Below are 58,592 nucleotides of genomic sequence, written 5' to 3'. Positions count from 1 at the left end.
GGGTGAGCAATTAGAGAGAAAAAATGAGAGTGAGGCAATTAAGGAGATGAGAGAAAGTGGAACAGGAGCAAGCAGAGGAGCAAGAGGACAAAACCAAGGAAGAGAGCTCTGTGTTTGTGGCACCAGCAAAGAATTGGAGAGAGATAAGTGGATGTGAGACTGGGCGGGGGTGGGGTGGTCCAAAGTCAAAACACTGGAAGAAAGCCGTAAGATCCTGTGCAAATAGAGAAGAAGGAAGGAAGGAAGGAGCAGTGAAGACGGGAGATGCTGCAACTGAAATAGTACGCAGATTGTATGCAAATTGAAAACGTTCAGCTAAGCTGGAAAAATCAGGCTGCTTGGTGTGCAAGAGTTCGTCAGGTTTTGTGCAGTTAAGATTGTTGAAAACCTAGTGGACAAGCTATATTTGAAAGTTAATGTTCTTATTTAGCTAAGGTAATGATTGCCAAATCTAATTGTTAGGGCTGGTTAAGGAACAAGTGGAGTCACAGCTGCAGCAGCACAGCAGCTCTGAAATGGGGCCCCTGAGACCTAGGCACTAACTCTGCCGATCACCGCCCGCTGCTGTACAGCTGCGGGTGCCTGGGTGCCAGGTGCTGATGCAGCCCTGGTGATACCCGCTCCCCAGAGGACTGGGAAGCCTGGAGCACAGTGCTGGGTGCGGGGAAGGGCTCCAGCACCGCTGCCTTCCCCACTGAGGCAGACCCTCTCCTCTGGGAGAGCTGGGGGAAGAGCCCAAAAGCAGTTTTTGAATTACAGAGAGCTGGAGGTGGGGCTCAGGTTCCCCGGTGGTGTCCTGGGCAGCACAACCTTCCTTCCAAGTCAATAAGTCGATATCTAATTACAGGTGAGACTCACTAGCACGATCTGCTGCTTTGTGCCGCCCTGGTGCTGCGGTGCAGCTGTCGCTCCAGTGTAACCAGTCAACATCCACTTTGGCCTTTGTGTTGCATTCGAGTATCTGCGAATCTGCCTCAAAGAGCTAAAATGGAAATTGATGCATGTTTGATAATATTTTTTTCAAATCATTGTGAAGAGCATACAGTAGTGTCCTCTACAAGCACTTCTTAGTTGGTGCTCACAGTCTGAAATTTTCGGTAAGCTGTACCAAAATTAAGCAAATCCTCAGATGAAGAAAGCCCTGTGTTAAAATGAAGTTCAGACTGTAAGCATATATCAGGGACGTAAAGGTGAAACAAAAAAGAAAATGCTGCAGTGGTGTAATAATTATGTTCAAGCACAGGATTGTTTATAAACACAGGATGCTCAGAGATGTGGTTATACTTATCAAAATATGTAATTACAAGAATACAAGTTTAAAAACAAGACTTAAATACTGCCTTTCAGTAATTACATAGGAGGCATCTGTTTGGAAAACATATCCTGTGCCTTTAAAGCCAAATATTAAAAAGCCTCAGACACAACAGACAGGAGTTTGGGCTGTTTGAGAGGTTTCACTGTGAATTGTTTCAACTGAGAATTTTTTTATTTAGTCTGTTTCATGGTTTTTAAAAGACTAATCTTAATTTAGTTTTCTGGATTCAGAATGCCTGGTTATGAGATACTAGCAATTAATTCTATACATTTTTTACTCTTAAATAGTTTATAAATATTCTCAGCCTTTAATTCTACTATATATTTCATTTGGAATAAATATTTTCTATTTTTCCTTTAAAGTGGTGTTAATTCAATTGTAGGACATTACTAATATTACACATTAAAAGAATTAATTAGTGCTTTTCAATATCAAAACCAGAGTAATTAGAAACTTAATGAACCAAAAATAGTATAACAGCATCTCTTCTATTCTCCACTAGAGCGACAATAATTTAATATAAAGAGAGGCACTCCAGAATTTCCCAGAGAAAGAGGAAATTAAATGGTGGTTGGAACTGCAGTTGCTAAAGAGTCATGCAGCCATTAAAAAACAGAGAGAGAGAGAGAGAGGTGTCCACATTTCAGTTCAAGCAGAAAAAGGGACCTTAGGAGACCTTGAAGACTGCTTTCCTGAGCAGCACACTGTGTATTGGTCGCATCTTGGTTTCATCTGTAAAAAATGTTACAGCCTGATTGTCAGAGGTGCTCCTAGCTGCATTTTATGCATTACAAAGTTATATATTACAAAGTTTTGATTTTTTTTTTTTCCTTTCCATTGCGGGCAATTGTTTGAAGCCTAGACATCTTCCTCTTGCTGATTTAAAATGTAGTTTTTCTGTCCTTAAATCAAGTTGGGACAGGAAGGTGCTTTCTGGATCTGATCCTCTGTCAACCCTCTGCTGTGCATGGCAATTGGGGAAGTAGTGTGGTTAGCAGGTTTGGTGTGAGCTGTGGCGCTGAAAAGACCTGTCTTTGCTCTAACACTTAGTTTGCATACCTGTGTTCCTAACTGAGCAGCAGAGAGAAGACAAACGCTGTAAGGTCTGGCTTCAGGGAGGTGGGAACCTCTGTGTCATGGTTTAAGGAAGAAAATTAAATCTGTCCCAGCTGAAACTAGGACGCACTGAGTAATATTAGTAGCTTGACTAATGCCATTCAGGCTTTTAATTTCATAATTTAGGGACACCATGTCATCTACTTAAAATCTACAAAAGCAGTCACTTAGAAGTGAGGAAACAAGGGATTTCAAATATTTTACGTTGCCTACATAAGCAGTTTTTTTCTCCTCAAGTACATGCATTTCTTCACAATGCAATAACCTTCATGTTAACCCAAAATGAATATTGTTCTGTCGATAGCAAGGCTGAGAATGAATGGAGATGTACCTTCAGGGGAGATGATTGCTTCTAGAAACAAACTGGTCATTATGACAGGATTTATCTCCTCTAACTTTAGCTGGGTGAAAGATGAGTATCATCTAGTTTAAGTGTGCCCAAAAGACTGTTTTCCTTCCGCTGTGATGACTGATCCGTAAGTCAGATTTCCCTCGCGTACAGCCCAGCAGTGCCCTGGACCTTACACCCTCCCACCTACAGCACCACTGCCAATAAATTAAAGAAGTCATCGGGGCTCCCTCTGTTGCTGGAGGAAAGAGTATGCACTTCAGGAGACCTTGTTTGTCCCATCGCAGGAGAGGCACCTGGGTGGGTCAGCATGAATGTCCTTCTGGGGTGCCTGGGTCTCCCTCTAACATTAGAGGGAACCTAAACAAATTGCAGGGAAGGGTGCTTCACTTTTAGATAGCTACCGATGGCTGGGAGGAATCGCTCTGTTCGCCAAGGGTTGGGAAGCTGCTGCTGCTACACCTTGTTTAGTGCATAGCCAATTCAATCTTAAAGCGAGCTTCTCCCATATGTTGCGCTTGTTAGACTGCTCTAAAACATTCTAATTATCCATACCGATCATGAAATGAAAGGCAAAGTAACTCCCCAGACACAGGAGTCTCTAATTATATATCACAGTTCTTTATGAGGAAGTTCATGGCCCACGTTTGTTTACCCTTTGTTTTATGTTTCTTTTTGGGTTCTTGCAGGTAAAGGTAGGTGGTTGCTTCAATGTGTCTAAAATGACCAACATATCAAAACAAACTAAGGGTAAGCTGTGCTAATGTGGATATACCTTACGCCAGTTAATTCAGAGCAGGCAGTTTCTTTCTTTTCAGTTTTTTGTTAGCTGACCACACAAGAAATTCCCAAGTTGTCCAGCAGCATTTCACTTGCCCAGCCTTTTTGATAACTGATGTCCCTCATTGTGCAACATGAAGGTCACACAGTGGAAGTACCCACCAGTCAACGAAGTGGGACGTTCGCATTCTGGTAGTAGCACTTGGTCTACATTGCATATCTTGAGAAAACTGGGGTTTATACTTGATGGTGTAAACAACAGATACTCCTTTACATAGGAAAGGAATAGAAGTTCCTGCATAGCACATGTGCAATGTGGCTGAATTAATCGTACTGTTTGAGTGCGATGGTTTTTATGCCTATGGTTTTGCTGATAAATCTCAATGGTCATTAGTCCAAAATCAAGCTTTTCCCATGAAATAAAAAAGAGAATTTTTTCAGATCTGAGGATATGTGGTCTCTCTTATGGCTCTGACAAACCCCCACCGCCTTTCATATTGAAACAAAGGAATAATGAGTTTGCACATTTGGAAAAAAAGAAATTAATCCTAAAGAGTAAGAAGGTCTTAAAATCTAACTTTGAAATATAGTTTCCCCATGATTTCTGGTGCAGAGGGATTTTTGAGCTCAGTTTATGCAGCACAATAGCAACAGGCAGTGCACTGGAACTGAGAAGTGGGTTGCCATGCTGAGGTGCTGCAAACTAGCCTGCAGATACTTTCTGAAGTCTAAAATAAAAACGTTCCAATAATTAAGAGGGGTGTTGTTTCATTGGCACCAAAATCACTCTGCTGACTACAGTTCATTATCACAGTGCAAATACTGCATGTGTAAGGTGGTTTATACTGTGTTCAAATTTGGAGTGCCCTAATTTAACTCAACTTGAGCTGGGAAGGGATCAATTTGAGATTGTTGGTATTAGGCATTTTCTTTGGTGGTTATAGTCTCCGTGTGACCTTAGGTCAAAATACCCAAAGGTGTAAACTAGAAAACTTGGAGGCAATCAAATCCAAGCTTAGGTAGCGAAAACCCAAATGCTAGAAAATACAACCTGAAAAAGGAAAATAAATCAGACTGGCTTCTTTTCATAAGAAATGTGGTCATATATGTTGAAATGATGGTGAAGTACAGATTTTTAAAAAGCGTGCAGTATACAGCAGTTCCTCTTTAAGCAGACAAAGCAAATTCTCGAAGTTCCTCATGGCCGTGTGCAGGGGAGCGCAGGATATCTGTGTTTCCTCAAACCATCTGCAACAGACCAGCTCTTAAAAATATTTGAAAGAAAGAGTCATTTCCCTCTGCAGGTAAGGTTTAATGTCAGTGTGCCCAGCTGTGCGAGAAGCACTGCTGAGTGTGAGCGGCTAATACATTTGCCAGCACAGCAACTGCGATGTCTAATTTATTGCTGTGTGGGCTGTCTGGGTAGCTCAGCCCTGCAGCTTTTTATTCTGCCAGATGCTGATCACCTCCTGAGAGGTGCTAAGACACCTCATTTGTCAATGGGTGCTTGGCGCCTTGCAGAGAGTTATCAGTGCCTTGTTGGGTTTGACCCACAAGTACTGAAAAATAAAGGGTATCCATCCTCTTGCGTACAGAGGCAGCTAACACAAAGCCGGTGCCCTTGAAAAAGCCACTGTGACCTCTGGTGTGAGCAATTTAGAGGAGGAGACATCACTCAGTCTGCTGAATCTGCTCATTAGCTGCTGGAACAGATTCACTGTGAATAAATAGTCCTGTTAGCTTCTCCTACTCCACCATTTCAGAGCTAGAAAATATTTTTCTGGAAGTGGCATAATGGAAGTGAACTGAGTGCCACCAGCTTGAGGGTCTCCCTGGGCAGCCTCAGGCGTGGGGCAATGCCCAGCGGGGCTCCGAGGGAGGCTGTGGAGGTTAGCCCCCATGCTTCGCTCTCCTGCCTGACTGCCCCTGCCTGCATGCATGGGTTGGTTTGTGCTGGGATCATGTCCCTGAGACGGCTGGAGCAGCTCCCAGCACTGGCACTACCTGACCTGCATCAGACTTTGCTTCTTTGCTTGGGGCTCCCAGGGGCTTTCTGGGGAGGCGTCTTTTCCCTGCCAGAGAGCTCCAGCTTGTACGTAGCACCAACTCCATTGAAACACATCACCTGAGGCAAGGATCAGCTGGATTGTCTCCCCATCTCCACTAGAAACTACACCAGCAGCTTGTACCCTGCTAATTAAACAAGTCAGTGCAGCTTTCAGGGACGAAACAGATGCTGATGCCCTACAAGGAGCATTTAAAATGAGTTTGTTTGCCAGTTCATGTTGCTGTTCCTTTGCTGATTGTAAGAAAATATTTCTTTTAAGTGAGGAAACAAACAGGTATATTTACTATTTTCTCCCTTCAGCTAGCAAACATTTCTGCCGCAGGTTTTATGGCTTTCAGCATCAGCCGGTGGGAAAAACATGAGGTTCCCTGAAAAAATGCTGACAAAGAAGTAATTTATGTTCTTGTTTCTTTGCCCTCTCCTTGCATTCTAAGCCTCAAACAGTGGATGAATCTAGGAATTATTTCAATAGCTCAATAGGGACGCAGGGCAGGATGCTGCCACCCTGCTGCCAGTGCCTCCAGCAGAGCCAGATCCTCCTCCTGGGTGCCACCACATGCAGCACATCTGCATGGGACTGGCCATGCTGCAGCACCGTGGCTGGCACCCTGGTGCCAGGTAATGACATGGTATTTAGCTTCTTCCTGTGGAGGGTTATTTCCATCCAGAATTTCACAGGATTCGGAAAAGGACTGAACATTTAAAGGCTAGCAGGAATTTCCACAGCAAGGAAGAAAAGCCAGTACATGTGTCCTGTTAGACACATCACCAGCTGTGTGATCCACAACTGGTTGTGAGCAAGTTGTATGATTTCACTTACAATCATTTATATTATAGTAGTGTCTAAACCAGCACCAGTCAGTGAGAGGACTCTGGTTGGGGACCTTGCTGAAAGCAAGTTTTGCCTGGTTTCGCTATGTGACTTGTCCTGCAGTCCTAGAGGAGATCTCAGATTTCTTTGCAGTCTCCCAGTCACTTCAGTGTGCCCCTGGCTCTGCTGCTGCTGGCAAAGAGGCTGCTGAGCCCTTCTGGTTTTTTGGACATACCTAGCTAAAAAAATTAAGTTCAACAAGTTTGGTCTAGATGCACTGGCTGAGGTCAGAGTCCTGTTTCATTAGGCTTCATATAATGACAGGATTATACTCAGCCTGTCTCACAAAGTGCTTGCAACTTGACAAACTGGAAGAGAAACAGCTATAATGAGAAATGCCTTGCCAAAATTCATGCAACAGATCAAATGGTAAGCCAGAAACATTAGCCAGATATCCCAGTTCCTGCCATCACTTGTTCAAGTAGACCTGCTTCAAACTGGGTAGCAGGTGGATCTGTGTATTTATTCATACCAGTGGCTGCTGCCTCTTAAGAAATATGCTCAAAAAATTACACTGCTAAATTAAATATACTTTGGAGGAATTGCTGGCCCCTGGCTGAGCAGCACTTCAGCCAAGGAACAGCTCCAGCAGCAGCTGCTTGTGCTGGATGATTAACATCACCTTCCTTGAATTTTGCAAAGCTAACAGCATACAAGGTCCTACCGAAGGGCCAGATGGCACCATTGACTTCTAATCCACATTCACCCTTGATTTCAACAGAGAATTCTACCTAAAAATAATCTCTGTGACTTGGCCCTGGCTTTAGAGAATAAAGATGCATAGATTTTTCAAGCTGTAAGAGGCTAATTCGGTATTCTAATTCCTCTTTCTGCATGAGAACAAATCACTGGATTTTACCTAGTCATTTCCACATCAAGATTGTGACTTTTGGTCAAATGACAAATTATACTGCTATAGGATGCATGCTAGCTAGGCGCCTCTCACTTCATTTGGAATTAAACTGTGGGAGTGGGAGTCCTCCTCCCCAGCCCCCATCCTTCTAAGTGAATGTGGTTTGTCCCAAAGTATCACAAATTGTTTTAGCTCATTGCATATGTGATAGATTCTGGCTGCTCTGCGCCTTCTGCTATATTAGTCAAAATCAGCTCCCTGAGAAGGAGGATTAGGTCTAGAATTTGCTTTTGACTGTGTTGCCCATTAGGTCTGCCAGAAAAAAACTACCGCTGTAACTCAAGAAACATAACCCTGGAGACTGATACACTGGATCCCTGGGCATGCACTTAGAATTTTGTACTTAAGAGTTCTGTTGTGGTTAACCTGCTGCATTTTTAATAAGGGAATTCAAAGTCCTTAATATTAGTCAATCTCTTTTAAGGCTATTTTGCAGTGAGCTGATCCAAATTGTTTCACCTCAGCCTGAAGCCTTTTTGGACAGTATCGGGATATAGTGCAGTGTATCGGTGAGACAGACAGAGGGACAAAGGTGAGGTCCTCAGAATGAAAAGGAGAGAAACAAGGAACTGAACTGTGGAGGTTACATACGGTGTTAAAACCCCACAGCCAACAGAGGGAAATCAGGGGTGATGCTAAAGATGATATCTGAGCAGCTTGGCTGCAAAAAAAGAAGAAAAATCAGAACTCAGGGGTTGCCTGTACTGAGAAGGTGATTTTTTTTCTGTGATACATAGTAATAGGGATTGGGTTTGCTCAGCAAAGGTTTAGCTGCCCTGTAGGGCTAGCGCTATATGGGTTGCTGGTTGCTGTACTACCCAGGCTGCCTTGACAGAGCTTCCCCTGAGAAAACTGTTCTTGTGTCCATGACGCTGAACAATGATAAGAAAAAGCTGTGTGCACCACCAAAATGACGTGTTTCCATCTACTTCTTCAGCTCAGGTAAGGAGACGTCGTATTTCTGAACCAGACAGAGCTTGCAAGTGTCTGCCAGCAGCCGAGAGCAGAGCAGGCAAGCAGCCTCGGGCGGGGGAGCTCCGCCACGCCGTTTAATTGTCACAAGGCGGGCATTTTCTCATGACTCAATGTAAGACAAATAAATAAAGTTTCTATCAAGAAAGCGAATCGCTGCCAAGGGGGAGAAAGAGCGCAGTTGTTGATACAGCAACGGAAAAGGACTTGTAGGAAATCTGAGGCAGCGCCCCGCCGAGTGACAAGTGGTGATAATTTCTGCTGCTGCTGCCCTTCTTCCTAGGTTAGTGAAAGGGTCAGGTCTGGTTTCAGGGCCATTACATCTTCATGTGGCCAGACGATTCTTTTTTCTTATTTGGGTGCCACCCGTGGGAAACGAGTTCGATTCATTGCACAACTTTTACCATTTTGGGGTTTTTTTTGTTTGGTTTGTTATAAAATTCTGTATGGGATGAGCATCAATAGGGCAAAAATTACACTTGCCAGAGGCAACAGCTGTTATAGTTGTGCTTGAAGAGGAAGAAAGAAAATCTTTTTGTGATGCCTGCCAACAACTTCATGCTTTTTGGATAAGAGTGAAACAACAGCTGGTACAGACACGTGTTCCTCTCCCTCCCCATCTTGCATTATTAGCAACTGTTAGTGCAAGTCAAAATAATAGTAATTTACTGGTAATAAGTAATTTTATGTGAAAATAGTTAATTCCCTACATGTGCGAACACATTCTCAAATGGAAAGATACAAATTAGTCATGGTAATTTTATTGAAGTAAATGGGGTTTCAGGCTGTTTGGACTGAAACTTGCACAGCATCTGATGTTTATGGCTGTAGCAATAAAACAATCATGATATTTTCATCAAATCATTGGAATGAGAGGTTAGAAACCTGTAATGCTCTGTCTGAGAAACTGGTAATGTGACAACACTCTGCATTAAGCAATGCAGCATTGCAGTTGGTAGGAAGTGAGACTGTCGACATCTCCTCAGACTGAGGGAAAAAAAAAAATCACCAAAACACACTTTGCTGCGATTGAGAAATCCTTCTGGTGAAAAGAAATAGAAGACAATACCAAAGGGTTTCAAAATCAGCATCAAGAGCAGGTGACACGCAGCGTTTGGCCCGACTCAGGCAATGTGCTATTGATGAGCTGCTCCTCCAGCCACCTGCCTTCTTCGCTCCTTGCTCCTCAGAGAGGAACAGGCCCAAAACACCTTTGCTTTCACCATTTGCACTCAGGATAATGTATCATTGCTTCTGTTACCTTCCCTAGCTCAAGGAAGAGGAGGGGAAATAAATTCGTATCCTATGTTGGGTGCATGTATTTTTTTTCCAGGGGAAGGAGTCTGCTTTACTCTTTGAGCTCTTCTGAATATGTTTCTTAGCCCTTCCTGCCATTTCCCATGATAGCAGCTGGCAACATGTTTTCATACAGACGGACTGTCTCCAGCAGGATGGGGAGGGCATTGCATCCACCTCAGGAGAGTGAGCATGCACCTGGCTCTCACAACAGCTTCCCTATGACAGCTCTGGCTGGAGGGTGGTACCAAGAGCTGCTTCTTGCAAGGATCAGCTGCTGAAGCTGAGCAGTTCTCCAGGCTGGACAAAGCCTCCACAGGAGGTCCTTCCAAGTCCCACAGAGATCCCTTGAGCAGGTGTCATGGGTGGTCACCACGGTGCATTTATCAACCACAGGACTATGATGAGTCCCCACTGTGATGCAGACATGAAACAAGGTAAATATAGTTGTCGGATGTGTCAGGCCAGGCATTTGCAGTAGGCTTTGGTGCCATCGCATGAAGGCAGAGGTTGAGCCCTTGCCGGCAATCCCGTGACTAAGCCTGGTCACTCGTGTTCAAGGAAGATTAAGTCAGATGGAAGCAGATGAACATTTGGGACATTTTTTGGCAGAGAATGTGCTAAAAGGTGCCAAGAAGAAGTCACTGCATCCTTTGTCGGGGTTGCTAGTGAGGAGAGCATGCTGCGAGCCCCTCCAGCCCCACCACTGCCTGAGTCAACCACACCAGCCCTGTGATATAAGGCTGCAGCGGGCCTGTGAGCCAGCTCCACCTCTGAGTCATTGCCCGGTCTCCAGCATGGCCGTGAGTCATCCCTCCTTGGCTGTTCCTCCTCTCAGAGTTTAAGCACGGCAGAAAACCCCAAACAAAAGTGTGTTGGGTAGAGGAAGCATGGTGCTCTCGTCAGAAACTATCACACGCTTGCTGCCCTCCTGGGGGATGCCCAGGCAGACCTGCTGCTGCAGTTAAGATCTTTCCCTCTCTGTAACGCACTAATTGCCCAGGGCGTCTGGCATAATCAAAACCATTCCTTTGATTTACTCAAATTCCAGTTTACTCAGTTCCCAGTCGCTGCTTCACCCAGGGGAGCAGGGATGGCTGGGGCTGGCGAAGAGCTTGTCATGTCCTCTGAGCAGCAGCAGTGATGCAGTGTCAGTAGACCTCAGATGAGATGTGCTCACAGCTAGAAAAACTGAGGAAGCACGGTGCTATGGCACCGGCTGCCCCATAAAGCCAGGGCTTGGCCAGAAGGTGTGGATCAGTTTCACTGAATATTGGTTGCAAATTAATGATAATGATTAGTTAGATATAACCAGATGATGTCTGAATTACAAGAACAGAAGAAATTTAGACAAATGGGTAAGTTTGGGCCAGCATCAGAACCCACCTTATCTTACAAAAGAAGCCCAATTAGTAAACTTTTTTGTGGTAGCCTTTCTAGCCAGGAGTCATTCATCCAGTCTGGGATAAGTCAGAGATAGACTGGGTCTAAACAGAGCCCTGGCCAACAGAGTCCCAGGGGACTCAGAGCCCAGCATCGACCACTAGCATCACCCCACTTCAGGGGATGTAACACCATGCTCAGAGCAAGGATGATGCCCTGAACACACAGAGCTGTCCACTGCTACCCATCAGAGCTGATGTTAAAGGTGCTCCTTCATCCTTAGCCTGAAGAGCTAAGTCTGGGGGTGACTTTTCTGAGCAGGGAGCACTGGCCCTACCGTTGCCTTCATGCCATCCTGAACTCCCTCCTCAAAGTCCCCAGTGACCTTTCCAGCCACGCACATGTAGCTTTCCTGTTTCTTACCGTCATTGAACCTTATAGGGCGCTCCTCGTCTGACCTGGGCTGACCTCCCAAGCAAGCCAATCCTGCCACGGACCCCCTGCCCTAGTCCAGGAGCCGACCCTTTTGTCCCTCCCAGGGGGTACTAGGCAGTCGCCCCTGTGTTCGCCTCCTCCATGACCTGCTGAAGGGTGGAAATTTAGCTCTTTTCTGGTCTCTTCCAACTTCACTTGCTTTTAGAGCAGGAAACTCTGTTAGTTTTCTTTCCTCCGCTGGCTTATATTCACCACCTGAGATAGTAGGCTGCACACTGGGTAGGTGCATAACGGAAGTATGCAGGGTACAGGCTTGCATCTCCCAAAGTGGCAAAATCCCTACTGCAGCATCCCAGAGAGCCTGAAGCTCAAATCCGCCAAATGGAGGGGAAATGCTGAGATCCATTTTAAAGGCAGCAGCGGAAAAGCCCGAGAGGGGTGGCAAGAGATGGCAGGGCATCGACCCCACAGAGCTAAGCCACAGCTCAGGGACTGCCAGCTCAGGTGGTGTCTGAAAGGTGACGCTGGACTTCCTGACACAGACCCAAACAACACACCACGCATTTCAGAAGACTTCAGAAACCTTGGAGGGGATTGAAGGAGAGGAAACTCTTCAAGGAGGTTGTTCTTGGTACATGAACAAGAGAAACCCAATGCAAACTGTAAGTTAATCAAATGGGATCAAATGGTGCAAGGCTTTGCCATCACAGGATGCTGAGGGAGGAAGAGCTGTGTGGGTTGGCCTCCATCCTGCCAGAAGGGCAGATACTCTCAGCTGGGCTGCAGGAGTGGCACTCTCTGCTTGAGCTGGTGGCTAAACCAGACTGGAAAGTGTTACTCTGATAACAAAAAGAAGGGAAAGGCATAGGGGTACAAACTCAGTCTGTTCTACTCCCCCTTGTAGGTAATGCATTGAGAGCCCAAGACCTAGGCAGAGAAGAAATTCTGAAAATACCTGTGAAACAGCATCTCAGTCAGAAACGGGGGAAAACGGCAATATTGCTTTATGAAAAGAAGCTTGCCTGAGTTGCTATGGCTAACACATGGCTGGATGCTGGGTAGTAACAGTGCTGAAAATCACTGGCCAGAGGCCACTAATATATCTGAACAGAGAAAACGCGGGTGAAACCAGAGCCTTGCTGAAGTCAGGGAGAATTTCACCCTTTGATGTGCTGCGAAGCGCCGGTTGCCAAGTCTGAGTTCAGCCTAATATTATTAGCACAGCTCCAGGGCGTCCCTCTCAGTTTTGGTACAGTCACCATGTTTTGCTCTTTATGACTTTGTCTACAGATATGCTAATAACCACTTGGGCTTGGGCTCTAGCTTGTTAGCTGTGAAGCCCAAGTTGTATCACATGTAAGAGGACTGCCTGACATAGCTCAGTTAACACCCCCCAAAACATTTCTCAGTGTGCGAGGCTGTCAGGATGCACAAGTGTAAGGTTTCACCCTGCCACACAGAAGGCAGGATTAGTACATTCAGTGCTGAAATACATGTTTTCCTATTTACTTCCAGAGTGCCAGTTCTAAATTCCCAGCAGAGGCAAAAGAGGATTTAGATCAGGTGGCTCCATTGATTGAAACGTATTTTAATTCCTCCAAACCAGCTTTTTATCCCAAGAGTGATGTTTGCTGGTATTTTAAAATTGCCTGTAGGCCTGCCAAAGCCAACTTCCCACATCTCTAGAAATCCACCATGAACAACATTTTCTTGGTTTCCTCTGCTTGAATGCCTTCCAAGTTTGTAATTGGTGAAAGGACAGGTTTTCTGTTCCTGCAGAGATCTGAAACACAGATTTTCTGGTCAAATGGCAGAGATACTATTTTGGCAGAGGCAGATTTCCAAATCATCTGCAAGCCGCTCTCTTGCTGAGGAGACGGGAGTCATTTCAGGAGTTTCCATCATAGAAAACAGATTCACTCAGGGCTGTGCATGTGTACCTGGCCACGCTGGGTGAGGAGGGCTTTGCTCTGGTGTAACATCCTGAGCTGCGGCAGTCCCCTGTTAGGGAGGACAAGGATGAGGAAGATGAGGATGAGGATGCGGATGAGGAGGAGGACTCTCCCGGGGTTACCGGAGAGCTGAGTTCCCCTTCACAGGTGTGATAACTCAGCGCTCTGTGGGCAGGAGGAGTCCGTCGCCAGCTCCCGAGGGCTGGTAGGCACAGCATCGGGGCGCAGGGGGCTTCATGGAGCTGCTCCCCCTCTCACCACTTGGCTGGGCAGGGGAAACCCACTCCACCCAGACTCGGTTCAGGCCCAAGCAAGGCTGCTGTGAACCCAATAAAATGAACCCCTCAGCAGCCTCCTCATCTTTTACCACACAGTGTAAAAATGCAACACATCCCCATATCGTGAAGGGCCTCTCCTCGTGGCAGCAACACTGCAGGGTGAAAAAAATTCAGCCAGAACAGACATGGTGTGTTTGGTATAGTAGGGAAGTGTGGCTGTGACAATATTATGTGTAATGTCACATGGCAAACGTGGAAAAGTAGGCAAGTAGACTGGAAAGCAGCCTGGCAGGTGCCTGTGATCCTGCAGCTGATATGAGAAGAGTTCAAATAGGATAACTCAGGTTCTGGGAATGACACTGCAGGTCAGAGTGCCCAAACACAGCTGTCTCCCACCTGACCATAAGCAATGCATATGCCATTAATGGATGGATGTAGGCTCACTGGAGTGTACTTCTAGCACCCCTGTCTCCTATGTGGCATCGTAGGCTTCCAGCTTGGGTGTTGTGAATCACTGCCTGGAGGAGCTAGTGTCTCCACTGACTCTGCTGGGGGGGAGAGGCCTCGGCACCTAGCTGAAAGGCATGGTGGTGGGATTATTCCAAACATTGCATCAATTAAGCTCAGTCTGTTCTCTTCTGAATATGCAAAGGAACTAATTTAATGAACTTCTGAAAACTGTGTCTTTTTCTTTTACCTTTTAGACTTACAGTGCTAAAGACAGGTTCATTGGAAAGGCACTTGTAACTTGTGGTAACATAAACCAGAACCAGACCTGAACATCTTCCTTTACTTTTCCAGGTGTTATCATTAGGCACTTCTTGATGTCTGCCCACCAACTTTGCTCCTACAGAGATCAAACTTGCTACCTCTGTTTGTAGTGAATAATGGCGTATTCTTGAGCAGCTCAGTGGCCATCAATGCCTTTACTCACAGACTACGGTACTAGTCATAAGGAACCAGCAGGCCCTGGCCCTGAATTAGTATCAGATGGTTGTGTTCCCTAGATCACATTACTCATGCAGGGACAGCAGTGTTTGGGTTTGAGAGGAGACGTCTCTAGAAAAACCTGCTCTGAGATATTAGACCGGTTCAGGAGGACCCCAGAGGTGGCAGAAGAGAGAATATGAGGCTTCCAGGACTATGCCTGGATTTAAATGAGACCCTATGGTGATTTGCATTAAAAAGGATTTTGTTAATTTGACAAGTGAATCAAATACAAGCAGACAATCCTTCTTCTGTCAGCAAATGATCCTAAGGTTCAATGGGTGACATGTATTAGCCTTTTTTTGTGATGAAATATCACAGAAATATCTCCTTAAGATGCATTTCAGTGCATTTGGATATCTTATGTGTCTTTAGAATATTTTTCAATATTATAACAACTCTGTCTCCCAAGAATATGCCACAGGCTGTATCTTATTTGTGCTATATTGGTATCTACAGGCCTCAACTGAGTTTGGGACTGCTTTGCCAAGTACTATGAAAACAAATCCTGGCCTTCAAGACCATTTCCAGAGACAAGAAATAGAAAGGAAAACATCTCCAAAAGTGGTGAGTAACTTGCTGAAGTTCATCAGTCAATCAGTGACACCGTCAAGAGTACAAAACAGATATTCTTGAGCCCAAGCCATTAGAGCACTCTACCTACCTAGGGAGAGTTCCTCGGTATTTGTTGTTCCAGGACACACCGTGGTGTGGTATTTCTGCAGAAGCATTCAGAGCTTCTGGCCATGCGTAAGAGGCTTCGTGTTCCAGGAGAGTAATGGGAGCAGGAGTGCAGCTCCCAGATGAGTACTTTTCCTAAAGACAGTCACTCAAGAGCCAAAATAGGGGGTTTTTTGCCTTTTTGTGTAAATGTATTATGTAAAATACGTACTTTAGAACAATAGCTACAAATGCCCTGTGTTGCCTGGAGCTGGTTTTCTATTGTCTTACGTGACCTCTGATCTGAAGCATGGACTGAAGCCAGGCGAAGGCTGAAGTGTGTGTGGCACATAGATGGGAATGAGGGCTGGCAAGTGCCATTGTTCTCCTCTTTGCCTCCCAGTGAACAGCATTTAATTCTGTTTTCAGTTGTCAGAAGAGATTAGATGTCTAAACTCTGGTATTAATAAGTGGTCTATCTGATCACTTAGGTGCAGAAAATGCATTTCATGGAAGAAACTGTCAGATGCATGATTAAGCCATTTGTGTATTACCACCGCGGTATAGTGCATGTTTACGGAAAGTCAGCTTTTGAAAAAAGCACTTGAACAATATAAAAATAATTAAATTAACAAGAGTCCTGAGGATAAAGGATTAATTTTCCCAGCAGGCTGCCAGCAGGGATGAAGGCTGGGTTATCAGCTCCACATAAGAGAGGTCTTTCTAGCAGAGCAGCAACACTCAGAGCTGTCCTCAGGAAGGCCCTCTCCAGGGGAACAACACCCAAAGATAAATGTTCCTCAAAGATAAATGAAAACTAAAATGTGAATGATGGGAGGAAACCAAACAGAAAAACAGCATTGCAAAAGGGGGAGAAAAGGAATGAGCTGTTACTTTAAATGCTTACCAGCGGAGGACACTTCTGTTAGCTTTTGGCAGAACAAAAGGACTTTGCAAAGAAAGTCAGAAAAGTGCTGCTTTTCAAAACAGTTTGCAGTCAACTCTGAAATCATATATGTACATAGCCTCCAGAGGCTTGAGCAGAGGGATATGAAAATGTCCACTGTGTTTTTCTCCCAGAGACAAGGGGAATATATTTTTCCTTATAAAAATAAGGGGTGATGAAATAAATTTCTCAGCAGCATTGTGCTCCCAGGTGTGCCACCCCGGGGCAGACTGGTGTCCCTGCGGCAGGGGTGGCAGCCACCAGCCCCACGGAGGAACTCAATGCGGGGAGAGCCTGTGCCTCTTCTCCATCACTATTAACTGCAATCATTGCTTGTAGGGGGTTTAAAGCACATGCGGTGCTCCTGCTCTCCAAAAACGCCACGGGGCAGGACAGAAGGAAGACGTGCTTCTTTCCTACCTGCAGCCCCTTTCCACACGGCATGTCCAAGGCCCATGACAGAGAGGATGGACTTGCTCCTGCAAGGCATCCAGCACCCTGAGGCACCCTGTGCTCAGGGGCACAGGGCTGCAGGGCCCCCCCAGACTGCAGGCAGGCCAGCTCCCACTTCTGGCCGGCACCAGTTCTCCCACCTTGATCCCTGGCTCCTTGCAGCAGGTATCCGGTCCCGGGACCGATAGTGGCAACAGTAACGGCCCATCTGGTGCAAATATTAAGCAAGAGAAAATAAATGCAGGGAATAGTCCTGTTCTGACAGGAGGGGGTAGGTAGGAGGGACGAAGAAGTCTGCACAAACCCTGTTCTGGTCCAAAGGGTGAGGCAGAGCTTGGTCCCTGCTCCCTCCCCAGGCTCAGCAACAGATGGAGGAGACAGCAGCTATGGACACTGGCACCCATGGGCTGTTTGCTCTCTCGTCACTTTTGAGGCTTTGGGGGGAAAAAGGCACAAAGAGGAATCTTCAAGGAGGGTCTGCTGAGGCAGGGAGTGCTGGGGAGCGCAGCCGCTGCTCACACTCAGCATCCGCTCCCTGGAGAAGAGGCCATTCCCTCCCACCTGGCATCCTCGTCGCCTCTAGCCTTTCTGTCCCTGACTTCACACCCAGCAACCCCCTTCCCAGTGTGTTTCCGCATGGAGGATTTAAATAAGGAAACAAAAGCAAAATACATTTGTGGTGCTGATGCAAAAGTCACGGCCTGTGCAATGACAATCCTGCTTGTGCCTTACTTCGTCCTTCCCTTACCTTTGCCTACACATGGCAAAGGGTCTGGCTCTCCTGTGCGCTGTACAGGGACTAGTGCAATGGGACCCAGCCTCAGCTGGCTGCTCTGCTCTATGGTAATGAAGACAATTAATAATACGAGCAAAGAAGGGAGGGTGTGCCCAGAAGGAGGAAGCCAGCGTGAGCAGGACTTGGTAAGCAACATCACAGAGACTTGTTTCTGCAAACAGTAAGTTATAGGCTAGCACAGCCCTGTGTTTTACATAAATTTTATTGTGTTTTAGAGAAAACTGTGTACAGTCAATCAGGTTACTCCAGCAGCAGGTAGTATGTTTAGTATGTGTGGTCTGGTCTTTTTTTTTCCAGGTACTCAGCATAATTCTTAGCAGGATTTTATGCTCTGAAGGGTAACTAAAACTATGAGCATCCATGGGGACGTCTCTTCCTATTGGGGTTAATGACATTTTTGGGAAAATTCCTAACTATATTCTGAAATTAAGAAGAGACATCCTGTGTTTTTGTGAAAATTCAGTAATATCTCTGTATCATTTCCTAATATGAGTATCTGAAAATGTTCTCCGTAGACAAAATGTACCGCCAGTGCTGGAGAACATTTTCTTCAACACAGAGCTTTTTATTATAATTTTTGTCATACATCACCATCTCAAGTATTTTTATGAATAACAATTGAGTGTTTTTGAGTGGACAAATTTTTATTCTGAAAAGAGCTCTGGATTTGCAACAGAAAAAAAATCCTAATGGAGCTGCAATTGCTTTAACAAAGTAAATTTAAAAAAAAACTCTCATGGCTGAAGATTAATCATCTGACAGTGAGGAGATTATTGCTTAAGGAAGGAACACAGACACTGTGCTTGTGAGTGCCAGCTTAAGATACTTCTATCTCCACATACTTCACATCGCCTCTGTGCCATGGCACACTGCTCCCAGCCTTGTGCTGGCACAAGTAATCCTCTTGTTGCATTATGGTTCTGGGAGCTCAGCTGGCTTTTAGATGCAAAATAATGGGCTGAGTTATTTTCCTAGCAAAGGAGACCCCTACTCCTGTTTAAAGTGTGGCAACACCTAGGGCAGTGCCGGCAGAGCGAGGGCACATGTGCTATGGTATGGAGGCAGGAAGAAGCAGCTGCAGAAGTGCTATAAATTGGAATGGCTGCTGAAGACTCTCTGAAGTCATGGGCTTACTTTCTACTTTTCTGCATCAGTTTTTCGCCAATGCTTTTTCTCTGATGTCAGTGCAGTTATATATCCATTTTCCATAGGTAGAACTCCACTGACAAGCAAACATGTTGTTTGGGGAGTCCCTTTGCCCACAACTATCTGCAATTTCCCCTGTAGTCAAAACCAAGAACTTCAGTTCCAAATTACCTTCTTGTTTGTTACAACCCCAGGTTATCATTTGTACAATTAATTATAGTCAGACCTAACATTAAAACTAGGAATTGAAAAAAGCCCTATAAAAACAGAACACAGAGTCCATATTTCAATCATTAAAAAACAAAAGGAATCAAGGCTTTCCTTGATTTTGGATAGTCCGTAAATGTCTTGAGATAGTACCTGAAAGAAAATAAGCAAGAGAGTGAACCTGCATACATACAAGGAAACTGCACAGTTTCAATACAGCTCAGCTGAGGAACCTTAAAACTCCTCCAAACTGCCTTGCTTTGTAACCTCTGTGTGTTACTCTGCAAAAGAGCATTCCAAAACTATTTACACCAGGTTATTTAATTAAGTGAAAGCTGATAATACTGTTAAGGTTCTAACAGACCTAAAGTAGAAACTTTAGGAATTCAGAGCAGGGGACCGTATCTACTCCAAAGGACTGCAGAGGTTGCAAGGGAACCCTTAGGAAAGGTTCAGATTTACAAGGCTCAGTGAAAAGAGGCTTTAACACAGCAGAAGCAGTGATGTAACTCGTGTCAGATTAAATGACTATCAATCAGGCCCACTTGACTCAACAGGGGCTCCAGCCGACTGCCTTACTTTCACCCAGTCACAAATAAGCTGATACACTTCTTGTACATCATATTAAATTTCAATTTTATCTGGAATCCTGGCTCTGTTCCTCTGCCCCTCCCTGGTATTTTGCAAACTGCACTCCAAGAGCAAGCAGCAGCATACGACAAGAAACAGTGTGATACCTGTGATGGTGATAAGCACGTGGCCCGATGCAGCAAAGAGTAAAAAAAGCAAAGGCGAAGGCTGGTAGGGACCAGGTTGCTATGGCAAAACCAAACCATTCCACAATTTCTCCAAAGTAGTTGGCTCCAGAAACGTAGGTGAACAGTCCCCCTGCATTGACAGACAAAATATTTAATTTTTACAGTCATCTCATGCACGTGGAAAGTTCTTTCCCATAAAGTCAGCAGCAGAATATGCTACCTTTCTTATTCAGAGCCCATAACAGCAACCTAAACCCACTGCCCTGAAGCCAGTGGAGCCATGCCAAAGGAGGATCTTGTACAAGACTCTTGTACAAGTAAAAGAATCAAAGGTGATTCTAACCCAGAGGCTTCCAGCACTTTCACAATCATTTATTTTCATTTATAAAAGAACTTAAGAAAGCCTATTATTAGATTTAAAGTAAAATTATTAACATTAGTTAATTCTCTTCAGGCCCTAAAAAATATTTCGCAACTCCACTACCTTTGGGTGGTGCAAAATCTGGATCTCAGTTTTGCATCTTAGCTAATCACAACATCTACAAGAGGCACGTAAGTATTGGAGGTGAGAAACTCTGGGGGAGAGATATTACCATGCATAACAAGCCAGCAGAAGGAGTCGACACCAAAACCAGGAAACTCCTGGATCCCCATCCATATTGCTCTACAGAGCTAGACATTTCCTGGTTCACCGCTCTGGCCCATGCCCACTCTTCTTCACCAAGCCCCACCTTGAAGGAGATGGAAAGGAAATTCTGCACCTTGCATCCTTGGTGTTATTTTTTCCCCTAAAGTTTACACTTTGAATCTCCCTTTTGCAGTGTAAGAAGTCCACTCCTTCTTCTTCCTGGGCATGGAGAAGAATATTTCCTTCTTTGCAGCTGCCTTTTACAAGGCTAAAATCCTCTTCCTGTGTCCCACTTCAATCTTCTCTAAATTACCCAGCCCATTTCCTAAAATCTCTCCTCTCAGCTCATGTTTTCCAGATATTCTTGTTGCTTCTCGTGGACTGTCTGCAGCCAGCTCACGCTAGTCCCTGCAGCTCAGAGGGGCATCTGGGCCAAGTACCTGTGCGATACTGGCATCTCTGCTATTATTGTTGGTTTGCTGTGAATTCAGTCAGAAAACATTATCTATCCTGCTGCCCTACTTCTGCCAAGGAGGTGGGGGATAAGAATATACCTTGAGGAATCTTGTAAGTGACTTCCCCAGGTTTCCTCAGCTGGCGCAGCAGGAGATCACTGTGAATGTTGATTCCCATTCCCAGCAGAAATAAGAGGAGGCCTAAGAAACAAACAAGAAATGGATTAGAAAGACAGCTCTGCCTAGTTATCCCCACTCAAGCACATATGTGAGGTTTATCTTTGAAGCAGGCAGACAGGAGACCTAATGTGAGGTGGGTGGATTCTTTTTCAAATCAAAAGATGTGCTGCTACTAAGAAGGCTACTGAACTGGAGAAGCATAGGTGACTGGTGACAAATAACCCTATATCTCTGTGTCAGTTGTGGGATCACAGTCCTCTGGGATCACCTGCATTGGTGTCCTGGTTTCAGCTGGGATAGAGTTAATTTTCTTCCTGGTAACTGGTACAGTGTGTTTTGGATTTAGTGTGAGAATACTGTTGATAACACCCTGATGTTTTAGTAGTTGCTAAGTAGCACTTAGGATAAGTTAGGGATGTTTCAGTTTCCCATGCTTTGCCAGCATGCAGGTGTGCAAGAAGCTGGGAGGGAGCACAGCCAGGACAGCTGACCCGAACTAGCCAAAGGGATATTCCATACCATAGAACGTCATGCTCAGTATATAAATCAGGTGGAGTTGGCCAGGAGGGGCGGATCGCTGCTCGGGCATCGGTCAGTGGGTGGTGAGCAATTGCATTGTGCATCACTGTTTTTTTTTCCTTGGGTTTTATTTCTTTTTTTTTTCTTTTTTTGTGTTATATTCCTTTTCATTACTATTATTATTGTTGTTGTTGTTATATTATTATTGTTGTTGTTATTATTATATTTGATTTTATTTTAGTTATTAAACTGTTCTTATCTCAAGCCACAAGTTTTACTTTTTTTTGATCCTCCTCCCCATCCCACTGGGAGAGAGTAGGAGTGAGCAAGTGGCTGTGTGGTGCTTAGTTGCCGGCTGGGGCTAAACCACGACAATTGGGTAGCTTCAGTGTAGAGAGCAACTCTGGACAGAACGATGATCATCCTGAGCACACTGTTTTGTCGATGAGACCAGAGGACTTTCAGCTGGTGTGAGAAAAAGCTGAACTTCCCAGCTGGCCATAGCCACCATTTATTGAACATCAAGGGGGGGACACAAAGTACCCAGCTGACACTGCTGGCTGATGGCAGCCAGCCACGGCTGTGGACATTACTGCAGAGTAACCACTGAGCTGTAGGCAAGTACCATTACTCTCATTTTACAGCTGGGGAAAGAGGAGCACAGAGAACACAAACTTGTCCAGCACATCACCAGAGCCGGGAAGGGAACCTACATCTCAGCGCAGCTCAGTCCGCTGCCAGCGAGGCTGCTTGGACAGAGCTATGGGCATGCACATGGAGCAGTTACTCGCTGAAGGATGCTGACAGCTTCTGGCCAGAATAATTCATTGACCATACTCCATTTAGCTGAAAAACTAGAGGCATTTGATTGAGAAACTCTGCAGGTGACATGCCCTACATTTCATGCCACATTAGACACTGAGAAAACCACCTCTGACAATGATTGGGAAGCAAGGAAAGAAATCGAGGTGGTATATGCTACAAAGTACAGAAAAAAGACTAAGTGCTGATAAAACCTCAACACTTCCAGTAGCAACAGAAAGTTGGTAAGAGTCCGTAGAGCAAGAATATACTGTTTGTTTTTTATTTAATATTTCAAGTACTGCTAAATCTGATTTCCTCTTTTTTAATTATTTATTTATCATGCAAATTATGTGATGTGGTGTTTTCTTTGTTGGGTATGGGAGCTCTTACTAAACAATGTCCAGGATTTTTAATATGTGATGCTGTCTTAAAAGACTGAACTTGCATCCACAGTCTGAAACAGGGTACAGAAAGTATCTTGGTTATTTTGTACTTGTCATATCGAAAACGTTTCCTCAGACCTCCATGTTAATCTTCATTTCTATGTGTGCATTTAAAAAACATCCTCTGTGCAGCACCAAATGTGTAATGCCACCTAGCTGCTTTTGCTCAGCTATTCTCTCAGGGATTTTACAGGGTGAAATTCAGCCAGGCTATTAAGTTATGGAATATAAAGGAACCATATTAACATACAACCAGACTGTGCATGATCTCTAATCTTTCCATGTGCCTTACACAAGAAAAAAGAGCCCTTTGTATCTAAAGCCTCATTTATGCTGGGGTTTTGCCCTTCTTTTCTCTCTCAGTTGGAATAGCTGCATCAAGTGCAAAGCTCCCTGGCGGGGAAGAGAAAGCCACGGTTTGCACTTGCCACAGCCACTGCTGGGTGGACACTTCTGGCTGAGCAAGGGCACATCCCTGTTCAGCTGAGGCCTGAGATTGCATCTCCGCAGCCCGTAGCGGCGGGAGGCTCTGGAGTGGTGTCAGTAAAACAAGGCTGGTGATTTGAGACCAGCACATAACATCATATGCCTTCAAAGGTGGCTGCCTAGCAAAAAAAAAAAAAAAAAAGTCACTGCATATTTATTTATCTGGGCCAGCAGGCAGGTTTTATGCTGATTTCCATCACAACTGATTTGACTCACATGTTCAGTGAAGATTAGGACATAATTCAAAATGCTTACAAATTGCTTGGAGATTAGATCTTGGGAATCCTGCAGCTGTAATTACCTGATGTAAATCTGATGTCGGTGCACCAATCGTTTGGATATTCAGCGCAGTAAATCAGGTAGTACCCCTGAAGGAAGCCATTATAGATACAGAATAATGTGCCAAAGAAAAGCAATTGCAGTGGGAAAGGTCTGCCTCTAGTGAAGAAGGGGTAAATAAATGTCCTAAGGTAGATAAGAAAACAAAAAGTCAGCACATTACTCATTATAACATTGTATTTGCAGTTTCTCTGCTGTAGGAAAAAAAACTTTAACAAAACACAAAATATAAAAAAGGTCAATAAAGATCAAAAAAATGGAAAACAACTGTAACAAAATAAGATCAGCAACTAATGAGAACAAGAAATACTGCAGATACCCACATTTTTCTGGTCCTTCAGGACTGAACACAAGGTGGGAAGCTAGAAATCTCATCCAGAGTCACTGCTGCCTTGGGAATGTCTCTCTGCCTTCCTTCTCCCTTGTTGGTAAAATGAGGAACTCGTGCCTACAAACAGCATTTTTGTTTTAAGACCTTGGCTGCCCTTTGCTGTAATGGGCCAAGCTGCAGAGGATGCTGCAGAGGGCCGAGAAAAGGATGCTGTGGAGGCACATGGGCACACTGATGTTCAAACCAAAGTATTGCAGGGCAGTACCAATTGCAATATTGATTGCCCAGATGAGCATTGCTATGCCACAAGCACTGTGGATGAGCTTTGTTATGGAGAAAACTTTTCTGATCCCACTATGAGGACCAATCCCTGAGGGCTTTAGCCCATGGTGGCAGATGGAGTTGAAGGCAGTGTTGAGACCCCTCTGGCTCTCTCATCCCCTGCAGTATATAGCCTGAGGTGTAATCCCCTTTCCCAGCCTCTCCCACTCCACTCAGAGACCTCCGCTCATCTCCAACACACAGCAGCTCTGTCCTTCTCTGCTTGGACACTTTGACGCAGAGGTAGAGCAATGTTGTTGGCTGCTTGGGGGAGCTGCTTTGCCTCCAGGCCCTGCCTCTCCTCCATGCTTTCAAACTTTTATTTAAAATAAGAAGAGCTAAAAACCTAAGTTTAATATGCTAAACACCAAGATTTCCATGCAGCTCCAGCACCTAGGGCTTCCTTAGACAAAAACTGTGCTAGCATTAGCATTAACATGTGTAGAAGCAAATAATTTGTGCTTGTATAGTTTTAGTTTTCACGTATCTTTGGTTCAGGTGGGTGTATCCCTCTTGACCCTTTGGACAATCCATATCATCCTTGGAAGAGTGAAATGCAGAAGTTATATTCGTATTTGTTAGGTATTTTCTTACCTGGCCAATTAAGTTCTGTATGTGGTAAAATCTACACTCTTAATTTCTTTCTTTTGCCCTCTTGGGCTTTGGATGGTGCTTATCATACCAGTATATAAGCACTGTTGATAAGTAATCTACATCCCAGGTTGCCAATATCAACTTAAGCAAGCTGAGGCATAAAATGTCATAACATTATAAATCTAGATTAAATTGTACTGAGTGTGTCTGAAAGTGAGTAAGCAGAGTACAAGCAACAACATGTTAATGTATTCACTGCTTTCCAAAGCAAGGTAAGCCAGATTTCCGGCAATTAAGACAGTTGTGATGCAGAAGTTCTAAATATTTCTAAATACAGTGAAACCTAAGAGGCATGGAAAATATTTTTCAGACAGTGGTATCACATTTGTCATATTTATTACAGTATGGAAAGGAATGCTCTTTGGAGTGATGTTACCAATAATTATTGGGTTTGCCCTTCGGGAATGGGATGCTGGAGTTACGAGTAGGTGAGGCCAGCTTTAGCAATCCGACCTGCCTGTTGAAGTAATATTGACAAATTGGACCTGAACAGCTATGAGAAAAAGTGGGAAACTTGCAAATGGAAACTCGGAAAAAGCAAATTTCATAGAAGAGAGAATGATATCAAACCACACAAACTGAGTTTAGGAGGGGAATTTATACAGCAGATTGGAGTGGGACTTGAACTGCTTTATCCTCTGTCAAAACCAGTTATGTTTGAGAGTCTCTTCATTTTTACAGCTGATGCAAACAGAAGTTTCTAGCAAGAGCTGGCATTTCTCAGCTCCCAGCAAAGCTGATTGTTGCCGTGGTGCTTCCCGATGCTGCTGTTGCAGGATAAAGATTATAGGCCCTTTAAAGGTAACTTGTCCTGCAGTAACAGGAGGGCAAAAATGAGCCGTAGACCTATCTACCATGGTTGCAGTGGATGCAGGACAGAAAGAACCAGCATGCAAAGTATAAGTACAATCACAGGGGAGCCAGGAGGCATCAGCTTTTTTTTTGTCGAGGGAGTGAAATCCTGGCATCGCTGAAATCCCGCCTCATAGCAGTTTTGAAAATCCAAGTCAGGAATTCATCCAAGAATCTTTGTTGTGGAACAGCTTCTCCAAGGAAATCTGCTTGGGTCTGTAAATCCAGAGGCCAGATTCAATTCTCTGTATCCGAACAATGCCCTAAGTCTTCGTTTTAATACAGCACTTGTCAGCTTGTACTACGTAGCTACTTGAGGGTGCACAAACTATTCCTGATGGGTTTTGACAAAGCAACTGAGATAAAGCGGGGACATTTAATAGGTTTAAATACTCCACGGAGGAGTCTGCATCTCTGCTGGAATTATTTTGCAGTATGAAAATCAAAGGGGGACTGAAGGCCACCATTTTAGAATAACAGAACAAAACCTGGCCTTTTGGATTTAGACCAATGACAAATTTGACCTTTTTCTTTCAGTGCAGTATTGATGACTAATCCTTTATTCTGTTATTATCTTTACTGGCCAAAGGCACTGCATCTGATTAAATCATTGCCAACAGCTTCTTTTAAATGAGTGAATAATAAATTATTAATCTTATTTTCCATCATTTATTTTCCAGAAGAACAGGTTTTGAAGAGAAAATCATTTGACATTGCATCAAATTTCATCTTAAAGGTATTGTCCAGCTCCTTGAAAACTCCAGAGACACTCACCCAAACTGGGGGAGACTATAGGTTTGCTCTTCTTTCCACAGAAGGTGGAAATCTTTTCACAAATGTTACCATATTCCACTAACGGTGGGCTCTCAGTCCTCCTCCAACACCTTAATTGGAGATGTTTATGCTGCTGCTGTGTCTTCTCCTCTCCAGGGCCCAGATGCAGTAGTTCAGAGAGTAGCAGCTCATGTTTTCCAGTCTGGAAACTCGAGGTGTTTCCAGTGCTCATGAGGTGTTTTACACCTGGAGCAACTGGGTCAAGAGCTCAGGGCTGGCGGCTGGGGATGGGGGGCACCTGGCTCCCTCCCACCCGTGCACTACATCACCCTGTGGGACACCAGCCTACTGCTGTATCTGCCCATCTAGCCCTCTGCCACCAGGCCCTCTCCTGGGCCTAACCGGGATGAACTGGAGGCCAGGAATCAGAAATACTGCAAAGGCGGGCAGGGCTGACGTGGTGCCTTTCCCTTTGAAGGAGGGTGCTGGCCATAACGCAGCTTGTCCTACCCATGTTGGGGCACTGTCTGAATGCCCTGGCCCATCCCCTGCGACCCTGGCAAGCTTCCAGAGGAGAGTTATGGACTTCTCTTGACCAGGGCTGCTCTGAGTCCCCGCAGGGATTTTTCAGCTCCCCTTGGAGGATGGGGGCAGGGCCTGCCCTGCATCCCTGCTGAGGATAAACCAAAGTGCTGAACGGTGCCTGAGACCCGTTTCCACACAGTCTGGGCTCCACACGCTCCAGTTGCTTGCTTGTCCCACCCAGACGCACAAAAGGTGAGGAGAGCTGGTGGTCCAAGTGAGGCCAGGCAGCCAGGCCCCCGCGAGGGCAATGCCTTCAGGGCCCTCACAGCTCATGCGTACAGTGAGCTGACTCCACGGCTGGCTGGGGATGTGCATTGGAAAACACTCCACTGAGGGGTGGGTATGGCCACAATCATTCCAGAGGTCACGCAGGCGGGCAAGTCGTGCCCCTTCTGCAGGGCAAAGACACCCTGCTACATCAAGAGCACATGTCACAGCCCCTTCTCTCACTCCCTGAAACCCCCTTGCTGAGGTGCTGTCTGCACTTCTCACCGCTTTATTGGTACCTTCTCAACCAAAGGCCTCTCTAAGTCAGAGGACACCCTCCCCAGCTCCTTCCCCCTCTGTCTGTGGCCTTGCCGGCTGTCCAGGGCACCTGGCGAGGGAAGGCTGATGGGAGCCATCCTGGTGGGCGCAGGCCTGATTTCCTCTCCCTGTCCTGCCTCTGCCTGGTTGCTCCTTGGATGCTTTCAGGAAGGGATGGGTACTGCGGTGGGCATTCAGCTCTGATTTCACCTTTGGTGCTCTGTTTTTAGTTTTGACCCTTTGACTCTCACCCAGTGCCTTTTCTTGTCACTGTTTGGGATTATTATTATTTCCTCCATCATTATTTGGCCCCTCTCTAGATTCTTTTCTGCAGCTCCTTTCTTAGGGTGTTGCTTTTGGTTTTCTTAGTTTGCACAAGTATCTGTACTGCAGAAGATAAGGAAAACTATGTGATTTGTGTTACACTAACTACAGACCAGTCAGACCTGAAAGGACTTCCCTGGTATGAAACAGTGGAGTTGCCTTCAATCTGTCTTGTGAACAGGTTGAAAAGATTGGTGTCCAAACCTGGGGAGATTAGACCGACCTCAAAACAGTTTTATTTGCACTGACAATTAACAGCATAGGAGTCTTTGCCATAGGTCATCACTGGAATCACAGTGCTGGGGAGCTGCTGGCACCCTTGGCATACCTGACCACTTGGATGAAGGTTCAAGAGGTTCACAAACATCATGGACTTCTACCTGGGGTATCTGTGATGTCCTGCACAAAGCCTCTAATTATTCTGGAGACTTATGGATGTCATACGACATGTCCCAAAGACATCTGCTGCTGAAGAGTCTGTGCTAAAATCTACACACACTTTCTCTTTTTAAGCCCAATCCTGTAGGTTATTTGTGGATTGCACTTTGAGGTAATTTTTAACTTTTACTATTTTTGAGTTGTGTTACACTGATTCCCATTGAATACTTATAGGAGAAGACTGTCAAGTCTATTCTCCATGTATAGTCAACACCAGGGCACAGTCTGACACCTAACTTTCCTGTATCCAATTCAATTTTTTTCAGCTACCCCAGATTGGGTTTAAACAAATGTAACAGTTAAAATATCAATTCCAAGCAGTAGGCAATCTTGCTATCAGTTCAAAGGGAAAGTATAACAAAATATCCCAAAATACTTTCAAAAGTGAAAAAAAGCATTTTAACACTCGCTCATCATGACATCTACAGATGCCCGGTGTCACAAACTGGGGTAGAACCCCCTCACCCCTCATATTCCTCTCCTCAAACATCCTACCCTGAGATGCTTTGCCCTTCCCCACTTATTCTTATGGACTCTGCAGTAGCCCGAAAAGGTCAACAAGCCAGGAATATTTAAACAAGGAGAGCAAGTAGGTTATTAGCAGCCACTTGTACTGCACAGGATGGACCATGTCCCTTTTGCTAAGAAGGTGTGCACAGTGAGACGTGCTCTGGCATAGCCTCAGGAACAAAATCTGAGCTACGACCCAGGTCACACACACACCAGCAACACCAGCAGGCAGGAATGCCAGACTGGCCGTTAAGCCTCTGGCAATACCCATTGCAGGTACAGGACAGACCTCTTGACTGCAGTATTGCAATTGTATCTCATCTCCTGATGTAAGGAAGGCTGTGAATCCAGGAGCTGGGCTTTTTTCTGGAGCTGATGTCTAGTTGCAGCTGCCTGCGGAGCCCACCGGCGCTGAGGGTGCGCACTGGCTGTGTGTGCCACTGAGTGACTGCCAGCTGCAGGGCACATCTTCCTCGCTGGGGTAGGGTGCCGCTCTGTGCCCGATTCCTGCATCACTCAGACTGTGTGAAACCATCAGATAACTGTAATCACTTGCTGGTCCAAGGCCCAGTTTGTAAACTCATCTTAAATCATTGTCTAGTGACTGTGATGGGAGCAAGAGAACTCCCTTTTTATTTTAATCACACAGATTTACAGATGTAGCTATGACTTTCCAAATAACATGCAAAACATCCTATTTCCACGTTCCTCCAAAGATCTTTGGACAAACTTTTGATGACTATAATTTAAGGAACAACAAAGATCTACATATTACTGAAAAGCTTGCAATTCAGCTGTATAAAACAATAGTAAACCTATCATGTCAGGTTCATTTCTGAGTATTCTGTCTAAAAAAATGTGCTCAGTCTACAATCCCTGGGCTGTTTGTGGCTCACTTATGAAATTCATCCAACCCGAAGCCTGTTTGTAGGGACACTCTTTCTTTGTGGTCTCTTAGTAGCAGGTTCAGAGTTGGATGAAGACTTCTGGCAGGAGCAGACTCATCTTTGCTGGGCAAGAGACGCAGGCACACGTCTGATCAAGGGATGGGAGAAGGACTGAGGAAACCCTGAGACAGATGGCACCATGCTTGGGTTTGAGGAGTTCTTGAGAAGGGCAATGGAGAGCAGAAAGTCTGGGCAGCACTGATTTAAGGCAAAGACAGCAGAAATGCAGAAGGATTCAGTGGCAAAATAAGAAGAGGCATGGAAGAGACTGCCATACTGAACCATTGGGACTGCTGAATTTGGACTGGAGATTAATAAGAACAGACATATTAGAGATAAAAAATAACATACAATAATAGAAAAAAAAATTATTTGGGACAGCTGAATAGCTGTGATGAAGAGTTTTCATGATACTGAAAGGAAGTAAGTTTGAATGCAATGAAAAGAAATTTCTGTTAAATGTAATATAGAAACAATATTGAAGTAAAGAGCTTGGTAGGACTGGAGAAGGAGGGGGATAACCACAGGTTACAGACACAGGCAGGTCCTTTAAGAAGACAATAAATTTCATTTATTATAATAATAAATTTCATTTTCATATTTCAGGGGATAAATAGTATTCCATTTAGGAGAGGCAGAAGTTAGCAGCTGCCCTGGGGAACTGACCACTATTTACTGCACTTTCTTTTGAATGATCCGATATTGGCTTCTGCCAAGACAGAGTGCTGACTGTGAAGGACCTCTGCTCTAATCCAGTGTGATAACTTCAGGGTTTCATAATGTCTTACAACTCATCTAACATTACACACAAACTGAACAATTTAAAAATTATAAACTCCCTAGAATAGATAAGCAATTGCTTAACACCAGCATTTACGAGCGAAGCTCCAGAGTGATACTCGCTATCCCAGGAAGGCTGACACCATGGATGACAGCACTTGCAGAAGCCAACTTCATCAAAGACTGACAGTCAAAGGGAATCAGCAACTGCGCTTGACTTCTGGCCACACAGTTAACTACAGACTTCAGGTTGAATCCTTGGTGCCGGGTCAGAAAAGCTCAGTTGCTTACAACTACATTTGGATAAAGTGGGATTATAGGAAAAAATATACAAATATTTGCAAAAGCATGTGTATCTGATGTGAATGGCTGAAAATAAAATGCTGCTTCTATATTACTGTCAATCATTGCCAAAAAAAAACCCATGATGCATTTGACCTTGGATAAATTTAAGGAATCTGAGCTACGTAACACTCAGTTCCAACACTATAAACACCTAAAGTCAGTCATTCTGACCATCTAGCACTAGTCAGTAGTGCCTCATTGATTGCTACAAATTTTAGGCATGCTATACAGTTAGCAAAGTAAGAAGGACAAATACATTTTAGGGATGAAACTGAATCCTCTTCACATTGCATACAGGAATTATTAGATGTGCTATACTTACTTAATAAAATACAAGTGGTTGAAAAAAGGAAGGAAAAGGGACAGGACAGAACCTAAGAATGGGTATTTGGTTTTAATTAGTAAAGAAGCACTGCATAGGCTCGACTCCAAAGCAAAAATTTTTGCTCTTCTAAATTCTCTACAACAGCAGGCAGGTTTCAAAAGTGTTTTGCAAGTTTGTTTATAAATTACTTCCTTACTCCTCTTGTTCTTCTTCCATTATTTCTGAAACTGTCACTGGAAAAATCTGGTATCTCCCAGTGATTACCAGCATCCAGTTAGAACCAACAAAGGAGAATTCTTCCTTGTCACTGGTAAAAAATGCATTGAATCGTGAAAAGCATTGATCTTTTCTACCAGCTTTAGCAGGTATAGGAACAAAACCTTATACTTCAATTATTATGCATTTTCTAAAGGGAAACCAAGAATGGAATTGTTGGGTTTGGTGCATTAACAAGCTGCATCAGCAAGTCACAACCCATCAGCAAGTTACACTCAGTATACATTTATATTGGTATATTTGTTTCTCAAATGTTTCCATTTTGGTGTACAAACACCAAATAGGTTTTAAATACCCTTAATTATGAAATATTATTTTCTTTATATTTGCTGTTAGCTAACCACTTATTTCTTCCTTTTTGTTTGTAATGTGGAAAGAAGATCTGAATGAGAGCTGAACTAAACATTGGGAAAAATTGATTGAATGCCCATAACCAAAGGCAACTGAAGCAAGAGCCTAGAACCAGCAGTTCTGTCTTTCTCGCCATCGCCTGCCAAACTAGACAAATTAATTGGAAAGATGGGGATTTGTTTTTAAAAATTTTTTGCTCTTTCATAGCCAAGAAGGTAAAAAGTGAAGCTAATAGAGCAAAGGAAATACGTCCTCTGTACAGCTCCCTATTGAAATCAGTACCATCTGTGGTGGTGCAGACCCCCTGGGCCACGTTGCAATCTCAGGACCAGCCAACACTGTGTTCTTGTTTTGGCTACAAACGCAGTGAGATGGGACAATCTGGTACTTTCTTATCCTGGCTACAGTACAGTGAGTTAGGATGATTAGGCACTCCCTAACTGTACCTGAAACTCCTGTTGCCTGGAACCGTACCTGAAACTCCTGCTGCTTGGATCGTGGCCTGCCTTGGAGGGTGCCAGAATTACCTGACAAGAATTATGGCCAGAATGGAAATACACTGACCAAAGTCAATCATCTCGCGATCCTATGAATAGCGATCCTAAGTGAGATCCTTTGAGCTCTCCGGGATCGCAGCAGGCTGTGACCCAGTATCTCCCCCTGAGCTGGCACGCCTCTCAGGGTAGATTTCGTGAGGATTTCCAAGATTGTCCGCTGATAGATGCCAAAAAAGAAGAAGGGGTCAAAGATTGTCTGCTGACAAATGCTGATGAAGAAGAATAGTGAGTAATTCACTACAATTAGATTTTGTGAGGGTTTTTTTTTAAGATCATTTGGTACCAATAATTTATTACAATTGGCAGAGAGAAAAATCTCGATCATACGTTAACCTCTATATCTGTGTGTGTGTGTGTTTGTGTGCAATTTGATTTAGGAAACTTTGTAGTGCTGATAGCAAACTTTATTAAGTCACTCTGATAATTGGCTGATGATTAAGTATTGTTAAAAATCATATAACCTAATCTTGTGATTTACTGTAACAGTGTTAATAAATCTTAAATTGCTGCTACTTCAAAGTTGTGTAGGACCCATAATCACTCATTCCCCAACAAACTGGCATAGTAATTCAACGGGAGATTTTCCTTACCCTTTATATTAATTCCATTAGACATAAACCGTTGACCAAGTCTGGGACTAAGTCTGGATCCAGCCGCACCTAGACGCCTCTGTGAGAAGGAGTTTAGAAAGCAAGGGGGTCCATTCTGAACCTCGTGACTCAACGGGAGGGTCTCCCTTACACTTTTGTGTCTCCAGTCTCTGTGTGAATCATTCTAACTCGATTCTAACTCTATTTTCCTTTGTGTGTTTCTTCCAAGTAGTAAGTAATAGAGTGAACCTGGCCATCGAATTGTGTTAAGTCGCACTTTTACAAATTCACATTAAAATCACCTTTTGCTAATACCTTTGACAGTGATTCTTTAAGTGATCTAAATCACTCATCAGCGACAAACTGGTGTAGTTGGCAGGATCCTAAATCAGGATTCGCGACACCATCGCATACAGACCCATTTTGTCCTCAGACGCTACACAGCCAAGTACGGGAGTCCAGGATGTACGGCACGATGGAACTTTTGTCTAAAAAGCTGAACAGTAATACTTGTAACAGCCTCCCTGACTAGGAGTGCTATATATCTACAACAGCAGGAGGCAGGACTCATTTCTATATTTAACTTAGGTAATCCTATTTTCTTAAAATAGGTTTGTTGAGTGAAGGAATCGACATAAATTGGGTATATTATACGAAAGAGACGGTAGCAGCAGAAGGTGTTCCATGTCTTGAGCTTACTAAGATTTTTTTACACTGTCTCACATGTCAATCTTATAAGTAACTTGGGGTTTCCTGGTTTAGAGGATGTTATTTTAAGTGGCTGCAAAATTCATGGATAAATTATATCAAGGGATAGTTAACAATTGTTCACTGTCAAACTGGAAGGGTATTTTGAAAGAGGTTCTGCAAAAGACTTTTCTGGTACTACTCAGGGTTTTTTTCATGAATGATACGCCTCTGGGGAAAAAAAAAAAATATTCCTAATGTTTGTGGCTGGCACAACTCTGGGAGATGCTGGGCACACCAAGAGTGAAGGTTTGAGTTTACAATAATCTTGAAATATTGATTTCATTGTTTTAAAACAGTAGATTTGATTCAATAAAGACAATGGCAAAATACTAAATTTGGGTAAGACTGACCAAATGTAAAAGACAAGCTGGAGAGCAGGCTGCATAGTAGAGGGAGTGCTGGTAGACAGCAAACTGAGCATGAGCTAATGATGTCAGGCTGCTGTGAAAAAGGCAAATGTTAAAATGTAATGTGGGAACAGGAGTGCTGTTGGAGACACCTGAAGTAATCTTTCGCCTTTGCGTGGTGTTAATAGGAACTTAAATTATACTGTGTTCAGCTGAACTCCGCACTGTATAAAAAACAAGGACAAAGTGGAAGCAGCCCAGAGAAAAACAACTGTGGTCTAGGAAATGTGACATGCAGAAAGACTGAAGGACTCAGGGTTGTTTAAGCTAACTAAGAGAAAACCAGTGGAAGACATTGTAAAAATGTACAACTGTATAAAAAGTTGCTGCAAAGAAGAAAGGAGTAAAACATTCTCCTCATCTCATGGGAACATAATAAGAAGCAACAGGCCTAAACAGCTGTGTAGAAAATGCAGCTTAGACATTAGGGAAGGACAGAAAAGCACTGGAACATACTAGCTGAAGGGTTGGAGGAATCTCCATCAACGGCAATTGTTAAGGACAGGCCAGACAAACATCCATCAGGAATGAGAAGAAAATTTGAGGACTACATGTGGCCAGCAGCTGTCTGGGAATGGGAACTTGGAGCTATCTTGGTGAGAGAGAGGCTCTGACAAGAAGCCGGGGCGCAGGGATGAGATCTGGAATTAGCTGAGCAAAAAAATCAGCACGAGCAAAACCTTTTGCTCAGGCTGCAGACTGAACTCAATGCCAGGCCAGCGATCTCAGTTGAAACCCTAACTAAACTTGGTCCAGATTTATACTTGTATGAGGATTAGAGGACAGGACAAGTGTCAACACGACTAGATGGATTGTGGTGATGACAAATGTGCAGATCTCACAGTGCTTCATGATTACCTCTACTACTTGATAGTATCTAAAGGGCAGCAGTACTTAAAGATTATGAGAGTGTTTGTTGTTTTACCTAAGCAATGGTCTGTCAAAAGCTTAGCCAGCCAAAGCATATATTTCAGCAAGGTATCTCACTCTTTTCTTCTCCAGAAATAACCACTTGATATTTATGAAGACAGATCACTTTGTTCCTATTGCTAAACTGTGGATGTCTGCCAAAAGCATGAAACGTGTGCCAGACTAACTTAACCAGACACTACGCTATGCACTTCAAAAAGCTCACTGCTCCACTGGAGCAGAGAGTTCAAAGAGTTCACAGAGGCTGAGAGTGTGAGCAGAACAAAAGGATGCATCTACATGAAAAATGGTACAAAATCCAAGGATGCACAAATCTGTGCTCTTACAACTGCACTTATCAGAGAAAGTGTAATTATTTTCCATAAGTGGTCCACATGGGGCTGAGAAACGACCAAAGGAAGCCACGCATTTGGTAAGCTATCCCTCTCCAAAGCTAAATCTTAGTCAGACCAACATACACTAGACTCTAGAGTTGCAACTAAAGTTGCAAGACACATTGCTAATAGTCTTTAAAATACTCTTAACTGGCTTTTTCCACTCTAGTAATTCCTTCTTTTCCTCTTTTATGCCTAAACTCCTGCTCTGTCTCCACTTTGCTCTTCCAGCCTTCCTGACTTTGTCCTTTCTTTGTCCTTCCTTCTTCAGATTCTCACCTCTTTTATGGCTCTTCATGTGCTTTTTTTTCCAATTAGGAGTTGTCCCTGTTGCTGCCCTACCACTGCACTCTGCCTCTCTTTCATTGTAGTTCTTTCACCTTTGTCCCTCTCCGTTTGCAGTTATGACTGTGTATCTTTAACAACAGGATTACTCCTCTTGGGCTTCCTAACAGGTCTTTGTTCCCTCTGCAGCAGCTTTTCTGGATCCTGTAGCTGGAAAGAACTCAGCAATGACACAGGATTAGTATGGTTTATATTGACCTGTACATGAAAATTCATCACGCTTCCTATACTATTTAATTCCACATTCTGTTGGCTTTGCACTGCCTCCATAGTGTCACGTTTCAATAAACTACAAACTCTTTGCATAATTGGGACATATAACAGCATTGATCTACACAGTTGCTGCAACAGAAGCTGGCTGTTTGTTCCAGAGCAATGTTGGGCACTTGTGGACGTCAGGGGATGTGCAGACCTCCTGGGTTTCCTCTCTCCCAAGCGCCTATTCAGTTGGTTTGTGTGAGGGAGGAACAGGCCAGGTACCTGGTGGTGGAGGGTTTCCAGTGCCAGTCTCTAGCTGGGGAGCATGTTCACCCTCAGGGACCTGTGAGCATGTGTTCAGTCAGCGGCAGCATGCTCGCTGCTCCCACGCACAGCGAGCAGGCTCCCAGCTGCTTCGCTGGTCAGCCCAAGCAGCCGTGTCTGGCAGAGGGGGTCACAGAGCAGGAGCGATGCTTTGGGGCTACAGGAGACTGAGATACACACCTAAGGACATGGGTGCATGAGGTGACAGCCAGCTGCAGAAGTCTCACCCTCAGCACATGAGACTTGACACATCTGGGTTGTTTATTCTGCTACATGAAGTAGTTTGAGATTGTGAGCTATATGTTGCTGTAAAAAAAAAACCCCAAAAACCAACAAACTGTGAGAGAACTGAGGTTGTAAACTAAAGCAGTTTCTCTCTAGCTCTGTTTTATAGATGCTCCTGTCAAAAACTGTTCTAAGTCTTGTCTCTGCTGAGAGTGCTTCTTTCACCATGCAGCAGGGCAATGGTAGATGGATTTTTGACCGTTTCACCACAGTCCACAGAGTTCAGAAGTGCATCACCGGGTCATCTTCTTCCTTATTTGTTACTATGCAAAGAAATGCTCTAAGAAAGTGAAAGATTCAGCAATAAACCTCTGCAGCAGTTTAGGCCTGTTGCATGTTGGGAAAGTATTTTTCATAACTGAAATGGCCAGAAACACTGCATACATTTTTTTCCAAAACAGTAAAAAATGTTAAAGCTGCAAACTATAATTTCTAAATCCTTAGGCTCACATTTTGAAGAACATTGGTTGAAATGTCTTACATTTGGAAAGGTAGTAATTCAAATTTCTTCTGAACCTGTATGACCTCATAGCATCCATGGCAGTGCATACACACAGAGAGGAATAAAATTTGAAATGGCCAGGTCAGGTCCTGAGTTTTTGCTTACATTAAAATGATCTTTTTTTTTTTTTACGGAAAACTGCTACCATGGGCTGACTCTGAGTCACAGTCATCTTTGCTCCCTCCCAAAATGTGTCAAAAGATTTCCTAACACTGAAAGTTGCTAAGTAAGTGAAACACTCAACACATAGAAAGTGTCAGTATTAAAGTGTCTCTTGATACCTGGATACTGCCCTCTCACATCATGTCCTTTTCCCTTCCATTTCTTCTCACTCCTGCCCCACCTTCTGCTCTAGTTGTTTTTAACAATTCCCCTACTTGTCCCTTCCTGTGCTACTCTCTTTCACCTGACCTTTTTATCTCTTCCCACCTTCTAGCCCTGATTGTAAGCCCCACAGTGTTTTTTATTCCTCTGCATTCAAGACAAATTGTATTTTCCTAATCCATGCTGCCAGGACTCCAGCTAGGAGACCACTTCTTCCCTGTCGAGTACCCTACCAGCCAGAAATGCATGAAAAGTCGTGCTCTGCCCCTACAGTGCTGGCCTGGACAATACTTGGCTGGATTGCAGCCTCACACACTGTGGTCCTGCTTATAGCCTCAGATGAACCAGAGGAACTGCTCTGCATGGGCAGACTCTAAAGATGTTAGCTGACAAACTTTATGTTTGAACAGATACAAATGCATTTCTCAGAAACAACTCCGCCAAGTTTAAATTGCTTTTCCTGGGAACAGCCAGAGACACATCTCTATACTTCAGTAACCTGAACCCAGGCCAGGTTTGAAAACATGAACGCTTTAATGATTCTTTTTAAAAAAAAAGGTACTAAAGAGAAGCAAACAAACACAAAGAACTCACTAGCATAAAGGAAATATAACTTTTTTTTCCTCTCCTTCATTGTTCTCAGGAGCAGCAAAAGTTTTATAGATGCGCATGCATTGTCCTGCCCCAGATGTGTAACAGTTTTCACTGGAAGGTTTGCTTAGGACCCCCCTGTCCAGAGGTATTTTCATGTGCATCTCTAGCAGGAGACCATGCTAATGGGACTAGACTGCTTTGAGTAGCCCAGCTAGCTTATTCAGAGCTCTCTTTAGCCTTCCTGCCCCACACCAAATGATGACATGAAGGCCTAGCTCAAGGGGATCTGGCTTTCTAGGAAAGCCACCCAGCCCGTCTTTACCAGTATGTGAAAGTGCTGCAGGCTGTCACTCTGCCCCAGGATCTGCTCCAGCATAGTCCTGCCTGGGAACTGATCTGTTCCTTAACATCCCTGATAGGCAAACCCTCTTTCTCTAGTAGACAACACATCTCTTTGCAGACAACCTTGATACAGTGACATTTTCCAAAGACATTTCTGGGAGCAGTCTCCCAGCATGGAAAGTGTTGGATTAAGGTGGTGAACTCTAGCACAGTTATAAGCAAAATGGTATCTCATATATGGCAAAAGTTGACCGTGGGTGTCGCTACTCTATTACATGTTTATAAAGAGTAATTAGGAAGAAGGAAGTCAAAACCAACTTTCTTCAAATGTGACCTTTTTTCATTGTTATTGCAGATCACATTTTGATGCACCTTTCTAGAAATGGTGAAACTTTCTGCCCATCTTTCGGTATTAATACGGTAGCAGTTGATGTTTCAAAAGTTCACAGCTAGATAGAATTTAGCTGGGTCTTAAAATGAATTTGGATCTATAGAAAAATATATACATTTTTCTTCTTATCAGTTGACTTTTCCCATCTTCCTGCACTGAATATTTTAGCCCAGTTTTAGTATCACATTTTTTTTACAAAATAATTTCATTGCTACTGTTGTATCAATGAGATGTTCCAAAAATAATTACAATGTCAGCTGAGTGGTCAGCAAAGATTAACACAGCTCTTATGTTCAAATGCGTGTAGATGTACATGAATTTAATTATTTGACCAAATTCAGTAAGGATCACTCTACTGATCAATTCACCTGCCACATTTAAATCAACATCTAGAGGGAGAGAAGGACACTTCAAGATGTGTAACTGAAGAATAGTCTCTTGATTTATAGTTTGAAAGTTTTTCTTTATCATAACTCTTCTTGACCAAAATTACTTTAATTTTGAAGGAGATACCAAGAATATAACTTACACTAAGGGAAACAGGTGCAGTGTCTGGGATGGACATTTATTTATAATCATACTACTAGGAGGTTATTTCATAAATTTTTATTCTTAACTGAGCTCCCCAAAACTGGGAAATGACCTAATCGTATAAATTTTTGAGTACACAAAGGGGCTTGTGAAAATTTGTCCTTTCGTCAAACTATATTTATTGGCTCAGTAAAAAAGTGCTACCTCCCCCCATAATGGCTGCCTCTCTAATGATAAGAAATCAAAAAAATAGACTTGTGGACCTTGAAGGAGCAAGGTCCAGAACAAATTTCCCACTGTGCATATGGAATGAACCTTAACACTTTTCCCTTGCTTTTTATTTCCTACTTAAAAGAGCAGCCCCAATAAGGGAATACTACAGACATCCCATGATTAAAACAAGTAATTTCCTTGTTTGGTAAAAGCATTATTATTTTTAAGTAAAAACATTTACTGAAACTCCTGTATATAATTTAATCTTTTTTCTCTCTGTCTTAGCACAGCCCTTTAGCACCCTGCTTTTCCAATATCAACAGCAGGAATCTGGTAATGCAAATCCACATCTTTACATGCTCATCAGTCTTATCGAAGCTCAGTGGAGTTCAGTGCTCAGAATGCATCTTCCAATAAGGCTTTAAACTCCCAGGATATCAAGTGTTGTAACTTCCTCACTGGGCTCAAACCTCGCATAGGTGAGATCAGAGGGGCCTACCTGTGCCTTGGTGACAGCCTCGTGGCTGGGACTTCAGGTCTCTGCCCTGGGACTGCAGTTTGAACAGCTCTCTGCAAAGCAGCTGGGACTGAGCACCCACCAAGCCTTTGTGTATTTATCAGTGACAGGCAAATAGGAGCAACAGAGAAGTTTTGGAGCAAACATGAATGCTCCTTTAGCTATGGCCCTGCTCCAGGTAGCAGAGACGGAACAAAGAGAAAAAAACTTCTGTGACCTGCTCTGCGTGTACTGTGCTTCCCTTTACTTCTGGAGGACAGAATAGATATTCCGTGTATGGAGCTCAGGCCTGTGGACTGACTGCAAGACAACAGATATCGTCTGGAAACATAAATTGTAATACTGTGCAGCACAGAAGCATACAAAACCTTCTTGAACAACCAGATTAGGGAATTATGGCCTTAGGTGGCACAGTAGGAGAGGTGGGTATAATGGGGAATGGAGAGCAGGAGCATGGCACACAATAATGCCTATCTGGGAAGAAAACCTGGAGTATAAATACAAAACCATAAAAGATTGTAAAGCTGCCTGATAATGACAAAATAGCACAAATGAATTGGCATCAGATAGAAATATACTGTCAACAGGCATGTTGTCTTGAAAAGAAGTGAAGAAAGATAAAAGTCTCAAGTTATCTCTGCAGAAATTCTTCCAGTCCAAGAGATAAAAGGGAAAATTATGTCGCTACACTTTGAGCTGGGCAAAAACTATAGGTTTCTGTAATGTTAGCCCACTTTCCAATGGGAAAGGAATGTATAGGTAGGATTATTTGTGCTAATAGTTAGCAAGGCAATCAGCTAGTATTCTATTTTGAGAGCATAATCAGGAAGGTATTTAACAATGCTAGAGGAGACTGCAAAGAAGCAAACTCCGTAACAGGACTGGGTACATGAACATTTTACACTTTTGTGGCAAAGCATACAAAGAGATATTTTTGTTGACTATTCATACATTAATTTGAGGAACCTGGGTAAAAATAGCAATGAATCTAGTATTTTCACTGAAGAGAAGAAATTAGATATTAGCATTACTGAAACTCACTGGGATGACTCACAAAAAGTTAAACACGTTGATTGGGGAGCAAGGAACGCATGAAAGAGGCAGAGTGAATGGCCAGCCTCTGCTAGAGATATCGCTACCAGATCTAGAGTTCCTGGTAAGTCCAAACAGCAGGAGAGAGGATGCAAATGTATTACTGTGTAGCTGGTGAAGGCCAAAAGGAATCTGGTTAGGGTCTATTGCAAAGCATCAAGGTGAAGCAAAACAAAGAATAGGATTTGTTACTTGTCAAATACCTGCATGTTGTGTATTGGGAGATTAATGATAGAGGTTCATGAGGCCAACAATAAAAATGTCTTCAGTTATTGACACTTAATGACGGTGACTTTCCAAGACAAAAGGGTAAAATATTTCTATGGGGGAAAAAAATTAATGTCTGGATTGAATCTGGTGGTTATTACATGATCTGATTATATTCACTATTAGCAAGGAGAGCACCACTTCGAAATATATATACTTCAAACTTAATCTAATCCGTTTATCCACTTCATGTTTCAAAAGACATAACTTAAACTCCTTATGAACTAATACAAAATACCTCTAAAGATTATGAGCAAATTAATTTATAAATGACTTACTCATTTGGGGCCTGCATCTATCTGCATTTCTCTGGAGGCTTGAGCTGCTTTTCTCACTGATCACAAGTAGGCACACCTACATGAAAAAATGACCAGCATGTCCAGGTAAATGCTGCACCTGCCTGACCAACCAGGCAGTACAGGTAGGCTTAAAAAGGGACTACATGAGCAACATCCTGCAGAGCCTGGGGAGAGGGAGAGAATTTTTCTTTCTCCCCCCGACTTAGTTTCGGAGAGAGGGGAACTGGCCAAATGAAGTGTAACAAACTTATGCAGGGATATTGTTTTCAAATGTTCCTGGTTTCCCATTCTTTTCCCATGAAAGCCTGCTTTCCCTGATCTTTTTAGAAAGATGTCAAATTTGTAGAAAACCAAGTACAGGCACACCAAATGGGTCACCTGCAACCAAAGGAGTTTGGGGATCCAGCTGTGCCTGAAAGAGCAGCCTACTTAATGTCTGTCAGATTCACCTGAGTGCACTTCAGAAATGAAAACAGCAAATATTTTTTTTTATATACTAACAGAGTAAAAGATCATGTTTTTGCTTGGAAACAAAGTTGCAAAAGAAGAATATAAATAACTAAATGTAATTCTAGGTGGTATTTGAAACTGAAATGCCTCTTTAAATTGCTGGTGCCTCAGCTATTATGGGCAGCAGAGTGGGGGGCAAATGCAGCACCCTTTTACACCAGTATCTTCAGGATTAGCTTTGTAGGTCAGTGAGACAAGGCCTTGCCCCCCTGCCACTGTGTATGGTGGCATCTCCTCTGCTCCCTCGCCACTCTGTCTTTCTCACTCCTAAGAGAAATGCAGCATTAAGGTTTATATGGAATTTGATTGCGATGGCTTCCTCTCATCACCTTATATTTTGTTTCCCACCTTTGGTTTTTGAAGCTGGACTGCAAAATGGAAATGCAGCAAACAGGCTTCTCCCTGCCACCTGAGGGCTTCAGCTGGCATTCTCACAGCATTCCTTAACCAGCACAGCCCCTCTAGCAGGAAAGGCTGTACTACAAACTACATTTCAAAGCAAAATACTTTGTACGTCATTTATCACAAGAAGTATTCCTGTACATATATCTTATGCCACTCATCATTTTCAGCCCGTGGCCAGCTTTTCACAGAGATTGCATATACAGATGGCAGACTTGGCATTCAGTGCTTTTCGCACTTCCTTCCTCCTTTTCTCTGCCTTCCCACCCCATCAGTTTTGGAAGCCCTGCCATCACAGGCCCGACCTTATGAAAGTGAAGAAGCTATGAACTTACCTAAAACAGATGTGACAAATTCAGATTTTTATAGGATGTTGGCTTTAGCACCATAGAGCATTTGGATTTGATTAAATTCACACCATGCTGCGGTAATAAAGTGCACACTGAGACATGAAGAGCTGGCTAACTAAGGATAGTAGACAAAGAGGCAGGGGGTGGGACTGAGGATTCCTCCCTTCCCTTTCCTCCCCTCAGCAGCAGCAGTCTACCTTCAGCCCTTCATGAAAGCCTCAGGGAACTCACCATCTTGTGCTTGCCACAAAGAGAGAGGCTGCTGCCTAGTGGTGGCAGAGAAAGACGGAGGGCGTACTGCTGTCACGGTTCACCACAGGCCGCTGGACTGCTGCTCCTGGGCCAAGGCGGGAAGGGGGAAGGTCTCCTGGCTCCATCCATCTCCCTCTTGCATCCTCTCAGGCAACAAATCTTTGTATTGGACTGCGCTAGGGGAGGGTTGGCCTTTGGCCAGCAGCGGGTACCCAGATGACCACCTCCTTTCTCTTTCAGCAGTGGGCTGGATGGGAGCACACCACCTGCCAGACCTGGCTCACAGGGCTCCACTGGGCAAGCAGAGAGGTCCTACAAAGTCCTCGTCAATGAGGAGCCATCAGCATTAACCCAGGGAGTTTCTAGAAGGGGATTAGAGTGGTCCTTACAACGCTCCAGCATATTCCTCAACAACCTGACAATAAATACAAAATTACCACTGAAAAAGCTGGCACACGGCACAAATTCTACACAACTGGTGAATATGAATGTGGGTAGGACAGCATTACTGAGCACTAAGCCCATACAGAAAGGTTACCTTAAAATCAAAGAAATACAGCCATACAAGCACCCACCATTCCTAAGGAGTGGTAGATTGTAATCTTGGTTACAGTTGTGGTTACACCAGCTCCAGGGTGCTCAAAGTAGCCTGGAAACACAGGGCTTCCTAGTGTGACTGAAACAAAAAGCACTCTTCTGATCTATAAGCGCAGGAGTAGCATATGGGAACAGGAAGGTGATGTTGTCTCTAGATATGCTACTACAACTCTGGTATCGTATTCTACATCCAAAACTGATGTCTTCATTTTAAAATGGATATAGGAAAAGAGGAGAGGAAAAAAGCCACAGAAATTATCTGAGGGCTGAGGGAAAAAAAAGTCATGCATTGAGGGCCTTCAGCTGTGGTTCAGTGACATTATAAATCTGGTTTAGGATACCTCAGATCAAATAAAAAATGTTGCAGCTACTTGACACCATGTGCAAAAGCAGGACAAATTAATTTTGCTGGTTTAAACCTGTCCCTAAATTTATGAAAAGGTAATTTTATCCTAACCAACTTCATGCTGGATGAAGTATCATGTGTCTGCACCACTCTAACTCTATGTCAGATCAGGTAATGTCTATTCCCCTGTAGCTGGCATAAGTCCACCATAAAAACATAAATTCAGCATAAACACCATATCATGTGCAGTAGCTAATTCATCAGAAATATGATCATGTGCTCCTATATTATCTGGATCACACTGGTGCAGATGGAGGACCTGACAGCTCTGTAACAAGCAAATTGAAAGATGATCTCATTACTGTATAAGTGATATCATGGTAAGAAAACACTAAAGGATACTAAGGAGTGCTTTAAATTAGCACAGAGCGAGAAATAGCAAGCACCACTGGGAGAGAAATCAAGGCTAGTCAAATTCAAGCAAGACATTTTAAACATGTTGTTTAAGTGATAGTAAAAGAGTTCAGAAGACTACACTATCGAAGAAAACAGTGGATTCTCCATAGAAAATGATGGATTCTTCACCTTCTGGGGTCTTCAGATCAAGACTTGAAGTTACTCCGAAATACATGCTTCAGTCAAACACAAGCTACTGGAGCAGGCAGCACAGCTGGTCAGAATAGCTATCATAGCAGTCCTTTAAAAATCTATGTTTCTCCATTATGGACTATATCGTCCTTCTGAGCATACCTCTAATCAAAACTTCCCTTCCGCATGCACGTTTGGTATAATAGATGAGACAAAATTAGGAATGATAAAAACTTCCCTGTGGAGAGAAAGAAGTCACTAAATTATGCAACAATATACAAAGAAACTTTTCTCTGTTTCATACATATATAAAGGAATGCTTAAATATAGATGTCAGATGATCAGTAGTAAAAGTAGGAGTAGATTAACAAAATGTATTTTTAATGAAAAGTGGAACAGCTTTATTCACTTCAAAAATCTGGAGTCAGAAAAACTGCAGTAGGCTACATCCATTAAGTAAATTTAACTTTATTATCAATCAATTGTATGTTTTACTCATTATACTTGCAGTCAAGTTTAATCACAAAAGTATTTAAAACTGTTGTTAGATTATTTCTAGTAAAGATAATAAATTGAAAAAATATCAAGATAATGTCTGGCTGTTATATCAGAGTACTGAGCCTCTTTTCAAATACTATATGCCGATGAAATGCCCTAACCCAGCGCGACCAGTACCCCCTGCTCCTAACCCCTGGAAATATGGTTAGCATAACCAATGCCATTTTTTGGCAAACAGACATAATACGTAAGCGCGCTGATCACGTATCACCCCCCTGCTTCTTTCTACCCCTTTTTCAACATTGCGATAAGATGGTTTGCCCACCAGCATTGTCACCAGGATGTGGTGGCACCCATTATGGAACAGGGAAGCGTAACAGCACATGAGATCCTGCCTATACAATCCAGCAGCTGCAAGTGGGCTTAGATGGGAACTGCTGCTGGACGGCAAACCCCGTGATCCCCCAGTGGTCAGGGATGCCTCTGCCATCATCGTCGTCTTCCTCCAAGGACTGAGTAACTCATGTTCCTTTAGGTAAAGTCTGAGTCTAGATTACAATTATTGTATCACACGCTGATTATTAAGAATTTGACCTGATCTGCAGAGGGTCCAGGTGACTAAAAAGTCTAGGTAAATAAAAATTCTAGATAATAAGAAAGCTATGCAAATTATTAGAAACTCTGTTTAACTGTAAGCTATGCTAATTGCTAAAAATTCTGTGTAACAATAAGCTATACTAACTGCTAGAAATTGTAGATAACAATAAGCTATGCTGATTGTTAACATTTTTATGTAATAATAAAGCTCTAATTATAACCACAACCCTGTGGCCATTGGTCATTCTACCAAGGATCCCTGAAAGAACCTGCCTGTCCCCATAGTGTCAGGTGACACCCAGAAAAACTCCTAATTTGTGATTTTTGTTGCTCTTTTACATAACAATAGAGCACTAATTTTTAATACAACATTTCAAATATTAATTAATTCAGTAGAATCTCAGAATGGCTTGCATGAGAAGAGGCTGCACACTGTAAGAATAATACTAGAGTAACATGCAGCATTAGAAACAAAATTTTTTGTTATACAGACTTGGTTAAAATGAGGGCTTTTATTTTTACAAGGGAAAAAGTATACTCCAGCCACAGATGAGAAGACCCCCAAATTATTTGAGAAAGAAAATGTATGAAAACACAGTGCTTCTGCCTAAGTCTAGCAGTAATGTTGAAAACGAAGCCACTGACTCAAAAGATGTATGCGTACCAGTAGGGTAACATTTCTTTCAGTTGTCTAGTGGTGCTCATTGATTTCTGTGTTTCTGAAACAATCAGAAATTCTTGAGAATAGCAGAATGCATTAAATTAAATTTAGTATAACTACCTATAATTAATACATCTAGCTTTCTAGTAGCCAGATGTGTTATAGGTAGTGTCCTCCAGCTGACTTAGTGCAACAAAGAAAAGACAATGTTAGTGATAATGAATATATCTCTAACACCGTGTTTTAGCACTTTATTCTCTGTTTTAAATTTATCTACAACAGCCTAGAGTTTCTATCCCTAAACTGTCTGTAGAGATACTGCAGCTGGATTTTCAACATACTGATTTTGATTGAGTTGCAAATAGTAATTTCTGATCAATTATTACATGAATGTTTTCTATTTCTAGGAAGCTAAATAAAAAACAGAAATAGGAATTGGGGTAAAAAATGGCAAACAAAGAAAAAGGTTTGCCTCAGAAGTTACATAGCTCTTTACTACACAATGGCATAATGTTGTCACATGCACTTGCCATTTGTGAAAAGCCAGTTTTTTCCGTGAACAGAGAACCGAAAGTCAAATTCCTCATGAAAGAACTCCATAGAAAATGGAAGCAGAGCAGAGATAAAACACACTCAGCTCAATATGTCAGAAGATATATTCTGGTGATATACCCCAGAACCAAGTCCCACTGACTGCAGAACCAGGTGACAATTGTAGAGCTATATCACTTCAAAGTTATCACCAACAGTGGGTCAAAACTCTACTTTTTCTTTGAGCTCCTGATTAGTAAATACAGAATTAATTAGAGTTACAGCATTCATTAACATCTGATATGACAAAGTTTCTAAAAAAAGAGAAAAAAAGAAGAAAAAAGTGGTACTTTGGTAGTGAAGTGGGAATAACGAATTGAGCATAAAGAACCAACTTTTGTGTCGTGGTACAGAAAGCCTGCCGTGACTTTGTTTTTTCCTGTGCTAACTGCACAGCAATGCGACTCATTCAGTCCTTGCTCTCTCATTGCTGTAGCGGTTTGCATTCGGGCCGTCCTCACGCGTGTTCCCACGGCTTGCTTTGGCGGCCGGCGCTGCTCCCGGCGCTGCATGTGCTGCGCTTCTCCCGCCCGCAATAAGCACTTCGCTTGTTCCTTTACATAATATTTGGATTAGTTTCATCCAAAACTTTGCTCCAGCTTAGCGAAACCTCGTTCTATTTTTTTTGTTGTTTTTTAAGATAAAAATCCAGAGCATACATCCTCTCCCCTGCTTCAAGCACCCGAGTACCACCTGCTCCTTCCCCCGGCGGCCAGATGCCGGACCCGACCGGCCCCTACGTTTCGAGCAAAGCCCGGGGGCGCGGATCAGCTGCTCCCGCGCCCTCCCGCTGGCGATCATTCGAAGGACCGCACCGCACACGGACCGGAGCGATGCTGCAGCCAAGACCTGACCCAGCCCCACCGCCCACCCGGCCCCGGCTGCGCCCACTCCCGCAGGTTCCCTCGGTGTAGTATTCCCCCCGTTTCCCGAGGGGAGGCCGCAGCTCTTCGCAGCCGCCGCTCGCCCCCGCAGCGCCGCGGGCCTGTGGCGGGGCGGCTGCGGGCGGCGCCGCGGGCAGGCGTCGGGGCGGGGGGAGCCGCGGGGGTGCGGGAGCCCTGCCCGGCGGCGGTACCTGTAGAAGTAGTGCCAGCAGAAGAGGCAGCAGAGGAGGCGGCAGCCGAGCGGCTCGAGGCGGGGCGGGCTGCGCAGCGCCAGCAGCAGCGCCGGCACCAGGAAGGAGGGCAGCTCCTGCAGGAACCAGGCGCAGCGCGCCGGCAGCCGGCCCCGCGGCCGGCACAGCCGCTCCTCGTGCTTCCCGTAGCGGGACGGCACCCGGAGGTACAGCGAGAGCTGCAGCAGCGCCAGGGCGCCCAGCAGCGAGCTGAGGGCCAGCACCAGGCTGGGGAAGCACTGCATGCTCGGGGGGGGCGGGGGGGGGGGGGGTGAGGCGGGCGGGGGCGCCGGGCAGCGCGGGGCACCGAAGCAAACAGCCCTCGGCCAGCGCCAGCCCCGGCCTTATTAGAGCCGCCGCGGTCACCCCGCCCCGCCGCGCTGCCTCCCATCGCCCGGGCTCGTCAGAGGGCGCAGCCCCTCTTGCCGGCGCGGGCGAGGCGCCCCAGCCCGCCCCGAGGGGAGCTGCCCCCCGCGGGGCCCGCTCCGGCCCCTCCCTCAGCCGGCCCGGTTCGGCCCCGTCGCCCGGTGGCGGCCCCTCCGCCGGGCGCGGCTCAGGGGTGACGGCGGCGGTTGGCGGGCGGCGCGAGGGCGGCCGCTGAGGGTCGCGGGGTGGCGAGGCGGCACCGCAGGCAGCGGGCGGGCTGCCCGCCGGCGGCGGGGGGCGAGGCGGCAGGTAGCGGGGCTGCTGAGGGGGGAAGGCGCAGCCCGGAGGCGGGGGGGTGTGTGATTCCCAGCGGGAGGTAATTGCTGCCGGTAAGACGGGAGCGGCGGTGTTTCCTCCCCTCTGCCCCAGGGAGGTGTTGCAAGGCTCGGCTCACCACGGCCCGGCAGTCCCACCTTGGGTCGCTGCGTGGCTTCTGGGTCACCAGGCAGGAGGCTGTTTGCAGGCCGTGCAACGGCAGCTCAGCCTGCAGTGCTTCTGTCACCGTAAATGCCGCGCCGCGGCTCGCCTGGGGATCTGTCATGTACGGGCTGAGCAGCCTTCTGGTAGCAGGGCGTGCTGCTCCATTGGCGTGCAGGTGGGAGAGTGAAGGCGGAGACGTGCTAAAGGCCAGATGAAAATTAACACATGTAGATGCCCGTGGTAGGACTAAGGAAACCCAGCCCAAAACCTACGAGTCCGACAACTCCAGCTTGTATTTGGCATAACCAAACCACACTTAAACTTTTTAAGTGCCCCAAATTTTAGTGAAGATGGTCCTAATGTAGGTGCTAGCCTTGGGGTATGCTCAGAAACCCTTCAGTCTCAGCCACATGAAGCAGTTTTGACAACAGTTTGCCTAAAAATATAGTCCAGGAATTAGGCTTTTCTTTGCCTGTTTCCTCAGGGATCTTCATTTGGTAAGGATTGTCAGGGCGTTGAATTACTGCAGAAGGGCTAACAGAATGCTAAACTGTGTACTGTTACTGGCCATTAGAGCATGTCACCTCAAGGCCATGAATTACAGTGGCATCCGTGTCATTTTGCAGCTTCACTGAGAAAGCAGGTGGATCCAGCTCCGCAAAGGATTGGACACCACAGAAAATGCTCTTGTGGAGCAGAGGTGGTAGTTGTTTTTTATTCAAGGTCTGAGTGGTGAATGTGCTACTCTAGGATGTGGGAAACTTGGGTTCAATTGCCTCCTCTGTTTAAGGAGATTCTCTTTCTGCAGAGGCTGACCAAATCATCAGGCTACAGACTGTCCTGTAGTCCAGGAGGCGCTTGTTTTGACTATTCTATGGGGCAGTTACTTAAAACAGAGGAGCAGAGCTCTTTCAGCCATGGACAATTTCTCCCTTATCCTTGTAGAGTGTTGTAGTCACTAAGGTCATGTTTTTTGCAGTAAGTAAAACAGGTCAAGGCTTTTCTGGCCTCGGAGATGTGTGGCATATTATGGCTGTCAGCCACATGCCAGAGCAGTCTTCCCCCACAGAAGGTGCCTGTCTGGCTTCAAGCTGCCTGCTGGAGACAGTCTCTGGCACATGCCATGTCCCAGCTGTGTGTAAAAGAGGGCTAGCTGGGCTGGACCAGAACTGTGCCAGGTATGCTAGCCATAAAACAGTATAGATGATAGCGGGCTAGTGACATTGGCACCTGTGTTCAAGCAACAGTTCCTGGCTGTGAACCATCAGTGGAGGAAGGTGCCTGTAGGAAAGATTTTAGAAATCTAAGGCTGTATCTGAATTAGGAAGAAGTGCAGTCCAAAATAAATGGCTCTGTAGCAAAACAGCTGGTATGAGGACCCAGCATCCACAAGATGCAAGTTTCATGGGGAATTACTTCAAACTACCTCTAGTCTGATCCCATCAATTGAACGCACATTAGTGATAGAAGCACATTAGGGGCATTCATGGAGTGCATCTTCTGGCTTAGTTTCATCCGAAGGAGAACCAGTGATGGACTCAGAGTGTTTCATGAAGCAAATCAAAGCTCAGCAGTTAGTTGGGGAAGATTGTGGGAATCACTTCAAAAGTATGCTTTGGATTCAAACTAAAATTCTAAAGGAGGCACAGTATAAGAACTAGCCGGAGCTGTGATCTCAAACACAGCACTGGTAGCTTCAGGTAGTCCCCTGCTCATCATCCTGGTTGGCTGGATTGAAGCTGAAGGGGCCTAGTTCTACTCGTTTACAGGGGAAGACAAATGGGGTGGGAATTCTTCTAATGTTTAAACAGTGAGCTAGTCACATAGAAACCATTTCCAGTCCATGGAGAGAAGCAGGCACTTTTAAGGTGAGATTCATCTCATCCAAAGAGGTCATAAAACAGATAAATGAGTCATAACGTAGAAAAGCCTGTTTCTCTCCATTGGCTCTAAAAGACGTCTACACAAATGTGTCAGGAGAACTGAATCCCACTCTTGCTCTATAAGTTAGAGCTCTGAAGTAATCTCTGTGGAGAGACACTCCTCTAAGTTAAGTACTACGGCATTTATGTTCGTTGTTAGAAACAAACACTGCGTGATTATTCATCACATTCAACCACTGGACAAATCTTCCCCTGAGAATTCCTTCTTCTTGCCTAAGTACCACATCAGGGATTGCGATCAGAAAGGTGAAAGCAGCGCTGCAGAAGTATTCGTTGTGTACACCAGTGGGTTTTGAGAAGGCGGCGAGGTGCAGTGCTGAAAGAGTGTGGTTTGTATAGGATCACCAAAACTTTATTTTAAACCAAACTTTATTTTTCCCATGGGTGCATATGTGGATGTTCGTTTTAGCAGCCCAAAGGAGCACTAGGCAGTAATGAATCTTGCCCTGAAATTGTCTCGAGCCAGCACGATCAAGCTACAAAACACAGACCATTTAAGTCAGACTTTTTCTCCTTCAGTAAATTACAGATATTCTGAATGCTTTTTTATGTCTCAGTAGTAAATAATTCAGTGGGAGTATTTGTTGGAAAAAAATACTTCAATAGTAAAGTGTTTGCAGGCCTGCTGAATTTGAAGGGAGAGGGGGAAAACGTACAGTCTAAGCCCTGTTTGTATATCTGATAAAACTTCAGAATTCTTGGCTTACTTTGAAGAGAAAAATCCAACACTTCTGAAGAATTGAATTGTACAAAATGTACAGGAGGTACAAAATGAGGTGTGTTAGAGGTATAAATTTATAAATAAGAAACATCTGGAGTAAAACTGTAGGTCATTTATAAATCTAGAGGTCTGTGGATTTAAGAGGCTTTTCAGAAGAAATTTATAGATGGAAATCAAAGTGGTTTTGTACTACTGCAGGTCTCTTCCCTGAGTTCAGGAGCTATCCAAGAATCAGTATGGCCCACTGCAGAATCCCAGAATGGCCTGGAGCGTAGCATTCCCAAAGCACAGCCTGCCGCCTTCTGACATGCCTGTGCCTCCTCTGATCCCATGGCGTATGTCCCTGCTCTGGTAGCTCTGGGTGAGAAGAGAATGGTTCTGTTTGATTGCCTTTCTGCGGTCCAGAGAAACTTCGTATCTGAGAGAGCTCCTGTAAACCAGAATCAGAGCACAGTGAAAGTACGAAGTGGTCTGTCACTTTTACCCAAAGGACCTGGAGCTTGGGCGTAGAGAGTACCATTAGGTGTGCAGTCCTTGCAGTTGCACATATATAATCTTTAGGAAGGGCTGCAGGATTAATTTCTGAATGAGAACACTCAATAAGATGAACAGTTGCGTAAGGTAGTTCCTTAGATCTCCCAGAAGTTATATGTGCACTGGTGCAATTTTGAACAAATCTCTTTCCAGTGCTGACATGAATGTAGCTAGACTGAAGTTAAGAAACACTGGGAGCCATCAGCTGATGTTGACACTTTGTTTTACATCACATGTATCCTGTGCTGAATAAGAAACTGTTCATTTCCTCATGGTTAATTTCCTATTGTGCTATCCTCATATAATTTTTAATGCCGCCAGAGCACAGAGTTAATAATCTGATATAGACATTTCCCTCTGTCACAAGTAGTCTTTCACTACTTAGCAGGAATTGTCATCTACTGACATAAGAAGCTGCATGACTGTCACTTTGCATCACATATTAGATCCAGCAGGTGAGATTTAAAGCATTAAAAAAAAGAAAATTCTTTTCGTTTTCCTTCAGTCAAAGATGTTGGTGCATAGAAAGAGTAGGAACCAAACAACATCTGGTTAGTAAAACTACATTTTTAAAGGCCTATTCTGTGACTTGTGCAAGCAACTGTAGAAAACCAATTAGAACTGCAGAAGTGTGCATTAATTTGGCTTGTGAAATTTAATAAATAAGCTGCTGCTGTTGTTTGTACTCCTAACACTGATGGAATTGTGAGAATAGGTTTTGAGGAAGACAGGGCAAATTACTCCAGCATGTGTGAAGAAGGAGGAATAAATCGCTTGCAGGATTAACTTTAACCTAGTGCACACAGAGTTTCACAGCAAGTTTTTTTTAGTAGTGTGTTCGCATCATTACTGGGATGAATATAAAAACTATGACAAACAAAAGCCCACAAACAATAGGGAGAGAATATTTTAAGGCTGGCTTTCCTTTTACTTCAGATTTTCTTGAACAGCATCTATATAAATCAGCCATGAGATCAGAATCTGACCCCCAGTTCTCTCCTTTAATTCGTCTTATTTTACCTAGTGACATTCTTGCTGTGTTGTCTGGTTTTCATATTCTGATCCCTGAGAACACAGTTCTTTCAGCAGAGAAGGAAGATACCTTCACACCCACGCTGCCCCACCTGTTCTAGTTTGTTAGCACTAAAACATCCAAGCCACTGAATGTTACAAGAAGATGAGAAAACACACTCAAGTTAACTGTCTAGCTCATTGAAGCTGAGACAGAGAATCACAGAATGAAAAGCAGGGGGAGCTTGAGGAGCACAAGAGAATCTTCCTCGTCTGGTGTAAAGCACTGAGTCCACACAGCAGAGAGCTGCAGTTTCTGTGCTCACCAGAAGCTGGGACTTTGTCGTTGTAGACAGTTTCTCCTGGGAAATTAGCTATAATCTCTGACATGTTTCTCCTGATCGTTGTAAACGACATATTTTCAAAGACTTCTTGCTTGGCATGTCCCAGATGGGAAGGCCACCTCCTGACAAATTTCGTGTGAATGCTCCAAAGCTTGGGGGTGCTAGAGCAGCTCAAAGAAAATGTCACTATTTTTTTAACGTGGTTAGTTACTTTCTTTTCAGAAACAGTTGAATTGTTGGCTGACCTTTTCCAAAAACTTTGAGCAGGCACCAAATTTGGAAAACTGCAGACTGTATGGTTAGAGCTGGCAAAGTTATAAACAATGTAAGATGGGGCCTAACAATGGGAAATGCCACGCATCGCTAATGATTTTTGGTATTTTTTCCCTCTACCTGCCATGTATGGAAGTAACAAATGAGGTAGAGCAGCCCCTATGCCGCTGTGTTTCCCTGCCTGAATCCTAGCAGCAGGGGTTGCCACTGTACCACTGTTGTTGCCTGCCCAGCCTATGACTCAGTGGCGTGGGTGGTCTGAGCCAGCAGTGCATGCACCCTGTGGAGAGTCCAGCTATGCTGGATTGCAGGGCAGATGCCTTCCCTGGAGGTCCTGGGCCCTTTCCTGTTAAAATCAGGGACCTGCCTGGAGTGTGGCACAGCTTCCAGCAGATGCAACTGAGTTTCTCCTCCATGGAAGTGGAGGGTCCAGGAAGGGGACACGACCTGGACACAATAGGGCTGGCGTCCTTATATAGCGTTGGCTGGGTCGTAAATTCTGAGTACCCAGGTCCTGCAGATACATATTTATACCTCAGTTGCCTGCGTAGGGTCTGTTTCCAACCATGTAAATTAGAGAGGTTATGGGTTCTAAGATGGTTAGCAAGTTCAGAAACAGGAAATTTGATGAATACTTAAGGTCTGTGGCTTGCTAAACATCTAGCAATTGTTTTATGTAACTGGGAAGCACAGAAAGTTTTCTTTTCTCACCAGCAAGTACCCACCTTCCTAGCTGGCTGTGCTGTTTCATTCTGCCTGTTTGCTCTGCACTGAGGCAGCAGTCCCACTGGCTCTCTCAGCCACTCCAGTGTCCAAATTACCTCCTGAAGGCTCTCCATATCTAAGGAGACTCCACAGGTGGAGTCTGAACTGCAGCAATCCTCAGATGCTAGAAAACCGTAGATAGCCTGCGACAAACCAGGGTAGCCCAAACCCTTACTCACAGAAAGACAGAATGGGCTGCTTGGGTTAATTCAGTGTGATGCACAAGACCATTGCCATGAATATCCCTATATGATCGTCTGTTTGTATTATATAGTATCTTGAACTCTCAGAACTGTGATAGCGCAGCAGCATTAGCATTCTACCTGTCAGTACTTTATGGCAAGTCAGCTCTAAATTGGGCCCTTGCGGCAAAGAAGGCTGACGGTATGTACCCTGGGCTGCATTAGGAGGAGCGCTGCCAGCAGGTGGAGGGAGGTGGTCCTTCCCCCCAGCTCAGCACTGGTGAGGCCACATCTGGAATGCTGAGGCCAGGTCTGGGCTCCCCAGTGTTATAGAGAGATGGAGTGACTGGAGGGAGTCCAGTAAAGGGCTGCTAAGATGATGAAGGGACTGGAGCACCTGTCCTATGAGGACAGGCCAAGACAGCTGGGACTGTTCACCCTGGAAAAGAGAAGGCTCAGGGCGATCTCATCAATGCATATAATATCTGAAAGGAGGATATAAAGAAGATGGAGCCAGGTACTTTCCAGTGGTGCCCAGTGACAGGACCAGAGGCAATGGGCACAAGATGAAACATGGGAGGCTCCATCTGAACATCAAGAAACACTTTTTCACTGTGAGTGTGACTGAGCACTGGCACAGGTTGCCCAGAAAGGTTGTGGAGATATCCATCTTTGGAGATAGATATTCAAAAGCCATCTGGATGTGGTCCTGGGCAGCCTGCTCTAGGTGACCCTGTGTGAGCAGGGGGATTGAACCAGATGACCTCCAGAGGTCCCTTCCAACCTCAACTGTTCTGTGATTCTGTTAAATTCTGTGGTAATTTCTTTTAAACTGAGGTAGGGAAGTTACCAAGTGAACCATTTACTATTTGAATGTTGCTAACACATTTATTTCTGTAACTGGATGGATTTGTTTGTGCTTTCAGTGCATTTTCATTTTACCGCAGATTTTGTGATTATAATCACAGTATATATAATCACATTTATACATAAAGATTCCTAGTCTTTCACAGTATTTTGTTTTCCATTTCCAATTGTTTACTCTGCCAGAATTACAAGACTTGAATGAAGCTAACGTCTTCATGTAATCTCTTGATCCTAATATTTAAGGCATGATGACAAACCTCAATTAAAGTAAAAGTTGCAATAAAATTAAGAAGATAATGCTGTATCACTGATATAAGTTGTTTAGTTTGGGCAAGTGTGTAAGCCTCATCTAAATCAGGACCAAAACAACCATTAGTGAAGCAGCTGAGAATACTGGCATGTGAATTGCAATCTCAAAGTATAGCTTGGAGTATGACCTGTCCCATTGAGAAGAATGGAACAGGTCATATCTTTCAGTGATGATACTCCAGGCAGTCTGCAGACTCCTGGACCTGTTTTGCATGCAAGCTGTCTGTAGGGAACAGACCCTTGCCAACATTAACTGCCAAAGTGTGCATTATAATCCCAGCTGAGAGTTACTTGGTTTAGGCCAAAACTGCGAAGGATCATTCTAGCAATTTAACAGTTGCCCTCTAGTGCCATTCATGGCATCGTCCAATTCAGCAGAGTAGATGCAGCAAAAGGTTGCCAGAATGTATTTATTTTTAATGAAAGACTAGATTCCTCTACATCGGTCTGAAGCCATTAACAGTTTATAAAGTACATTTGATTGATAGTCACAAAATCAACATGTTATTGTTTGTTATGTTTTCAAAGAGGTGGGACAGTTGACAATTTAGTAAGTCAAATCAGCAGAGTGTGAATGGTGAAAGAGAAATTTCTCCTTGAACCATATATCTGAGCAAGAAGAGTGATTATGGGTGTCTGTCATTTCAGCTTCAACTTCTGCAGAGCCACTGAGGCCCCATCTGTTAAGTTGACTCTTGGAACCTGGATATCCTCCCTCCTACCTGGCAGGATAGCTCCTTGCTGATTTTTGGCTTCTTACCATCTTTTGCAAGTTTGATCTTCACAAATTACGTAAGATCAGCACCTCACTTGTTTCTCTAAAGCAAATGCAAACAACTGTTTCAAATAAATTTACTTTCTCTTGGTGAGACCTAATGGGATGCCTTGTAAGATGAGGACCTTGGTTTCCTGACCTCGCATGAAACAGAACAGAGTTCTGTTTTCACCTTCTCAACTCTTTCCACCCTCCTCTGAGTTACTTTGGGTACTTTTAAATCCATATGGTATTTACAAGTGACGGTGCCAGTTACAAGGGGATTTCTGTTTCCAAATCTGTCATTAGCATTATTATAAAGACTGTTTCCAAAAGTGCTGAAATGAGCTATAAAATGACTCTAGGACTGAAAAAAATCATACAGAAATATTTTACGATTACTTGGTTTTTTAAGATTGAGAGGTGACTATACACGTGAAAATACCTTCATAGAGGTAAAATACTTGGTGCTAAATGACTCTTTAGCTTATCAGAAAAATGTGTAACAAAAAACAGTATCTAGAATTAAAAACCAGCCAACTTCAATAAAAAAGTCATATATTTTTAAAGCTGGAGGTGACTATCATAGAATAAACTTTCACAGAGAAGCAGTTGATTCTCCATTGCTTAATGCTTTCCAAGTAAGACTGGCTGCATTTCCAGGAAGTATACTTCAGGTGAGTATAATTACTGAGTTCAATACATGAGTAGCTGGATAAAATAAAGTGGCCTCTGTTAGGCACTCAGATAAGGTGAATTAGGTTCTTTCTGGCCTTGAAATGAATGACTCTATCAGAAGCAAGAAGAAGCCATTGCTGGATCTATTAAATCCACTTCTGTTCTGGTTATAAGCATGAGCTTACGAAGCTGTGCTGCTCATACCAGAAACATTGTTCACTTCTTTGGCCGTTCAAGAAGCCAGGATACAGCCTAGAAATAAAGTGCTCTCCAGAACAGTGTGACATGCTAACAATACCCAGCCACCTCCACCTGTCATATGGAGCATGGATGAGTTTCTCCAGCAGAAGCCAGAGGAAGTAGAGTCTCAAAGCCACCAACACAACTACCAACACAAACACTTCCCAGCCCAGCCTCTAGAGTTCGGCTTTTCACATACTGCGTTGAATGGTGCAATTAGATTTGCAGCAACAGTAAAGATAATATGATATTAGATTATTTAAGAATGTTTATGTGATAAGTAATCAGGTGGATTGTTGCATGCTTATGGTTTGTCGTGGTTTAACCCCAGCCAGCAACAAAGCACTGCACAGCCGCTTGCTCACTCCCCCTCTGGTGGGATGGGAGAGAGAATCAGAAGGGTAAAAGTGAGAAAACTCGTGGGCTGAGAAAGACAGTTTAATAGGTAAAGCAAAAGCCGCGCACACAAGCAAAGCAAAACAAGGAATTCATTCACCACTTCCCATCGGCAGGCAGGTGCTCAGCCATCTCCAGGAAAGCAGGGCTCCATCACGCGTAACTGTTACTTGGGAAGACAAACGCCATCGCTCCAAATGTCCCCCTCTTCCTTCTTCTTCCCACAGCCTTATATGCTGAGCATGACGTCCTATGGTATGGAATATCCCTTTGGTCAGTTGGGGTCAGCTGTCCCAGCTGTGTCCCCTCCCCAATTTCTTGTGCACCCCCAGCCTACTCACTGGTGGTGCAGTGTGAGAAGCAGCAAAGGCCTTGACTGTGTAAACACTGCTCAGCAATAATGAAAAGATGCCTGTATTATCAACACTGTTTCCAGCACAGATCCAAAACATAGTCCCATACTAGCTACTATGAAGAAAATTATCCCAGCCAAAACCAGCACATTCTCCACCCCTTAT

General features: G+C 44.1%; 1 protein-coding gene across 1 annotated transcript; it reads right to left on the bottom strand.

The window, feature by feature from the left end:
• Window positions 1-18,193: 18,193 nt before the first annotated feature.
• SRD5A2 (steroid 5 alpha-reductase 2) lies at window positions 18,194-48,462 on the bottom strand. Its single transcript, XM_050894369.1, has 5 exons — window positions 48,173-48,462; window positions 23,498-23,661; window positions 20,864-20,965; window positions 19,661-19,811; window positions 18,194-19,076 (listed from the first exon to the last, which is right to left on the bottom strand). Exons 1-5 carry the CDS (start codon window positions 48,454-48,456, stop codon window positions 19,010-19,012), a joined length of 768 nt encoding a protein of 255 aa, XP_050750326.1. The 5' UTR covers window positions 48,457-48,462; the 3' UTR covers window positions 18,194-19,009.
• Window positions 48,463-58,592: the final 10,130 nt, after the last annotated feature.

The sequence above is a fragment of the Gymnogyps californianus genome, chromosome 3, assembly GCF_018139145.2.
Source record: "Gymnogyps californianus isolate 813 chromosome 3, ASM1813914v2, whole genome shotgun sequence".
Lineage (NCBI taxonomy): Eukaryota > Metazoa > Chordata > Aves > Accipitriformes > Cathartidae > Gymnogyps > Gymnogyps californianus.
This window is presented reverse-complemented; position numbering and strand designations above follow the sequence as displayed.

What these genes read in the sequence shown, in the direction of transcription:
- SRD5A2 (XM_050894369.1), bottom strand. Translation starts at nt 48,456, where the DNA reads ATGCAGTGCTTCCCCAGCCTGGTGCTGGCCCTCAGCTCGCTGCTGGGC. An exon ending in TGCTGGCACTACTTCTACAG is followed by an intron (nt 23,662 to 48,172) that starts GTACCGCCGCCG and finishes TATCTACCTTAG; the next exon opens with GACATTTATTTACCCCTTCT. An exon ending in CACTTACAAGATTCCTCAAG is followed by an intron (nt 19,812 to 20,863) that starts GTATATTCTTAT and finishes CTGTCAATGCAG; the next exon opens with GGGGACTGTTCACCTACGTT.